This window comes from Zonotrichia leucophrys, chromosome 6, assembly GCF_028769735.1.
Source record: "Zonotrichia leucophrys gambelii isolate GWCS_2022_RI chromosome 6, RI_Zleu_2.0, whole genome shotgun sequence".
NCBI classification, from domain to species: domain Eukaryota; kingdom Metazoa; phylum Chordata; class Aves; order Passeriformes; family Passerellidae; genus Zonotrichia; species Zonotrichia leucophrys.
The window spans coordinates 18,669,688-18,739,749 of NC_088176.1; the positions used below are offsets into that span (position 1 = coordinate 18,669,688).

General features: G+C 45.7%; 3 protein-coding genes across 7 annotated transcripts; 1 reads left to right on the forward strand and 2 right to left on the reverse strand.

Annotated features, from left to right (window-relative positions):
- Positions 1–709: 709 nt before the first annotated feature.
- SEC31B (SEC31 homolog B, COPII coat complex component) lies at positions 710–35,818 on the reverse strand. Of its 5 annotated transcripts, none has more exons than XM_064716369.1 (27): positions 35,801–35,818; positions 31,208–31,296; positions 29,093–29,216; positions 28,116–28,311; positions 27,259–27,354; positions 26,035–26,175; positions 25,404–25,546; positions 25,068–25,167; positions 22,992–23,153; positions 21,030–21,182; positions 20,059–20,289; positions 18,559–18,633; positions 17,938–18,018; positions 16,900–17,008; positions 16,337–16,515; positions 15,560–15,686; positions 14,338–14,483; positions 12,770–12,943; positions 11,965–12,147; positions 11,036–11,252; positions 10,343–10,666; positions 9,267–9,305; positions 6,468–6,526; positions 5,087–5,233; positions 4,552–4,668; positions 3,087–3,158; positions 710–2,562 (listed from the first exon to the last, which is right to left on the reverse strand). In XM_064716369.1, exons 2-27 carry the CDS (start codon positions 31,284–31,286, stop codon positions 2,383–2,385), a joined length of 3,654 nt encoding a protein of 1,217 aa, XP_064572439.1. In that variant the 5' UTR covers positions 31,287–31,296; positions 35,801–35,818; the 3' UTR covers positions 710–2,382. The 5 variants fall into 5 exon arrangements, with proteins under 5 accessions (XP_064572439.1, XP_064572440.1, XP_064572438.1 ...); XM_064716370.1 differs by lacking the exon at positions 35,801–35,818 and adding an exon at positions 35,602–35,682 and having other exon boundaries at positions 6,468–6,523; XM_064716368.1 differs by lacking the exon at positions 35,801–35,818 and adding an exon at positions 35,602–35,682.
- Positions 35,819–37,649: 1,831 nt separating this feature from the next.
- Positions 37,650–40,289, reverse strand: NDUFB8 (NADH:ubiquinone oxidoreductase subunit B8). Its single transcript, XM_064717189.1, has 5 exons — positions 40,154–40,289; positions 39,858–39,984; positions 39,162–39,261; positions 38,568–38,723; positions 37,650–37,875 (listed from the first exon to the last, which is right to left on the reverse strand). Exons 1-5 carry the CDS (start codon positions 40,251–40,253, stop codon positions 37,783–37,785), a joined length of 576 nt encoding a protein of 191 aa, XP_064573259.1. The 5' UTR covers positions 40,254–40,289; the 3' UTR covers positions 37,650–37,782.
- Positions 40,290–42,321: 2,032 nt separating this feature from the next.
- On the forward strand, positions 42,322–51,899 carry HIF1AN (hypoxia inducible factor 1 subunit alpha inhibitor). The gene is made up of 8 exons (XM_064716744.1): positions 42,322–42,597; positions 43,543–43,793; positions 45,018–45,166; positions 46,840–46,985; positions 47,470–47,576; positions 47,969–48,032; positions 48,260–48,370; positions 49,484–51,899. Exons 1-8 carry the CDS (start codon positions 42,367–42,369, stop codon positions 49,526–49,528), a joined length of 1,104 nt encoding a protein of 367 aa, XP_064572814.1. The 5' UTR covers positions 42,322–42,366; the 3' UTR covers positions 49,529–51,899.
- Positions 51,900–70,062: the final 18,163 nt, after the last annotated feature.

The window sequence follows — 70,062 nt, forward strand, 5'->3', positions numbered from 1 at the left end:
GGGTCATGTAATACAGTCCTTCATATTTCAGAGTTTCGTGACTGGCAGGGTTGTACATACATACTAGCTAACTGAGAGAAAAAAAAAATCAGAATTTCTTTCTTTTGTAAGAAAGAAGTTTGATCCCCCCACCTTTATCACAATACTATATTTCAATTCAGAATTGAATTCCTTCTTACCTCCTTAAAAGATTAAATGAAATCAGCCAACAGATTCCTAAGTTATTAACTAATGATAAGAACTGACAATTCAAGGGTATAAATTTCCACACAGGTCCAATCCTTAACCTAGTTCAGGCTGCATGGCTTCAGTGGTGTAACATTTATTTCCAATGGGAGACAATGCCATCAAGGGCTCTCTGTTTACTTACTCACATACTTCCAACTCTTGATATCAAGTGCAAAATCTCAAACATTGCTGAGATTCCCCAAGAGAACCTGAGTTTGGGGCCTTCTTGTGTCTGATGCAGATGAACAGTCACAACTGATGCAGGTCATTTGGAGAAGATCAGTGCTCTGACCCTGCAGCCTTATAGAGTGCATAAGACCTGAGGTCTCACCACACCAGGATGAATGCCACCCATAGCAGCAGAGCCCAAAATCTGGTTTGCCCCACACAGTTCTCAACTGCCCCCTCTGTGGGTGGCCATGTAGACTGAGGAAGTCTCATGCAGCCAGAGTAACAAGCCTATGAAAAAAAGCATCACAAACCACAGCTTTTATTTCAGTGTTCTGTAATTTCTCAGTGCATCAAACCGCAGCAATAGAAACAACACAGCAGCAACAAGGAGGCACTTTGACCTGGAAAGGAGTGAATGAGAAATGTCCTCTTCCTCCCTTCTCTGATTCTCCTCCCTCCTAAGTCTCATGGTAGACTAAGTTGATTCATGTATGTCACTGAACCACAGGTCCACTATAGCATTATCACTCAAGCAGCAAGCAGAGCAAATAGGGGCTGGCTGCATCCAAATCTTGGGAATAAGCCTTGCTCTCAGCTGTGGATCAATGATTATGCTGCCTGGTTAGTAACAAGGATGTTGAGAGAGCAGGCAAGGAGGGAGGAAGAGAGGGAAATAAACACACACAAAGATGTGCCCTAAAATCCCATCTACCTTCCCAGATTTCTTCCTCAGAACAGATATGCTTCATTCATCTACTTCCAGAGGAATTGCCACAGTGATGACAAGTCTCAGCACAATCCGTATCTTCAAGTCCTGACAAGATCACCTCCTGCAGCATATTCCTACCACCACAGTGCCAATGGGCCTTTGAGAACCACCTTTGCATCTATCTGTAGGTAGTATGAATGCACCATATCTGTACCAAGGAGCTGTCTCTCCCTGCTCAAGTCTGGGCTGGTCAGGGTAGCTCAAGGGAGATCTTTATGGGACTTAAACAATCCCTTCTGCTCTTAAAGCCCCTAGGCCATCTGAAAAACCTGAAGTAGGAGGCCTTTAGATAATAGTAGGTGAAAAGTCCAGCTGTGCTAAAGTAAAAGAAGTGAAAAAAGCCAGGAGCCAGAAAGGGCAGGTTTTAGCCCCAAGACAGGATGTGACTGGCTCCGGGGAGAAGCACACAGAGCACAACCTGCCCACTGAATATGAGAGTCACAGGAACTGGAAAGGGAAATTATCCCTGGATCTGAAACACTGTGGGTCTGAGCCTGCAGATGATGGGGGAAAAAGATACAAAGGAAGGTGGAGAGAGGGTAAACAGGAGACTTGACTTTTAAAAACAAGAGAGCTGGGTGAAGAAGAGAACCAAAGCTGGCCCAGAGTAGACTAGTAGTTAGTCTCAGCTGTAGCAGGATATGGGTGCAGAGGGGTGAAAGGGTGAGCCAAGGATGAGAATGAAGAGAAAGAAGGAGCCAGGAGAGATTCTTGCCGCAGCCCAACAGAGTGAGGACACACCAGCCTAGGTTCCCAAGGCAGCCCAGCTACCACTCAGGAAGTTTACTCTGCAGCAGGGAATAGAGCTTGAGGCTCTTCTGTGGTGGTGCTGCAGGTACCAGCCCTGTTTGTTTCCTGAAAAATAGAAAGCAATGCCAGCCTAGAAGGAAAAGATTTTCCCCTTTGTGCTGGGGATAGAAGGGAAGAAGAAGGACCTCTGTGCAACCTGGACAGCCTGAAACTGAGATCCCTGGGCTGAGAAGTGGCCTCAGACTAGTAAGAAAGAAGAGAGAAAAAACAGTCTCCAGGAGCTGCAGGCACCAGTGGGCTGTCTGGAAAGTGGATGGGGCCAGGCGTGCAGGCTTAGCACAGTTCCAGGCACTGGCACAGATCTATTTCTCCAGAGTCAAAAGGAGAGTCCACAACCTGCAGCACATCAACAGGTGAGGCAGTCCACCAGCTCCTGGTGTGCACTGTTCCAGCTGCTCCACACTTTACACATTCAGCTTGCCTGCTATGGTCATGAGGACTTTCAGGATGGGCATGAAACCAGACACCTCACTGAAACTGCTGCTGCTCACAACTTGGGTGTGAACCAGGAGACCCTGTGGGTAGTTCTTAGCCTCAATGCATCGGGCAATTTCATGGAGACCCATGAGGATGTTTGGAGAGAGCTGTGGAGAGGGAGAAGAAATGAGTCAGCATGTTCTGCAATATAACACAGGTCTCTCTCCCTCCACACCCTTCATTACTGTTCTCCACTTCGTTTTCACCAAACAGCACCTATACAGTCAAGCACTGGCAGGAAGAATAGCTGCTTCTCCCCTTGCTTTCCCAGACTACAACTGCCAGCTGGCATCAGCAACTGGCATCAGCAACTTCAGAGTTTTTTACGCTAGTTACACTATGTTCACACTTAACCACTCCCAATTGCCCCTTCCCATCCGGGATCTATGTGCCAGTATACTTCTCAAAGGGTAAAAGCACCTTTCAGATACTTCCTCAACTTCTCCTTAGACTATGTCTGGGCCAAGTTAAGAAAGAAGATATTAATGGTCATTACAAGGTTTGGCACTCCCCTTGTCTTCCCAGAGAATATGTGCCAGTTACACTGGTACAGACACCAAGACCCACAGCCCAGAGCCAAGGTGTGCTCAGGGCCCCAGCAGGACCGCAAGGAAAGGTGGCATCTACTCACGGCCTGCTCGCGCAGCTTCTCGTACAAACACTCCAGCCGCTGCAGCGCGTCCTCCAGCTTCCTTCGCGTTTTCTGAAGCAAAACAGGTATTGCTCGTCTGCCAGAGCTCCAAAGGCACCTCTCCAGAGCCAAAGTGCTCTCACTCAGTCCCTCCCTTCCTCTGCCTTTCCACAACACCTTACCATTCAGCTGCATCTCAGCCTCTGACAGCCAGGGTCTGTGACACAAGCCAGCCATGCCCTCACTCTGCACATATACATACATGTACATATATACATATTCTCTCCCCAATACAGAAAGATGGACTGCCCCTTCTCCCATCTCCCAGCCTAGGCATTCCTCCCTTCTGCCAGTACTTGCAGACCACAAGATAGACTGATGACTTCCCTAGTGTGAGAAACATCCACTAGTTGACCCATGGGGTGTTCAGACAGCCTCACCCTGACTGGCCCAAGAAAGAGTTTCTTCCTGGTCTCCTTAGGGAAAAGAGGGAATATCCTTCCCACTCTGGGTAACCACCAAGGAAAGTGTGTGAAGTGAGTACTGAAGCTCTGATGAGACTGACCTCATTAAGCCCATCTTGAATAATCCACTCACAGGTAACTTATTCCACCAACACAAATGCCTGGCTCTGGGCACTGCTGGAACAGGCCTGGAAGCCACAGGAGTTCACTGCTATACTGAGCCAGCTATTCAACCACCACCTGAGCTAAGTGCTTAAGCCCAAACCAACAGGCCTTTCTGTCCATAGAGGGAACCTTTAGATTATGCTGCAGAAATTGCTATGCTGCACTCACAGAAAGCACAGAGCAAACACACTGAAGATGCTGCTGTAATTGCCTGATTCTGGCATAGCAGTCTGGGCTGAGTGTTCATCATAATACCTATCAAGCAGAGGTATTCTGGAAGGCTTCTTAGTGGCCCCAAGCCCTGGGAAGACTTATCAACCTAACACAATGTGCAAACACTGCTTTTCTGCTTCCAGACAGTCTGGCCTGACACATTGACCCAATGTGACATGTGCCAATAGCCTTTCAGGAACCAGGGTGGAGAAATTACATTTACTTAGACACAAAGATTGTTTGGCTTTCTCTTCCACTTGGGATATGTCAGCCTTTCCCTCTAAGGTCTATAGATAGCTGGTAATACCAGCTCTGCAGGAACTGTCTGCAGATCAAACCACTGAATTAGCTGGGTAAATTCTTCTACTTTCCTTAAAAGAAAGAGCCAGGAGGACAGAATCATTGCTCCAAGAAGGCAATGAGAAGCAGGGGATAAAAGTTAGAGAATGCATCTCAGTTCTCAAAGATTAACAAGTCTGCAGCCTAAAGGAAGGAGGCAAATGGAAATTAACTTGGTTATAGGGACAAGACTTTTCCTTTCTTTGGCCAAACAAAAGGAGGAAGCACCAGTCAAACATCTCTAAGGGAAAAAAAAGTCCAATATCAGAGAAGGGAGGACTTACTGGATCAGTGGCAACAGCCGAGCAGCGTTGTACCAGCCCTTCAAACGTAGCCTTCAAAGCCTGGTGCTCAGGGGGCAGCTCCTTCCTCTCAATGCTTTCCCTAGGTAGCTGGTGATACTGACAGAAAAAAAATGCAGCTGAATGAATGCAACAGGAGCATGAAAGGCTGGAGCAGGTAGATTCCCCTCTTCAAACTAGAGAACAGAAAGAATTTCACCCCTTCACAAACCTAGAGAATATCTGGAAGCACAGAGTTAGGTTATCTTCAGACCGTGATAGTTCCAGGCCTCTCTGGATTCTCAACTCCCAGCAGGCTGACAGCCCTGCCTGGTCTCCCTCGCTCTCTCCCACCCATACCCAGGTGTCATTTTCCCAACCTGGCAATTCCTCTAATGCTCAGCAGAGATGCTTTGTAGGGGCTAGGGAGCAGCATAAGCCCTCTGCAGCTGCCAAGTAGTAAGAACCTCAAAAGCTGAGTTGTTTTTCTACTTGACAAGATGCTGGTAGCTGGGGAATGCCCCACTTTCCCTGGTACCTGTAGGCTGCCTTCCTTGGGTGCTCCTGGGGGTGACTGGCCAGATTCTTGCAACCTGGATAGCTGAGGATGGATCCCTTGGGGTTCAGCAGGCACGCCCATTACTGGAGCTGTGATGGGGGCCAGAGGAGTAAATTTCTCAGGCAACTGTTAGCAAAGAAAGGAAAGAAAAAAAAAAAAAAAAAAGAAAATCAAGTCCAAGGAAGAAGGGTTGGCTGCTTCTCCACAAAAAAATTCAACATCCTTTCTAATTTGAAGAGTCTCCGGTTCTCAAGATGATGAAAGAACATATCCTTGTTCTTTCAGCCCCCTGACTCAGAGAATAGGGCCCTTCCTCTTCCATCCTAGATGAACAGTCAAAGCAGCAGCAAGAAAACCCCTCTGGAATTGCTCAATCAAACAGATCCGTTACCCCTGAGAGCGCTGCTCCTCAGAAAGCCGCTTGGTCTCTGCAACGGCACGAGCCCTGAATGTAGAGATTAGCAGCAGTAAAGTGTCCAACTGAGCAAGTATTGGGGAAAATCCCACGACATGGGGGGAGATTCCTCTTGCAAACACTTCATCATGCCCCTGCTAAGCCAGAGAGTCATGACAGATTCTCTCCAACAGGGCTAGATCAAAAGGAGATGGCTTTAACAAGAGGCTAATCCTGTTGTAGTGAGCACAGCCTGAAGCAGGTTCCCAGCTATGCTGCCAGAAGAAAGGGCGAAAAGTCTGTTCCAAGCTAAAGAAGAGGGGTGGGGGGTGGGAAGGATGCCAAAGAAGCTTCTCATCACACCTGCCAGCAGGCACCAGTGATAGAAACAGGGTACTGAGAGCATTTGTTGCAGAACAGCTCAGCTCACAGGCCCTCCAGTGCAATCACGACAAGGCAGAGAGCTGCAGGACCAGCACAGCAGGCAGCTCACAGCTACACCTGTCCCAGCTTCTCTCGGCACAAGTGCCTTATCATTTGGTACGAGCATCTGAGGAGAATCACTGTTGTGAGGGAAAATGCTGCCCCTAGCTGTCAGGTGTGAAGAGAATGTGATCTCCTCAGCCGCTATCAAAAAAATTGTGTAGGCAAGGGCATAAGATTAAATCTGTATTTTTAACAACAAATCATTGTAGGCAGCCTGGGAAGTACTGACAGAGGATGCAACATTAGAGCTGATAACCATATTACAAAACAGCCACCCTGCAGAACAGCATGTGACTTTGGATGGCAAAGAGTCAAGATTGCTTGGTCTCCATTCCTAGCCATGAAGGCAGTGTAGACGTAGACAGAGCAACAGGGATAGAGACCTGCGGAGTTTGACAGCGAGCATTTACAGGAATGTTTCTGTCACATGGAACTCCCTGGCTAAAAGACAACTAACACATATTGTAGCTGAAAACTTACCTTTTTCTTTTGAAGGCTTCCTCTTCCAGTAGAGGGATCACTCCAAGATTCCTGAGCTGCTAGGACAGAGGACAAGACACAAACCTCAGACTGTGAGAAGCTGGCTGCAGCAACAATGCACAATCTAATGCACAATTTAGAACTTCCTTCAGGAGAAGGCCCTTTGGCTCCAATTCCCTTGTCATTGCACCTTTAGACTGTTTCAGCTGAGGAATTTCAAACCCAGCTCACAGGCCCATGAGATGCTCTTGCTTTCCCTTCTCTTTCTTAGTTTCATTCTTAGTGTCCTAGTGTGTGCACAGCCTTAATGAGGTGATGTCTGATCAGACTGAACTGGCACATACCCACTCCCACACAGGAAACTTTTTTTCTAACTACCTGAAGCTTTCTGGATTCTGTATAAGCTGCAGAAGTCAGCCTCAGAGTCAGGCCTGAACCTTGGTGAGGACCTGCTAAGTGTGCACCTCACATTTCAGAAACTTCTTGGGGTTCCCCAGAGAATATGGCACTGTGATAGCACAGCAAGAGCCATGCTACAGGTGAGAGGGCTTCTGACCAGTACTCACAGGAATGCTCATGGTGGCAGTTCAAAGCAATACAGGCTGTTCTGATAAAGGAAGAAAGATTTAGGGGTGGGTTCCCTTCCAAAATCATGTTCAGAACCAAAGCTTAGCAAAATTTGCTGACTGCCAAATAGAAGGGAATAGACTTAACCAGTAAATGCTTTGGGAGCAGAAGGGTATCTCAGCAGATGCTTCTGTGGTACCCTGACCTCACTCCAGGTAATTTAAAATCCATCAGACAACATGACATCAAAAGACTTGCATCCACTCTTCATTCTGCAAAGGTCAAATTGCAACTACCTTGTCTGCTGCTGTCCTGTAAAGGTACCTGCATCTTTAGACAAAACCCCAGTATTAATAACCTCAAGCCCATGAGAAGGAATAATCTGTGAGAAAACAGAGGAATTCTAAGGGGTCAATATCAGAATTGCTGGAGCTCAGAGCCACACTTAATGAGCTACTGATCCTGAACTGAGCTTTAAAAATCGCAGGGGAAAGATGCAAAGGTGCTTCATTACTTTAATTACCTTTATTATTAAAATCCTGGCAGCCTCTTTTTGCCCTCCCTTTTCCCATGATTTCAAGACTTGCTCTCTGATGAGTTTGGATCAGAAGTTTAATTAAGTTGGCACCTATTTCTAGCTTGGGGATTCTGTGCCCTAGAACTCTGCTGGCCCCCACAGAGTCTGTGGCCCAGCAGTCCTTGGCACTATTCCAACCCAGTGGCACTCTGTATCCTCACTGGAAACAGCTATTTAAATTATACTCTTTAAGCCAGGCATTTAATCATCAGACATGAGAGACAACAGACCCTGGTGCATTTTTCTGGGGTGAAATACTATCTTCCCTATGCTACTTGTGAAATAGGATTTCTCACCATCCCTGAAAGGAGTGCCCCATGGCAGCAGTCTCCAGCAATGCCTGTCCTAGAAAACACAAGACCATCAGAGGCTGGAATCAGGGATTATCCTGGCCAGAAAGGAGATGAGCCAACATGTTGTTGTCCTTCTCCCTGTCCCTGACACTCACAGGAACTTGGGATTTCTGCAAGTGGAGGTGTCTGTTCATTGTGTTAGTAATAATGTTCATGAGCTGTAGATACTATGTTCAGGAATGTCCAGAGCAAACAGTTTTGGCCAGTCAGATTGAGTGATTTTACAGTCCCTTTTCTGATTAAGAGAAATACAAATCAAAACCAGAACAATAATAGCAAGCAAGAAAGCACTCTCAAGGAAGCCAGTTTGCACTGCTGAACCAAGCATGCCATACGCTGCCATTAAAACCAGGGGCAAATGCTGCCAAGGAGAAGGGCATTTCTCAGTAGTGAATTCCTGAAGGGCATCTTCAGCCTAAAGAAGTGGTTGAAATCCTTGCTGTGGAATCAGCTTCCCTTAATACGGAGAAACTGAGTTGAATTTCCTAAATGAAGCTGTGATGTTTGTGCCTGGTAGATAGATGGTCCTGCCAAAGGGCAGCAATCAGAACAGACAGCCCACAAAGACATTACTCCACTGACAATGTAGATTAGAATATGACTACCTTCCAACACCAATGAATATCAAGGAGAGAAATCAGTACAAAGTATCAGTCAGAAAACCCCTTGGGTCCAAATTTTCCCCCACAGTCAAACTAAGATTCAAAGCTAAACCTCACTCTTTAACTAAAGCCAAAAGGGATTTCCAGTTCCCCTTGGAAGAGAGCCCCCAAATTCTGCTTGGGAAGCTCTGCTCCACCACTGCTTCTATTGGGAGTCCACCTCTTCCAAACCACCGGAGGAAAGCACAAGCAAAACCATGCAGAAGGCTGGGAGAGTAACAAGGAGGGATGAATTACAACCACTGGCCTGTTCCTCACCTAGACAACCAAGACAGGAAAACTGTCTGCTTCCCTGTCCTGCTGGCCCAGCAACTGCCTGAAAAGATAGAGACTAAAAATGGTCTAATACCTCCAGAACTGGAGGGAAATAGAGAAGGAAGAAGCAGGAGACATTATTTTCTGTATCCAAACTCATGAGTAATAGCATAGTACTTTTATTTCACTTCCAATATCCCCAGCTGTCACTTACTAGTTTTCAGGACAGGTATGTTCCCTACCCCACTTGGACAGCTCCCTAGGCATGCAAGGGAACAACAAACAGCAGTGAGCATGCACACATGCACACACATCAAAACATGCATTTCACTGGAAGCAGCAACACTGTCTGCCCCACAGGTCTGGAGGTTTCTCTGGGTACTACCTGCATGATCCGTGTGGGGATCTAGCCAAGGGAAGAAACCTGAAAATCAAGGCAGGGTGGAAAAGGCATAATCACCAACAGCTTTAATTCAGTGAGTAATTTCACTGGACTACTATGCCAAAAAGCTTTTCAGGAAGGAATCTGTCCAGCTGTGGCTTAGAGCCTTTGGTGTGTAGTCCCCACAGACTTCACACAGTGGGATTTGCTATCCTTGGATAAACACGGGTCAGCAAAGAATTTCAGGTGGAGGTAAACATCATAGCCTCAGTCCTTCACTCTCAGCATACATGTGGCTTGTAGAAGCATCTGCTCAAAAATCTATGGATTGTCAGCCTTGTTGTTAGGGATCTCCACAGCCTGGTTAAGCCTGTCCCTTGAGACAGCAAACAGAGAATTAATAAACACCAGATATTCTGGGAAATAGAAGGAATGCCCACAAATGGGGAACTAGGTCCAATAACACTCTTTCTATTCATCATGCTAGCAAGGGCTTCACATGATAGACTGGATTCAAACTATAGACCCAGAGGGGTCTAAAACACCGCAGAGAGGAATCCAGAAGTGATTCCCAGACAAGTCCTTTATGACAACAGAAAGAAAATGGTAGCCCTAGAGCACAGCAGACAGAGGAATTTAGTCCTGAAGCTAACTAAGGAGTATCTCATGGACAGGGAAGCTCTCCCACCATTTCAAATACGCTTCTCATGTAAGTTGCATGAGCAAGGGTGAGATGAGCAAACCTTCCATCAGGCATTCCATGGGAACCACCACCCTTTCCATCACAGCAGATGCCTTTGGAGTAGATGACTATTCAGGGTGCACTGAGAACCTGAAGAGACATCATCTTGCAACCACAACCTGCGAGACAGAACAACTGAGCAGGCTGAAAGAAACTGTCAGCATTGTTGTGTTCCACCACCACAGCAAGACTCAGCACTCTCTGCCTGTAATGTCTGCCTCAACACCACATTCACTCTTTACAGAGACAGACCAGACCTCAGAAGATCCATGTCCATTACACACTGCAAACCCCTCCTGGGCTTGTCCTGGACACACGTCACACAAGCAGTACTTACCTGTGGGAGGAGGAGGAATGGCTGCTGGCAGTGGTTTAGTAGATGGAGCTCCAGGACCTCCCTGAGGATAACCCATGTTCATGGGGCAGTTGAAAGGTGCTGAAGAGAAGTCTAGAGGAGACTGGCTTGCTGGAGGGAGAGGACAGGCTGCAGGAAGCTGAGATGATGGGGCTGAGGCTGGAGTGAAGAGGGCAGGTCTGGGTGGTGGAACACCAGGAGATGTCATGGGCATCAACTGTCCTGGCAGAGAGGGCTGACTGGGGAAATGAGCAGGACCAACAGGTCTGACTCCCATCGGTCCAAATGGCTGAGACTGTGACACAGCTACAGACAACAAAGGGAGTGTATCAGCATCACTTGTTTCATGTGCCAACTACTCATGACACTATCCTTCTTGGTAATAAGCCTTCCCTTCTTCAAGCCATATCCTGTAATATTCCTGCCCCGCTAGCCCAGGCTACATCAGTGAAACTGCCACCAAGCCAGCTGTGGCTTTTCCACCCCTATCAGCACACATGCAGCAACAGTTACTACAACTAGATCTGTCAGAAGCACTGAGAAGCCTCTTAGACAGCTGACTTGTTCTTTGTCAGTACAATAGGCCTGTGAGTAAAAAACTAGAGCGGCCACCCGCGTGGAAGGCTTTAGTCTTAGAAAACCTAGAAATAGACACAAGTATCAGACAATGCTTACCTGGCCCTGAGACAGTTGCTGGATTCAAGCCCAAGTTGTACTGTGGGTATGGGTATGTGTCTCTGGAATAGACACTTGTTTGTGGACCTGTGCTGGCCTGGGGAGGGGCAACATGGTGAGGTGTCACAGGCATTGCTGGCACTGGCTGAGGTGTGAAGAGGGAAGGCACTGAAGGCTGAGATGCTGCTGAAGGGGCAAATGACGACGGATAGTTGGGCTGCAATCAAAAAACAAAGAATTTGCAAATGGCCAACAGAGTCATATGCATACACAATACTAGCAGATGCAATTTCTATCTCTGTCACTTCTCAGGCAACAGAAGCTGCTGCTGTTGGTGGTGCCCTGGATGCACTCAATCAAAGGCCTTTCCCACCACGTAACTTGCTCAACATGATGAGCATCACACTCTTTCAGAGTATTCTCCATCTCTCAAAAGGATTAGTCCTCAGGAGCAAGTTCCCATATAATGACTTCCTGGAAGCACAACCAGGAGGAAATAATGAAGGAACAACAATGGAATAAAGAGATTATTATTTACAAAGCAAAACTTTGTAAACAGTCTTCTTGTGCAAGAACTGAGATGAAGCTGTGAAGCCATACTACACTAATTTTACTAAGATATCGGGGTAAAATGAGAATAGCAAAATGACCCCAGCCCCTTTCACCTTAAGATTTGAGATCTCAGTGGATCACTACACTTGTAACATTCTCCTCCTGGGACTGCATGTAGGACAGGGCTTTGTGAAAAGACGCCAGGCTGCTGACTTTTGGATTGCCACAGAGCTCGTTTTTGCTCCAGTGAAGGACATCAATGAGGAGTTCCTCAGTGTCTGCAGTTGATGCCATCTGATATTACTTCTTGTGCCTTCCACAACCCAGTAGCCTTCTTCCCTTTTCCCAAGCCATGAACACCTGAGTTTAGGGCCTACCTTCTCTGGATGTCTGGGACCTGCTTTGTGGGCTGCTCCTTCAAGGATGGAAGCACCCTTGGCTGCTGCGGGTTTGATGACCCCTACGTTGACACGAGCATAGGGAAAAGGGGGTGGCTGCTGATCACCCACACTCTCTCCCTGAGCATGAAAGAGCCGGTCTCGGAGCTGTTCAATCAGGAGCTGAAACAAACTCTGCTTTAGAAGAAGCACTTTGAGAGCCCCAGATGGAAAATGCTGGGGAGGCATTTAAGCAGACCCTGACCTAAAGCACTATGAATCAAACTGCAAAACTAACCATGTCCCCAACAGCCACCAGGAAAAAAAATCTCAACAAATGGTAAATGACAATCTGGGACATCACCTGCCATACTATCAGGCAGATGAAGTCTCCCTAATCCTTCCCCCAGTCTTTATAGTATTCCCTCCCCAACCCCTATCCACATTTAGGCACCAGATGGATTTACTTCAAACTGCCAGGTGACCTCCTCATTCCCTTCCTCTACAAGCTAGTTTCAAGAAGAGAGGCAGCTTCCCTGGCAAGCTGCTTCCCAATGTTGTTCTGCATCAACCATTTTACAGTTCTATAACTCTTTCCTTTTCCTTGAATCAAAAGCACTACAAAGAAAATGCAAATGAAGACAAAACCCATATCCTGGAATACCTTCCCCTTTCACCCTCTATTCTCAAGTTAGCATAACTAAGGTGAAACTTTAAGTCCTGATGCATGACAAAACCCCAGCTCTCTCTCATACAGTCTTCCCCCCATAGTACTCTTTCCCACAACAGCTTGCTGCTCACTCACCTCTCTAGAGCTGCTGGGTAGGTAATTCATTGCAGCTGCCAAGCATCCTTGTGAAGCCAGGAGATTGGCATACTGGGTGATTCGTTCTGCCAAGACAGGGCCTGGTGCTGGTGCTGCAGTGCCTCGGAGCATCTCAATGGACCTGCTCAGCACCATCACCTTCTCTACAAGATCCTGAATAATACAGGGAGAAGGAAGAAATCAGACTACTTAGAATCTGACTGGTTTTACTGGTCCTTCTCATGCTGAGACAATACCAGATAGCTCTCCCAACTTTCAGTTGACATCAGGGCCAATGTGGACAGAAGTTACTCCCCTCTGCACCAAATACTGTCACTGATAACCATTTCCTCAGATGCACTTGGAGAAAAAGAGGAACCAGGAAGCAAATCCTGACATTGCTACTTTATTAGTAAGGGGAAAAAAGAAAACCAGAAGCCACAAGATTGCTCCAATCAACTGTGATAATTTTACTAGTAGGCTTCTGTTGTTACAGGCGATCAACTTGGAAGAGGAAGGCTTAAAACCATATCAAGAGAAATTCACTAGAAAAAAACTACTACTGCTGGCAAAAGGACCAGAAGTGTTTTAGTTACTCAAAACTCCTTCAACTCCTAGGAATGAAAGCAGTCTTTACAGCTGGAGAATGATACATGCTGATATCTGGCAACCAGGAGGGGACCAGTTTCAGAAATAACCAGGAGTGCTGAAGATGCCTTTTTTTGCCTCTACTCAGTAGTGGGATTACAAAACCAGGGAACTCTGTAGCAGAGGGCATTATCTGCAGATATCCAAGTGGAAGACTTGTCTAGTTCATTCTAGCAAGTGACAGACACAACAGGGCTTAGTCACTTAGCCAGGACTGGTTTAAGGGTAACAGATTACTGAGATTAACTCAGTTGGTCAGAGCATGGTGCTGGTAATACCAAGGTTGTGGGTTCAATCCCCATATGAGCCATTCACTTAAGAGTTGGACTCCATCATTGTGGGTCCCTTCCAACTGGGATTATTCTGTGAAATAATCAACAGGAATGAAGAGAGGTAGGTAATAACATTGACTTAGAAGTCCTGATTTATCTGCAAGGTGTGACTTCCCATATGTGATCATTCAACTTGCAGTGGGAATATCATGATCCAGACTCCATTTTATTTGCTAAGGCCGTTCTGATGGTACAGCCAGATAACTGCAGCATTAAGTTGTACATGACAAGCACAGCAGCAAATGTATTCCAGGCTACTACCAGTAAAAAAAAGGGTATAGCTCAAACTTCCCTGACCAAAAGGAAGCTCAGAAATTACATCAGTACGTAAGAGAGGCAAGTAGGCTGTAACTCCTGTCTATGGCTGGATTTACATGCAGTGTAAACACACAAACCCTGACTGATTCAGAGTGCAAGCCTCCTTTTGAAGTAGGCTCATAACCCAGGCTAGGAAGGAGATACCTGGGTGAGTACAAACAGGTCTCCACTCTCTGCTGGAAGCCAGATACCCTGATGGGAAAATGCAGGCAGTTCAGGGCTACCAGACCAGCCTAAAGAGGAGTCAAACCAACATCATAGCACCTGTACCTGTAGGGCAAGTGGTGATGAAGTCTCATGGTTTTTTACCCAACATTCCACCAGCCTCTCCACATTGCCTGATGAGATATAGCAGAGGCAGGCATCATTGGACAGGGCTGCATCTCCCTCTGACTCCAGGCGGGCACCCAACATGTCTAGAGAGAAGAGATGCAGCCAACATTTAACATACGACCCTTTGGAAGAGCTCATTAACCCCAGTGCTTTGAATCTGCACCTAATTAGAATCATAGAATAATTTAGATCAGGAAAGAACATTAAGATTGAGTCTAACTATAAACCTAGCACTGCTAAGTCCCACTAAATCAAGATTTTAAGTGCCACATATACTTATTTTATAAATAACTCCAGGTATGGTGACTCCATCAGTTCCCTGGGCAGTCTGTCCCAATGCTTGACAACCCATTGAGTGTAGGTGGCTTTCCTAATGTCCAATTTAAACTTCCCCTGGTGCAACTTGAGGCTGTTTCTTCTTCTCCTGTCACTTGCTATTTTGGAGAAGTACAACCTCCTTTTGGGTGATTGTAGAGAACAGTAAGGCCACTCCAATCCTCCTTTTCTCCATGCTAAACAACTCCAGTTCTCTCAGCTGCTCCTCATAAGACTTGAGATCTAGACCCTTCACCAGCTCCATTGCATAACTGTTGGATAACAGAGAAATGGGAAGGAAACCCAAAGACAACCTGGTTGAAAAAAACCTACTTTTATACATCTGCCAATTTTTATGTCTGCCCAAACACATAAAAGAAAGAAATGACAGATGAATTCAGTGAAAAAAATCCAACACTTTTTTTTTTTTTTAATTTCCAAAAGAGGTGTGGGAATTTCCAGGCAATAGTAGGGTGCTGAAACCTGTTTTAGGTGGAATGAAGCCCCACTGGACCTTTTATTGTAAATGAAATACCCTTCTCTATGGAATAAAAATCACCCTCTTCATGTCTCAGCCAAGGGATAGCAGCTATCTTGGTTTTTTTTCCATGCTGCTCCTAGAGGTCACAGGAAATACCCACATACACAATTTTACTCCATGATTCTCAGCTACAGTGTGCACCTATCATTCTCCTAACTCAACACCCCACACTTATTTAAGTTCCAGGTAGCTGTAATGAGTAAGAAGTGCTTCCTTTTCTTAACTCTACCCACTTCTTTCTGTTATCAGTCCAGAGGTACCCTCTGCAAGGGAAATTGTATCAAAACATAGTACACTGCATACCACAGAGCTGAGTGTAGTCTTCCTGCTTTGAGTATGTTAACAAGATGGCCAGTGCCTCCTTCCAGCTCTGTAGATCACAAGTGCAAACAATATCTTGCCACTTCTGCTGCACAATGGAGGAAAGCAGCTGTAAGGGAAGCAGAAGACCTGTCACTCACTGAAGAAAAAGATAAGCTGACAGTCTAAGTAACAGCTCACGTTCAAACACGCTTTCCACCAAGTCGAGGCTACTACACTCACTGTATATTAAGGTGCAACAATCTCAGTATCCCTACCTTAACAGTAATTGGAACCTGATGCCTCTAAGAAAAGTAAAAAAGCCCAACAAAACACTTTAAAGAATATGGAAACAGCCACACAAGACAAGATTAAAGATCTAACACGTATCTTGTTTCAGAGCAGCTGGTATCAATGACAGGGAGCACAGTGTTAAGATATCCCAACCTCTGTTACACTTCCCCATTTGTAAATTAATAAGCCAGGAACTTCCTAGTTGAGCTGTTAAGGGGCAGAATGCACCACAGATTACAAGCATGAGAAGCTGAAACAGAAACCATTATTAAAAAAAAAAAAGGAATGGAGAACACAGACATACTATGTAAAATTGCCATAAAACTACCAAGATATTAGAGTAAATGCAATAGGAGATGAACAGATTCTGCTGACATTCTCCTTCCTTCATTGAAGAGAAAGCATTTCCACATATATTCAGAGAAACATTTGGCAAGCCAGTGCACACCTTCCCCTGCTCAGTGTGTACACAAAGCCATCACTCACCACGGATAGATTTGTTTTCCGCTTGGCAAAGTAGCGCTTCTGGGTTTCCCTCAGGAGGTTATCCCCACCAGCTATGGCTAAGATGATGGCATCAGCAAAGCGCTCTGCTCGCATGCACAGCTCCACTGCACCCTCAAAATTCCCCAACAAAAGGGCTTGGCTGATGAGTCCATCTGTGTCTACAGAGGTGAGAAGCAGAGTCAACCCAAAGAGTCATCACTCAGATGCACTGATGGTGCTTGTCTTAAAGAGCAGGCAGTAAAAAGCAGTAACAGCTAAAAGCCCACCTAAAAGAAAATTTGCAAACTCAAAAAAACCCACTGAATTGACTCTAGGTCTTCCATCATCTAGAACAATCTTCTAAATTTTTAATGGTTCTCTCATCTGGAAGAAGTATTTCTATACTCAATGTGATATGCTGCGTAACACTTGAAGGGGTCATATGTTTTAAAAGTATCCATTTGCTGCTGTGAACTAGATTCTTCCTGGTCTCTCTGAATTTTCTGGTTTTCCCTTCTCTCCCCTTTTCCTAAGAGGGCAGAAACACTCTTTATGTAACATACCTTCTGTGACAGGAATCTCCAATGTGCTCATATTCTGTGGGATGAGGTTATCAAAAAAGGCTGAAGAGGAAGAAACAGCAGCTACATCATCGCTGGAATTCATCAAAAGCTGTGCAGAAAGTGCAAGAGCTTATTTAATTCACTGCACACACATATTCTACCCAAAACAGTTTAGTGGATTACAGGGTGGGATGGGCTGCTCTCCATTTGGCTGTGTGTCCTCATATAAATCTAATTTCAATTTGGAAACTCCTGTCACTGTGCAATCAATCTGCACAGTTTCACAAGGGAAGCAGCGAGAGCAGTGCTGCAATTGGCAAAGCTTAGGAGATTGATGGTGCAAGACATGCAATGCCAACAGTACTGCTGGGCAGCATTCATCAACTCAAGTGTCAACCCTTGAGCAAGCTGAACTATTTTGGATGGAACAGAGACAAGAACAACAAGTAAAATCTGTAAATAACAGGTTGGATCACAGCCATGCGTGGTGCTTTACTGAAATGCAGGACACAATTGCTACTCCTAGAATATCTCAGCCAGTGTTTGAGGCTTGTGAAAGTGATTACTAATCAGAGGATATAAGTTTTAGATACCTCAGAGGAGAAAAGATTACAGTGAACCAGGCCTTGGAAGGCATCTGAAGATGGACATCCCAAAATTATGTGCAAAATACATTTCAGAGGATAGAGGTGAAAAAGAAAGAAATAACACAGCAGAAGCTCCACAGAGGAAATCCAGAACAGTAGCCTCAAGTTAAGCTGGGGTGAGGCTAATTCTACCACTGAAGAAATCAACACAGGTGAAGCAAACCTTCTTGCAAGAATAATAGCCAGGAGTCCTTCATTGTTCACTGGTTAGTTTTAAAGCCAGAAGGGAAAGTTATTATCATTTAGTCTGACCCTGTGAGGGTTTGATAGGCCTGTGAACTGCCCTCTGCAATGCCAGCACTGAGCCCAACAAGCTGTGGTTGGAATTAGGCCTTCCAGTTCATTCTGCCCTCCTCTGCTCTCCCAAGCTGGCAAGATGTACAGGACATACCTGATCTGGAGCAGAATTTGTATCACCTGCCTCAGGAAGGGGCTGTTTATCTGGGATCCCATTACTCAAACATGAGGCAATCTAGAAAAGTAACAGACACACACAGAGTAAAGCAAAGTAAGCACCTGGACAGCAAAACTACCAAGAGACTGGCAAGCCCCAGACACAATTCCCCCACCTCTTTCACCTGTTTGAAAACTTCCATTTCACCCTATTCCTGGCTGGCTGCCTATCAGTGACTATTTATCCTTTTCAGAGCATTATCCATCAGTACTATGCCAGACTGTCTCCACCTGTCACCTTCTTCCTGGTTGAAGAATCCCCTGAGACGCAGACAGCTGAATGCTAAAAGAAGCTCTCACAACTGCACAGTTGTTGAACACTCCCCAGTGCACCAACAACTGAAACCAAGATAACTGAGCTCAAGATCCCTTTGGCTGCACAAGTGCTGCATTTGCTTTTTAGTGGGGTATACTTCATGTGACTTCCAGCAGAAACTTCACACACTTTGGTCATTTGTGTGTTGTGAGATCACTTGCTCAGTTCCAGCAGGACCCCACAACCCTCCTGCAGCAGCTTTAGTCCTGTAAAGGTTTCTATCTATTGGAAATTACCCCTTACCTTTTTTTGCAGATCCTCTTTACTGTAGCCCAGCAGCTTGAGAAGTTTAGTCCTGGACTCTTGCTCCAAATTCACCTGAGTCCCAATGGATATTAAAAAGACAAAAAAAATGTAATATCATAGACATCTACACACTGATAATAGTTAGCTGCTTCTGGCAGCAGCAAAGTTCAGAGCTCAGTTAATAGATAAAGAATTGAACTATGAAAAGTCCACCTAATAACTATTGTGTAAAGATGTATGGAATTTAAGTTATAATCATGATAAATGGGCAAAACTCAAGTTTGCCACAGTTACAACTGAGGTACAACTGTGTATCAAGATCACAACTGTATACATACCTAGTATACTTGGTCATTAATTTTCTGGATAATCTAGGAATTGCCAAGCTAATCTCTTCACAAAGAAAACTGACTGATTTGAATCTGGATGAAACTGAAACAAGGTGGTTGCCTGAACTGCTAGCTGGCTGAGTTGCTAGCTAAGTCACAAGAATTAGTTAACTGTTACAGAAGCTCCCTGGCTGAGGATTTCAGACACTCCCAAAAATTCCCACAGGCTGCACACAGCCTAATTGACAGGCACTATTTATATGCTTTAATGCATGGTTTACATTCTGCAATGAGAATCTGTCTGTCTCAGTTAACTCCCATGCTGCTTCTTCTACACAAATGATCAGACTGTACATGTGTATGATGCTTGTAAACAGTCCATTTCAGAAACTGTTCCTGCAGAAGCAGGAATGGTGCTGCAGGACACTTTTTTACAGAAGCCTAGTTTGTAGTTTAAGACAATCAATTGTAATATATCCCTTATGTGCTGGAGTGGTCTCTCAGGACCACACACCAGATGGATTATAAAAAGGGACCCAAAATGACAGTTTGATGCATCTCATTTAATGCAACCAAAGACATTGTTGCAATGGAGAACACTTTCACCACCTAGATTAAGAGCTGGCCATCCTGTTCAAGATTCCCCACTCAAATATAATACTGGGGCAAATATCTCAATATTTTGCCCTCCACACAGTCTGCTACAAGTGTCTGTAAACAAATGCCAAGACTAAGCCCTGCCTCTTCAGAAGGATGACCTTTTCTTATTACCAAACTCTCATCCTACCAAATTGTCTACAAAGGCTAGTGAGTCCTCATGCCACCACAGCTCTCTCCTTTCTTCTGGGTATCTAATTGTCCATTTGGACTTCACCTTGAAAATTAACAATGTACAGCTCCACAGGTTGCAGGCAGATATAGCTTGGCAGTGTGTTGAGTTGAAAAGATCCTGTTTCAGGAAGCCCAAACAAGTCCACTGAAAAGACCATTCCTAATGAAAACCAAGACAACCTCCAAGACCTCAACTTTCTTTAGAAAAATAAGAAGTATATTCATTCAATTCCATTTTATATTTTAAAGAACAGGAATATAAAGGGCTAGAGAGGACCATATTCCACCCCAGGACCACAGAAGAACTGATCTCTGTATTTCACCACAGCCATCCTACCTTCAAGAAGTTCCAAAGGTTCTCATCAAATGGCAGCTTGGCTGTCTGGATCTTGCCCTGGCAGTAATCAAGGAGGTTCCCTGACTGCAAGGCCATCTGCAGTTCTTTGGATCGGAGTAGGAATTCAGTTTCAGTAGTGACTTGACTGATGAATACCTGGTGTGGGTAAGTCTGCTGCATTTGCTGTCCAGGAGCTTTGGTTAGACCAAAGGTAATCAGTTTTCCTCCAAACTGAGAATGACAGAGGGAGATACAGTAAGTATTCTTATAAACAAAGGTAAAAGCTTCTCAGTTCTTCATTTACCAAGACAGACCCAAGCTCCAGCAGTGATCACAGGGAACCCAAGAGTTTAGTGTGCATGGATGGTGTGAGCACTGAGGGAGCTCCCATTACTAGCCCTTTAGCTGAACTGAACACTGATAAACTTGACACTTGTGCATATCTGATCAGGCCTAGCCAACTGCAAGTGCCAGAGAGGCACAGAGGAAAAAGTACCCTTGAACAGAACTCTTAGTTCTTTTGTTACATGGAGAGGCAGACTGCCATGATAAAACCTATCAGGTGAAGAGCAGGCACTAGACAGGCAAAGAACAAATCAAACAATAGGCTAAAAGAACAATTCAGCCATCCAATTTAGGAGCAAAGATGCAAGGAAAATTAAATGCCTGGACAGGAAAGAGACAGAGGAGAATGGGAATGCATGCCAGCCTGCAAGGACAGCTTATACAAATTTTTCTTAGATTATATTGACTTTTACTTATAATCTCCTATTCTCTGCTACAGGACTCTTTCTTGTTGAAAATATACCTGAATATTGAGAGTAAACAAACTTCACTTCATGGGACACTACAATGCACCTTAAACAGGCATTAAAACAACTAGCAACAGGTTTCTCCAGTCAAAGCAAAGGACTGTGTCACAAGACAAGACATCTATTGCATTTTCAGCTAAGGATGCTCCATTCACTTACTGCAAATGAAACCCCCACAGGTCTGCGAATCCACTTGGGTGGTTTTTTTAATGGTGGAATCAAGGTGGTCTGAGTTACTTGCTCTGGCACCTGCAGAGGAGGAAGGCTCTGTCCTGTGCCAAAGGGATCCAGGTTGTTGAAGGAGGAAGATATCTAGAATCAGATGGAAATGGCAAGAAAATATAATTCAATTCCTCTCTGTATGGAGTAAGCAGGAAAAATGAGGCAAGTACAGCACCTCTTTCTGGAATACCACCGAGTCCCTATGCAAGAGAAATGGCATTCCAAAACAGCTCCAGCAATCGTTTCTCAAGGAAGTTTTACCCTGAGATTTTCAAGTAGTTTTTCCTTAGCAAGATGCAAATTTCCTGAAAAAGCACTGCTAGGCCTAGCACCCAGCTCAAACAGAGGAGTTGCAAAATTACTTGTTTTATGCAAGACAATGACAACATCTGGTCAAAAGTTGTCCAACTTATTTCTTGTTTTTCCCACAGAGGAATTCTGACTCCCTTTTTGTTGCTGGAGTCTTTCAATTGGGTTAGTTTCAAGGACTGTCTCAAGCTTTTTTGGCTTTGATGAGACTGATGAAATAAAACTTTTTTGTCTAGACAAGAGAGTGACAAAAGTGGCCCCTGAGCCAGATTTCTTATATTTAGGGAGTCAGTGAACATACATACAATGCTGTTCACAAGCACTTTTCATTTTTAACATTTTGTTGTTTGCTAAAGATAATCCTGTTCAAATTTGACTGGACCATAGGGAATAGCTTTATAATTCAGCTAACCAGCATGCCCAAAAGGAAGCAACCTCAGGCTGATCAAGCTAAGGTTGCCAAATCTTAGAATCACAAGCAACATTTTGTCTTTCTTCAGAGGAAACCAATTCCAAAGAAAGAACAGTTCTTGAGGAGCAGCTTATATCCAACAGATTAAACACCCTAAATCTTAAAGAAATAAATATACATAACCAGGTCTGCAATAGACTTTTTGTCCTGAGACTACTAAATTCATAAGAGAAAGACCTCTTGGTCACAAACTCCCTGTCACCATAACTGTCATTATCTCCTGCTTGTGCTCTTACTTGTCATTCAATTTACTCAGGAATTATTCACCACTACTGTTCCCCAATTTTGAACAGTGGAAGTGTGATGCATACACATGAAGAATGCAGAGAAAGAAAATTCTCCATGGGTTAAATAAATCCTTAATCTCCTGCAGCTGTTGCTTGATAAAGTATTTTCTGTCTCTTGCAAATCCTATGAAACTGAACTCAGTCAGCTGTAAATGACTATATAAATAACACTTAAGCCAGTTCATATGTATTCTCTTAAAACCTGTATTGTAAGGTATTTGTTGGCTGGGACAGAGGGAGGGAATTAAAAGACTAGACACCAGATTAAAACTAAAATTTTAGACAGTAGTGACATTTAATCTGTTCAGAATTTGCTCATCTATTCAATGGCTAAGTAATGGGTTTCAGTATCAAAAATATTAACATGCTCAAAGTTGTAGTCAAAAGACTTGAGGAAAATTGATAATAGTGGTTTATAAGCCACTTTATAAAATTACCTTCTAAACTAATGAAGAATAACATATCCTATTAATTAGTATCAATGTATTTAATGTTAACCTAATAACAAGAAAAGCTTGTGTACTGCTTTATTTTTAGGCTAATAGTAATAAAAATAAAATGTGTCTTAACATCACAACTGTGCTTGCTCTTGGTTTTCTTTACACACCTTGTCAGAGGCAATGTGGTCTCTCTTTGGGATCTGGTGGGATCATTAAACCCTCACACAGGCAGCTTCTGGTTCCCACACCATACAGCCATAGGTCCAGGTATGTGGGAAGGAGTGTATTGCTTAAAAGTGACCCTGTTACACACGTGTGCTTCCAGCACTCTGAGCAGTCACGAAAGAAACTGCCAGTCTTGTCAAGGTCTGACACGGTCACAGGACTTTACCTTGTCAGCCTGTGTCTTCTGCTGAGCTTCTAAGTTCCCACCCATAACAGAATAAATGTTGATCCACCCATCAAAAGTGGCAGCAGAGAAGACTGAAGGATTCCTAGGACACCACTGGACATCAAAGCACCACTGACTCCGAATGGGCAACTCATACACCACCTATGACAGAAAGAGAGAAGATGGAAGCACAACACAAATAGCCTCCTGCTTTCCCCAAATTACTTGCCCACAGCAAACCTGTCACTTTTATATACATGTCATCATTGCATACAAATCTCTTATTTTTGCTTCTCAAAGGATGCATTTGCAACCAAATTATAGCACCTCGAGTCCAAACAGCTGAAGGTCACAGAAAACTCACGTTAAACTGGATTCTGACTGTAGACCAAAATTCAAAAGTGAGAAGTCACTTTTGCTCTGCTTCCTGAGTACTACTGTATCAGCGTATTATAGCATTGTCACATTTGCTGTTAACCGAGGGAGAGACACCAGAAAACAACACAATAAAACCAGAAGTCAAGAGGCAAGAATGTGTCATGAGCAAGAACACAAACAGAAAGAATAGTGTGAAGTAACAAATGTGACAAGGAAAATAAAGAGCCTAAAGAAAAAATAGAACAAGAAGAGAGGAATGCGATAGCTGCACATGAACTATGAAGGGCATTGCAGCCAACAAGTTTATGGTTCAGCATTCAAAAAGTCAAAGTTCAATTCACAGACTTCCTGCCTGATGTTGGGCAACTCACTAACACAGCCTTGACTTTAAACCTCCCATTTGTAAAATGAACATATTTCCTTTATGGTTTACAGAAACAAAGCACAGACAATCACAGCTTCATCTTCTGTGGGAACATGATTTGTGTTTTCTGTTCGATATAGAAGCAAATTAATAATTTGCTTATATTAAAATCTAGATTGCCAAACAGAAAAACTAAGAAACAAATCCCAAGAAACCAAACATCCCCCAAATCCAAAGAAACCAATTCTTCCCTCAAACTTACAAGATCAGCATTCTGTATAACTGTATTAATTCTTAATACTGCAAAACTTCCCAACTTTTTCACTTGAAAATTTGCTGTTCATTGGTACCAAGTCAAAAAGAGCCCCCTAACAGTAGTTTATACACAGAAGTCTAATTTGAACTTGGACTCTGCACATCTACAGCAGCATGCATGCCAGCCACAGTAATTTTGTTTTAAGTTTTCCACTAAAAGGCAATTAAAATATTTTTGTAAAAATTAGACACCAGGAACATTTCAGAGTCTGAATCTCTTCTAACCACTAGAGATCTAGACGAAGTGAGCATCAAATCCCATGAAACTACAAAAACAGCATTGCATGCATTTTAGGAAAACACATTCATTTTTTTCCTTGTCTCCAAGGCAAAAGTGGCCAGTGAGTGATACTGTGCCATGAAATTAATCTAGCCTGAGGCTCCCATCTGGACTTTGCTCAGTGTTGTTAGAGCACTTTCCCCATGCTATCATCAAGATCAATGTCCAAAGTTCAGTTATATCCAGGATCTCCTCATTGAATGAATGGGTGTGCATAAAAAAATTTAAACAGCCCCACTTTAATTTAGGTGATACTTAAATATACCAAGTATGGTAATTCTGAGATACATGACTAGATAAGCACATACATGTGAAACTATTTTGCTATAAATAAAGTTTACTTGCATTGTTTAACTACACTGTTCCCTTCTCAGTGACCCTCTCTAACATATCCTCCTTGGTCTCCTTCAAATTTCCTCCCAAATAAATTTACTACTCTAGGAGAAGGAAAAAGAAACACATGGAAAGAGAGAGTACTAAAGTGTTAGCATAGCAAGAGTAATCATAAATAGTTGAAACTAAATTTTAAGTTAAAGTTTTCTTCCCTTTCTGATCTCTGGACAAAGATGTATCTATTTCAATCTGGATATGGACCACACTCATTCACTTCAGAAAGAGTGCATAAGACATGCTTGAGGGAATTACATTGGCACTCCACAAGGATAAAGGGAAGGACACACACAGAGCAAAGCACACAGTATAAAGCAGACCCTGTGTACTGATAGCTGTGGTTACATACCTCCCCCATACTTGGGTTCCAGCACAAGATTCGGTTGTCTTTGGCACTACTCAAAAGCAGTTCAGGGTCAGCCTGGCACCAAGAAACAGAGAGAACTCCCCTAAAATAGATCAGAAAGAAATCAGTCATATTTCCTGTACAGTTTGTTCTGCCATCCAGTCACTAAGAAAGCACCATGCACCAGCACCTTGGCTCAGAAATGCAAGTTCTCATCTCTACCTTCAACCAGATTCATCTGGGAAAGAAAACAGGCCCAGGAGAAAATCATAGTTCCCCTAAGTCCAGTCTCCCAGTTGTCTGCCTTGAAAAGATGCAACACAACATGCAAGTCCTCACCTGGTGTGCCCTTCCAGCTGGCTAAGAGGAGAGGTAGCAAAGCGTAAGTCCCATATTTGGATCACTGGCAAACGGTCATCCTCAGAGGAAAGGACTAGCTGGGTTGCAACTTCTGGATGCCAGGCCATTCCTGAGCAATGCATCTAGGGACAAAAATAGCACAGGCTGAAAATTCAGCAATGCAAGCTGGCAACAGCACAAATGGGCCAAAGCCACACCATTCTGTACTGAACTCGCCTAGAATGCTTGACATAAACCAAGTCTAGTAATGTCTTGCTCCAGGCAGCAAGCATTTCTACCATCTCTTCACAACAAAAACAACCCCACTAATCACATAGAAGTCAAAGCCCAAAGCTGACCTAGGAAGAAAGCTGTGAGGCTTCTCATAAATGAGGTGTGAACACAGAAACTGAATGCAAGAGTGCATGAATTTTAAGAACAGTAAGAGGCCTTGTTTCCCCATTTCATTCAAGAAAAAAGAAAAAGAGGTGCTTAGATGCTACATTTCCAAGAGAACTAGTTCCAACAGCTCCTAGAATAAAACCACTGGTCCCAAGAGTCTGTGCCACTGCTTTGTAGTCCCATGTGGCACGTTTAAGTTAGTTAGAAATGCAGCCTTTTCTCCACTCACTCTGTTGCTGTGGTCACTGACTTTGATGATGGGCTCATTCTTCCTGAGGTCCCAGACCACAGCCTTGCCGCTGGGGTGAGCAGAGGACAGGATATGCTGCACCTGCCGATTCCAGGACACCACACTGATGTCTTCATGCGGCTGCCAAGAGAGGAAAGGCCACACATCCATTATTCCCAAGCTGAGGGAACACTCACAGGAGTCTGTCAATTGTTTAACTGAAGGATTAGGGACTTGATCATACATAGATTCCTCTCTTCAACTGCTGATCAATTAACTGGAAATACCTGCAGCACTAGCCAGAAAGACTAGGGAAAGTCCTTTACTCAGAGTACAGTGGACACTAAAATTCTATAGGGGAATGTCATCTGGAAAAGTACCTCTGTATTTGATGAACAGGCACTGGATTCTACATTGGCCAAATATGTTATAAATCACTCCAGAGAGAACTGCAGCAAAGCACACATATATGTTTCTACCCCAACTTCTCCGATGGACTTAAATGGAAAGATGACCTTGTGCAACATTTCAGGAGTGCAGTGAGATGGAAAACAATGAAGTATTCATGACTAATTGCTGTTATTGTAGCTACTGCAATGCAGGAGATAGGCAAGGAAACAAACAGGAGACTTACTGGAGGAAAAACCTGGACTGCTTTTACTGAAGTTGACTATGATTTTTCTACTTTCAGGAGTTGATTGCCCTGAATAATATAATAAGCATCAGAAGATCAGAAACTTCTTCCTCTTCAAACTCAGGAAATATTATCTGGGAGCAATAGCCAAGATGCATTTAATGGCTCACTGGCTCTGCTAGGGATATGACTTTCATGAGATATGAAAAGCCTCAGCTGAAGCCTGAAATAAATTCATTCCTCAGAGAAGGTCCAATAAACCTTCTTAATCCATCACACATGCCCCAGCTGGATCACAAGATAAACTGGTCAGTTACTTGATTCAAATCCACAAAGAGCTTACCCATCCATGCAAAGTGCATCCTCCCAGAGCTTGCCAGTCTACCTCCCCTCCCTTTACAACACTTCTTCCACCCCCAAGAATGAAATCAATCAGTCTCTTCTGATTCATCTCTCTCCTGACAGACTTCAAAGTCATTCCCCTTTCACAGACTGACTGACTAGGCTAGGATGTCTCCACACACATCTTTTTGTCTTGCCTACTGAGATACAAAACTGCACAAGTATTGCCAAGAGGAAAACTCATTTACCTGTGATTTAGTCCCCGGAGTCATAGGCACACTGAAATTATTCAAGTCCCAGATGAAAATTTCAGAATCATTGGCTCCAGAAGCCAAGAGATTATTCTGTAGAAAAAAAAAAAAAAATAAATGCTCAGTTGAGATTCCTGCTCACAGATTTCTTAAAAATAAATGGAAGCAAAAACCCCAAAATCTTCCATAGTGAGATGAGAGCTGTATTTCACAGCCACTGGCATGCATAAAGATACTAACTGGATTATAAACCAAGCACATCTCGGGCCTCCATGCTATCCACTGCGGCATAGTACAGACACATTTAAAATTTGTCTGTTTTGTGCAGATGGCTGCTGTTAATCACAATGCAATTCTGCCACAGGCCTTGAAGCCACCATCTCTGGCCAGCTGAGCCTTTGCTCATCAAGGACATTTCTTCTGAGAATATGCAAGTTTCTCACAACCGACTGCAGACAACTTTCCATTTGCCTTTGTGCTACACAACAAACATGTTCTGTTTACTCCTCATTTGTTGCAGTCCTTTCAAATGTGATCAGAGCCCCACTGAATTAAACACCAACTGAACAAATAACAAAATAGAAGTTTTAATTTTGAAAGGATAATGGTTTGACGTGTAACAATATTACAAGACATGTTTTGATAGAGAGGTGTGTGATTTGAACAAGGTCACAGGAGAATTCATAGGCAAAGCTGTGAAAAGAACCCAAATCTGAGTATCAAACCAGTCTTGTATGACAACTACTGTGCCTCTTAAGTTAAAACTTGTCCCTTCACTTTATGAATCTATACACAAAGGAACACATTTTCTAACATGGAGATTAACTCTCCTTTGTTATCTTTATGTTACACACCTGGAAAGGGTTGAAGTCAAGGGCTCGAACAGGCCCTGAGTGCTTCTCTGCCTGCGCAATGACGGGGTCGCCCTTGGAGGCCAGGACGCGCTGCACGCTGTACATGGTCAGCACTCCGTTATCCCCCCCGCCAATGAGCACTCCGGAGGACTCTGCAGAACCATTGCCAAAGTTCCCCCAGATCAGCTTATGAAACCTAACAAAAGAAGAAAATGAAGCTGGCATAGGCCATGATGTTTGGTGGAAATCAAGACACCCTCTTCATTACCAAAACTCACATCCCTGTTTCAACCTAGCAAATATATCCATCAGTCTGCACTTGAAACAATCATCTCCCTTTTAAGAGGACTGTGGCTCTTGCATGCAACAAAAGAAATAAGCTTCCTTCCAAAGATTTTTCAGGGGAATTTAAAAAGAAAGAGCTTGTCTCTATATTTTCAGCTGTTTTGTTGTTTATTTAAAATTTTTAGGACCTCACATGAGATTTGGTGGGTGCAATCCTCTAGCCTACACTTTACTGAAAATTGGTTAAGAGATCTATGTGCCTTCATTTCCAGAGCTGTTATCTGAAAAATATGCTTACACCCCTTAAAATCTGCTAGTTAGAAATCCAGGCTGTGTTTTACACTTGGGGCAGACACCGCCTACACTGATAAGCCTAAGAAATCATCTTTCTTTAAAGAGCTTCACTCTCTCTATATCGTCTTCAGGGCAAATTGTTAGCCCCAGCAAATTCACACTTTACCTAATGTCTCTATTGACTCACTACCATACAAGTAATTTCAGATTTCTCTAATAGTCCACCTGCTTTACTTTTATACCCAATATGATCTCTATCAAAAAAAATGTTCCATTTTTGAAGACAGGTCAATTGATTCAAAAGATTATATGCTGTAAACATTCTCCTGCTCTCCTTTCTCACACCAGAAAACCCTTTCATTTTCATTGATTGATACACCAGTATGAGCCTCTAGTACCTGTTTGAGGCAGGAAGTGCTCCTTTCTGCTTCATATCCAGGGAGGGATCCCTGAAGTCAGCTTCAAATATTTCCAAGGTGGCATTTGTGCTGAAGGATGCATCCAGTTGTTGGGCAGATGTTCCTAGTACAAGAAATACAAGAGCAATGTAAGTGGACATTTTTATCAAAAGCACAAGATACAAAAAGAGTAAGGCACTGAAAACCTATCCTTCATAGTCAACACAACCTTGCTGTTGTAACAGTTCAAAAGAGGACATGTCTGAACACCTCAGAAAAAAGAATCAACAATTATGACAAACTTTGAAAGAAATTAAAAGTTCTTCAGGAACTTGATCACCAAAGTTACTGTTACACAGATAACTTTCTTTCTTGGAGAGGTGCAACTCACACACTCTCCTCCAAGTAACTATGGCTTTTGATATTAAGTTCTTTAAATTACAAAGGACTGACATAATGAAATCCAGCTACAGTTATGATCCCAAGTACTTCTGCATACTGTTCCTCAATCATGACATGTCTTAATCAGACCTTGTAAAGCTACTCTACAGACTAAGTTCTTCAAATGTAACCTACTAAACATGCCTCAACAACCCACAGACACCAGCAGTCACAAACTGGTGGGTTCCTTCTTTCTCCTTATTCTTATGGAATAAAAGCTGCAGGATGATTTAACATTGCCTAGTGGGACACTTCCAGGCAAACTGTCCCCCAGTTACCACAGGGATGCTTACAGCATGGAAAGTGCCCAAAGGACTATTAAAAAGCAGTGCACTTTATGAAACCACACAGCTTCTGATCTAAAGCAAACTGAAGCCAAGACCTTTGGTTCAATCAAAACCCTGGCCTTGTTGTCTGCAAACTTCCCCAACACAAATCCTTCCCAGAGGCTGCAGCTCTTCACAAACTGATCCACTGTGGGTCCCCTCCATGGGGTGGTCTTTCAGAACAGATTGTTCCAACCTCAGTCCCCCATGGGGTCATGAGTCCTGCCAGCAAACCTGTTCCAGTATGGACTTCTCTCTCCATGGGGCCACAGGCCCTACCAAGACCCTGCTCCAGCATGGGCTTTCCACAGGGCCACAGCATAATTTGGCATCCACCTGCTCCAGCATGGTGGATTGTAGCTGGGTGTCTGTTCCACCACAGACCTCCATGGGCTGTGCAGGTGAGAGCCTGCCCCACTAAGGTCTTCACCAGGGGCTGCAGGGGAATCTCTGCTCTGGCACCTGACACACCTCCAGCCCATCTTTCTGCACGGACCTCAGTGACTGCAGCTTCTTGTTTCTCTCCCATATTCTCACTCCTCTCTTGTGCTTCAGTTCCACATGGCATTTTTTCTCCCTCTAGTTAACAATGTTACCCCAGAGGCACTCCCACTGCCAGGCTCACCCTGGGACAGCAGTGGGTTCATCTGGAAGGGGGCTGGCACCAGTGCCATCAGGCACTGCAGGAGCTCCTGGTGGCTTCTTACAGGAGCCACCCCAGCTACCAAAGCCTTACCATGCAAACCCAACAAAACCACCAGAGCTGTCAGCTCCACAGACAAACTTGCCTGCTGCCAACTCAGTGAATAGGCTCACTTTCTGTTTCAGGAAATAAAATTACTATAAGAATAGTGATTAATTAATAAAATCAAGAAAATAAAATTTAAGGTTTTGCAAAAGTACCAAAAATGGAATGTTAACCAAAACAGGCAACTTTACAGATAAGAGGTTTACAGTATTTGATTGTCAAGCTACATGATTATGACTGAAGGCAGAGAAGTACAAGTGACCTTAAACAAACATTACTTGAATTAACTTTTTTCCCCTCAGGCACAGGACGTGTAATGCAGAACATCAAGCAGTGTTGGAGTCTTAATTAGAAATAAAAAAAAAATCATGTATTCAACCTTTGAAAAATCACTCACATTTAAAATGTCAAAGTTGGTCACAGAAGTAATTCTTTACCAGTAACTCTACACATAAAAGCTGTAATGTTTTTGGTATATTGGTTGTAAGTTTTCCAGGGACTATGAAGGTGGAAACTGTTGAAAGCTAAAACCCATACAACTCTACATAATTTTTTTCTGTTATTCATACTCTAATATTCACAAATTGTGAAGAACTTTACCTGTTGCTAGGTAAATAGGGTGGTTGTTTGCCGGACTCCATGCCTGCACAGCTGTTCGCTCAATTTCTTTTAGCTTCATTTTCCAAACTCTGAAAGAAATTTCACACAGAGTTTAGATCAGAGAGACACAGTTGATGTGAAAATATTCACATCAGAAACATGATGAGAACACCCTGCTCTCAAAAGAGTGAAGTTAATTGCTACTTCCTGAGGCAGTGAATACTGGAATAAACCAGGATACCTGAGAATTCATTAAACCTGCCCCAACCCCCCTCAAAATCCCACTGTCTGACCCCAGATTTTCTTTCATATATAAGTCTCTTTTTAATATGTCCCAATTACAGGAGAGTTTCAGAAAAAAAGAAGGGGGTCTAAATTAACATACTCAAGTCCCCACTGCAGGCTGGTTTAAATCAGCTGCAGAAATTAATTTAAACAAATGTATTTTGATCTAGCACTAGTTGCTCTCTCCAAACAAGCTAATGTCAGTATATACATAAGCAAAAAGGGAGCAGAAGGAATCTCAGGGCAGGCTAAATTCCAAGCAGAAAAGTGACGTGGCAACAGAAAACAAAGTGCAATGCTATCGTGTGCCAATTCAGTTAATGTACTTTGTTCTTGCTCCTCCAAAAAGCAAAAGGAAAAAAAATCATTTGACTTTCTCTTTGAGCTAGCAAATGGCAGAAGGTGAGAAGAAGTAATCCACAAGTAACTACTGGGTTTCAATCTCAGCACTGACAGCAACTCTCTATTTACTCAGGATAGATTGAGCGACACCTGTAAAACGGGAACCAAATCTCCCCATGTCTCTGGAGAGAGATTAGTTGGGCAACAATGTAGCAGGGTAATTGAAAATCAAACATCAACAGCAGGCAGGTAGGAGGCTGCAAAACTGAATATAAAGACAACTGAATACAATACAAATAATTATTGTTCCGAGTAGGATCCCATTCTTACTAAGGAGAAAGCACCCTGCACTCCATTCCTGACCACAAACAGGCCTTCTAAGCATCACAAATGATGTGTGCACATTCACAGGCTAGTGGGGTCACTCTCATGAGCACTGCCCAAACTTTTCAAGCTCGGCTGCACTGCAGTCTTTTAACTTCAGCTAAACAGAAGTGTATGCTTAGACGATATCATGCTGAATAAAGTAAAACTGTCAGCGGGCAGCACAGCAAAACCCTCTGCATCTTGTCAGTTTGCTGTGATTAACCTCTCCTGGTTACTTGACACTGTTTGTGTAAACCACAACCTGCATCACATGGCCCTCTGTTCACATGCAGGGCTTATGAGAAACTGTGGTCTCCCGGGGCCCACACAAGGGGGAAGTTTGGTCAGCATTACTTCTTGGGCTTGGACCTCCCAGCTAATAATTCTACACCTCTATTTAGAGTTTCTTCTGCCCCAGGAGTCAGAAGTTAAGGACATCCTCTCCCTCTCTCTCCCTCTCTCCCACATCTCAGGATATGCTGATTGACTAGAATCTATTTAATGCTTTTTAGCATTAGTCTGCAGCAGTATCTCCCAAAGCTCACACTGCCAACTGCTATTTGCACATTAAGCTTATCCCAACTTAGTTGAGGCCCAAGAGAATCTGAACAGAACTCTTGTACAATTTTAAAAAGTGCAACTATTTCTTCATGCTGCCTATGAATAGAGGTGGAAAGGTCATCTCCTCATTACCATAACAAATCTCTAAAGCTTACTTTCCAATCTTCCAGTACACACTTTGTGGGGTACTTGTACCACACTCTCTCTGTGGTGCATCTCTCAAGATGTTCCAGTACCTACTCATGACTCCCACAATACTGCAGAAACCCTGCCCAGGTCTTCTCCCTTCACTGGCACAGGCCAGTGAAAATACCCGCAGTACTTAGGTGAATCTTCTAGAAACAGTCAATTGCACAGTGCTCTAGCTGACACCACCACTATGGGGGACAGGACAGCTGGTGTGCTCCTTACAAGTCCCTTTCTTGCCTCTTCCTCCTCCAGTTACAATCTATCAGTTGTAGCAGCTGACTGTACACTCAGGCCTCACTGCTTCTCGGCTTTTGAGAAGGCAACTTCCCTGTGAACATTAATAGACAATGTTGGAGAGACCTCCTCCCTGTAGGAAATTAACTGGTAAGGAATCAGTGAAGAATATAACTATCACAAACTTAGCTGGGTAAATGGTACAAGCTCCACCTCCTTACCTCTGTGCTGGACCAACTGCACGGCTGAAATAATTTACATTTAATGTGCAAATAAAGATAAGCTGCAAAAATTGTGCAGAACACTATTGATCAATTGTTTGGCTTTTCTTGTCAATAGAGCGTTTTACATAATAAAGTCAATTACTGCATCATTAGTGTTCTCTTTTCACAAACTTAAGTCAGGACAGAATGTGAAGATAAAGTGTCTTGGTCATGGTAACCCACCCAAATGGAGGAAAGCAAACAACACTCCATTTAGAGTGGCTCAATGTCAACAAAACAACTGCATAAGTGCTGGATCATAGGTACTGAAGAGGTTCACTGTATCCCTGCCCCTAAAGGCAAACCAGCAGAGGTTCCAACAGACTTGAGAAGGCCCCCAGAGGATGCATAAGAAGCTAAAAGATCACAGTATCACACTGTCTCTTAGGAACGTCTGAGCAGTTCAGCTCCACTGCAGCTGAGGATCTGCAGAGATACAGCAGCACCCCCTCCTTAAGTCAGTGAGCTCTGAGTTTCAAAGGGGAAAAAAAAGCCTGATTAAGTGATCCTTCTATACACTATGCATATCTGTACCCAGGAGAGGACTCATGATTCTTAAAGAAGGAAAAACTTTAGCAAACTCTTCTGGCTGCCTGAGAAAAATTTGCAATTGCACTCTTCCACAGTAGAACTTTTAGGGAGAGGTTGCCACCTGCTGTCATCTCTCAAAATAACATCTAAGACTTCCAAGAAAGCTCATGCTTTTCTCAGGACTTCTAATTAATTAATCATGACAATTCCTCACCCTTCCTCTACAGACATCCATCCGATTCCAGATCTAATATATTAATGAATCTCAGCCCCAAAGGGACAGAAGCAGCAATTCCTCACAGCTTTCCTCAGACATGGCTTCTTGCACAGACCTTAAAGGGTAACAAAGCAAAACCTGACAGGTCAGAGCACACCTCACCACTGAGAAATAGAGAGCATGCAGCTAAACAGTGAAAATTCCCAAATTACTTTAGACCATGGAAACAGCGCTGTCAGAGGCAAAAATTTCTCACCTTTGCTAACCTGAAATACTTATGGCTTTACAGTACACTATAATAAGACCAAGGTTGTTATTGTATGTACTAATTGACCCTCAAAGCTGTCATAATAATTATCCCTGATAGCACCCTAGTGAGGCGTTCTCTCTCCTGCAGCACCCAAATACTGTCAATCAGAAATCCCCTCCCACTGACTTTCCCAGTCCTCCTCCTGCCACGGGACACCCAACCATTCCCCTCTGTTCCTACTGATATTGGACTTCCAGCACTGCACACAAAGGACCCGATAGGCTGATCTCCCCACACTTAGCTAAAAAGTGAAACTTGGGCAGAACAAGATTTGTCCCAGGTCACCCGGGTGACAAGTAGACACCCTAAGATCTGAAAAACATCCCCCCAGCCATGACACAATGGTTAAGACACAAACTGTCCCTAGAGTTTCCACATCCCAGCATTGATTTAAAATCTCTGTACTGCCCCTTCCCTTAGCACTGTCCTGACATGACACGCTCCTTCGGCAGCTCCCCACAGCCAGGCTGTTCTCGTACGTGCTTATTATAAACCCCGATTACAGAAGGCAGAGACACACTCAGCTAATCTCAGCTAATCACTGGTGTGTGCAAGGTGGGGTTGTTGCAGGGCAGGGCTCAGCACATTCCTCCATGACAGCTCCAATGGTATATAAAGAAAGTTCTTGTGCTCTGCGCAGTTTCAGAAGCTGTTGCCCATTGCACGGCGCTGCACACACGTCCCAGGTGTGCTTGTCTGCACAACAGCATTACCCCGTGGGATGGTGAAAAAGAGCAGGGCTCTAGGAGGAAAGCATTGACCTCGGACACCGGGTGTCACACACAGGCTCCGGGCTACGCCAGAGGCCTCTCCGCGGCCCAGGTCACACAGCTGAGATCCCCGGCCGCTCCCCGCCCGCCGCCAGCCGGCCGGCGGAGGAGAAACGGGAGAGAGGAGCCGAGGCTCCCGAGACAAGGACGGGGCCCCGGGACCGGAGTTTCGACAGAGACGGGAGGACAGTACAGCCAGCCCTGGGCTCCGGGGACAGGGGCCCGACGGGGCAGGGCCAGCCCCGGCTCGGTGTCCGAGGGGCGCGGCCTGGCCGGGCCGGGCCGGGTCGGGGGGCGGGCGGCCCTTACCGGCTGGCTGCCCTTACCGGCTGGCTGCCGTGCCTCCCGCGCCGCTCGCTCCCGTAGCCCGGCGCTCCGACGGTGGCCGCGGGGAGCCCAGAGCGCCGCCCGCCCCGCCCCGCCGCGCCTGCGCGGGGCCGGCCCCGGAACACGGCCCGGCCCGGCGCCCCGCAGCAGCAGCGGCCGGGCCCGACAGCCCCGGCTCCTTCCCCCTCGGTAGGGTACCTGAGTCGGCTCCGTCCGTCGGTACCGGATGGTGCAGCCGGAGGCCAAGGAAACACTGCTGGAGCTGGGCTGCCATACCCCCTCAGCCTTAGCTATACATGTAACGCAGCTTGAGGGTGTGCAGAAAGGAATGTGTTTTTCTAAAAGTATTTTAATTGCCAGGAAACTATGCAGAAGGACCCAGGCCTTCTTCTCGTACATCTGTCCTGCTTTAAGAAAAAATTACCTACATTACAAACTCCATTTTTTAGGATTTCTGAGCCATATCTGCCCAACCCATTATGCCGTCCCCATGGATGAAAACCATAATGAAGCTACTGTTTAGAACAAATGGGACTGGAAGTCCCCAAAGCGGGCAGCAGCAAACAGTGCTGGAACGCTGCACAATGAGCTGGATGGGCCTAGCCCTGCCTCAATGCAAGTGCTACACTATCACATACACCAAAGCTCCTATTACTGCTCTGATCACCTTCATTTCACTTGAAACTCTTACAGATCTCATAACATTTTATACAGTGCTGCATGGAAGTGCTGTGGAATGGTAATTCTCGACTCAAGTATCCCTAAGGAGTGTTTTGCCCTGCAAAACAGAATTCAGTTTTAAGGTCCCATAGCTCATAAAAAACACTTGAAATCCCTTCTGAGATAAAACATAACTGATTATAATTTAAAAGCAAGCATTTCTGTAATGAGAAAGTGACAGCTGACAAAAGCTATGAGGAATGTTGATTGTTCAGCACCTCCAAAGGAGTCATAAATATTCAGGTGCAATAGCATTCAATCCTATAATTTCCTTTAACATATATCCTTATACAAACCCCCACACAAAAACCAAGCTAACAGTCTCTTTAGAATTTGGAGTTTAAAATCTGTACAGATGGAAAAACTGTGCATCACTGTCCTTATATACCTGCTTATCTTAAAGCACAAAACTACAAGTTGTGACAGGGTGCTGAGAGCAGAGCACAGTTTATAGGAAGCACCTAGAGGGGCCCAAGCCTTCAGCCTTCTGTGATCACCCACTCCTGCAACTAAACAGTGGGGTTAAGGCATAGCACAGCACAGTTGAGAGAAGATTCACTGTAGATTAGTACTAAAGGTACTGTCTCCTCCAGCAACAAGGGGAAAAAAACCCCTTACATTAGAGTGTAGCTGAAGAAATTTAGGAGCTTAATATAACTGTATGTATAACTTTCCCAAGCAAACTGTTGCTGAAGCTATAGGAGGTCCAAGACCAGTGGTTTGCAGTAAAACAGGCAGATGTCATGGGTCAGATGTAACTCCAAGCCAGGCGGATGAACTCAAGCCATAAAGGAACATTTATGGGCACCTGTGCACTTGTATCAAAGCAGATCTGGCCAGAGCTGAACTTGCTCATTAGCCTTTCCATACTGCTGCTGTCCACACAGCTCTGCTGTCAGCTTTAGCTACACACTGCAAGGCTCTGTGCCTCACAGGTGCTTCCTACTGGTTATGCAAACTTCACTTGAGAGGGCATCTAGACCTGGAAGAGATCAAAGTCAACTCCCAGTAAGGGCAGACACAGTACACAACTCCCAAGGACTGGCACTCGCCAGTCTGTTTCTGCCTGTCATTTTACAGTATACAGTGACTCTCCAACTCCCAGCAGCACCTGCATTAAATGCCTTGGTTACAGACAGTACTGCCTACATAAACAGGCACAGGTGAGGAATGTTTGTGCACAGGACACATAAATGACCAGCAGTCCTAGGTCTGCACTCATAATTTTGCCCTATAGATGCTACAGCATTTAGAAAAATGGCAAAGGTCACTCCATTTGATTAGCTATAATTCAGCCTTCTCAAACCAACAGAAGATAACCAGCACAGCAGGTGTCATTGATATATTTCACTGCAGTTAGCAGCTGAGCATTGAAGAACAAGTGTTAACATATGCCAGTGAACACTAGACAAGATTTCTTCCCCAGCAGAACTGATGGCAACGTAGCACTTGAACAACTTTCAAATTTCATAGTGTATCACTTCTGGTGGCTCTTTATTGGGGTCTCCTCCTCTCTCCAGATACAGGTCATTGAAGGGATATTGCTTCGGTCCCTGCAAGGAGAGACAAACAGTAGCAAATTCACCAAGCAGATTAAGGGGTAAGAGCAAAATGTCTCATCCCATCCCACCCCTACCCAAATGAAGGCTTGTAATCTATGACCTAAATTTCTATTTCTTAAGTGCTTCAGCTAGAATATTAGAGTATGAGGAAAGTAAATTCAGAAATATAGGGTTCCTTGCATAAATTATTTTTTTTAACAGAAACATCAAGGCGGTCTTGCTTTTAATCTTAATCAACATTTTATCTCACAGCATGAGGATAACATATTGCAAAAGCTGCTTGTGTATTCAGACACATTTTTCAAGAGTACATTTCCCAAATGATACAGCTCATGAGATATAATTAAAAACACAGGGCAAGAGAAGAGTTAAAGCATCTCACTTGAGTAGTTGCATACAGGGAAGGAGAATACCTAGACCAAAGATGGGATACTGTAAGAATCATAGCTCAAATTAGTTCCCTGTGAACAGGAACTGCACACATGAAGCAGCATCTGTGAGCTGAGCCAGGCCAGCCAAGAGAACAACTCAGGCTAGATGAGGTCACAGGACATCCCTTGGCCCATCCACTGCCAGCAGCAGTTTTGCATTCCCACCCATCACTCATCTTCAGCAAAACCACTCTTATGGGCATTGGCAATAACCAGCTTCTTTTTCTCCCTTTATCCTCAGGTTTCACTCACCACAGGCCTGTAGGATGGGTAGATTTCTCCAAGACCAAACATGATCAGCATTGTGCCCAAAAAGAGAAGGAAGTGTTTGCTCATGGTGTGCCAGGGAACGACAGTGGGGGATGTATCAACCCGATTCCGAATGTACATGTCAAAATCCCAGTGCATCTAAAGGACAAAGGAAAACAATTGCACATTTACCAACAGTGGTCAGTGCACATTACAGCATTCACAAAACCGCAAGAAGCTGCACTAAAAGAACTTTATTCAAATGGTGGCTTCTTTGCTAAACAATTCTGAACCAGACTCTCATACTGAGTCCTATCAGGCAAATAAAATTACTCCCGCAGGGAAAGTTACGTGTTAAGTCTCCCTTCTCATACGTAATATGTTAACTGTCCTAAGTACTTTTACAGTATTTTACAGATGGCCAAAGCCTAACTTTGCCTTGAACTGACTGTCTCTGCTTACACAGGCAACACACACCAGCACTGGTGATGAAATTACACGAAGGATTCACCAGAAAGCACTAACAAGAGGTGCATGCTAGAATTTAGTAACAGGAGCATTGGTGAGTAACTTGAGAAGTGGAACTGATGTTCCTACCGGCTCTCCCCAGTTGTATCTCATGTCTGGCTGGTCCCACTGGTACCAGGGGTCCCTCTCATATTGAGACTTATTAGGGAGCATGGGATAGTCACCATACCTATGAGAAACAAACAAAAGATCAAACATAACATAAAGAAATCTGTACTAATTTAGATATAATTTGTAAGAGATAGTATAAGACAGGCCTAAGGAAATTGAATTAAATACTACTTTGTTTTTATAGATTTTTGAAATTCATTAAAACAACTAGCACAACAATAATTACCTTGACACCAGTCACCACAACAAATGGCATTCCCCAAACTAGCCTTATTGGGCTCTACTAGATGAAAGAAAATGCAAGCTTAACCAAAAATGGAAAACCTAGTTATTTTGGCACATGTCAAAGTATTCCTCAACATTTAAACATCTCCTGAAACCTTTATTCTAGACATGGCTTTCAGTTCCTCCCCCTTAGCCTTGCAGTACAACAGCATGTGAAGTCTCCCAAGTTTCTCTCATGAAGTCTTTCGTGTTTTATTCACATAGCCTCTAACTCATTCCATTCGTTCCTATTTTAAAACACTGAAGTGTTTTCAAAGCTCTAAGCTCACAGTAGAGCAAAGGCAGACATTCACCAGGAGGTACGAGCACGTCCCCACAAATCCAGGAGCTACTGGCCCCGGCTGCGGAACAACGGCACCACCAGCTCACCCCAGGCCATCGTCGGGGTAGGGCTGATAGTCTTCCACCCGCATGTTGTACTTCTTCGCAGCGGCCGCCCGCTCCTCCGGAGTCCGCGGATACGGCCCAGGCATCATGTCCTTGGACATCTCCGAGGCTGCGGGACAGGAACGCGGCACAGTGGGCGCGGGCCCCGCCGGCAGCCGCAGCCGGCCCGGGGAGGTCAAGCCGCCCTCCCGCCCCGACCCCGCAACCACCGGCCCGTCCCCCCAGACACCGCGACCCCGCCGCCGGCCCCTCGCTCCAGCCTCCGCCTTCCCGCTCACCCGCCCGCGCCCCCGAAGGCGCCGCCAAGGCGGCCCGGGCCGCCCTGAGGCCGGTGGCCGCCCGGGGCCAGAGGACACCGCGGAGAGCGCCCGCCGCCATCACCCCCAGCGCGCAGGCGCGGCCGCGGGAGGCAGGGGGCGGGGCGGGGGCGGGGCTCGGGGCGGGGCTCGGGGCGGGGCTCGGGGCGGGGCTCGGGGCGGGGCTCGGGGCGGGGCCAGCCCTCAGGGTCTCGGGGCCGGTGCCGCTACCGGCCCCCGCCGGGGCAGGAATTGACCGGCCGCAGGTGCAATACTGACACGGGGGCAATGAACGGAAAAGGCAGCGTTGCGATATTTTGCTTTGTCTGTCACCGTCTGAAGCGGGGCAACGGGAATGTATGGCAGGAACTGCCCTCCAGACACGGGGAGCCTCCTGCGGATCGATGCTTCATCGTATCGATGCCGTGCCTGGCGGCGTTATGCAAATCGCCTTCTTTGTATTAGTATCAATATTATTAAATACAATACCCAAATGTAATCGTCTTATCTCCATGGAGCTAGAAGAAGGTGGACAGCAGAAATGGCATGTTAATTTAGCAATGTGATTCTTCAAATATAAGCAATGTATTATTGTAAATAAAATCAATATGAGCATTAAAGGATTTTGCAGTTTACTTCATTATGTAAACTCTGTGGTAGTTGAACTCATTTTCCTTCAGTTATTCACATCAGCCATAATGGGTAATGTCTCTATAACGATTTACATTATAAAGCTTTGTAGCTCAAAAACTATCACAGACAGTTTGTCATTAAAGCCATTCTTTCTAATAACAACATTAATTTTAAACCTAATAATTGAATGACGATAGTGATGAACCATAAAACTATGTCTGAGATACAGCATGCCTGAGATGGGGGCTTTGTTGCAGATAAAGGACAGGATCTTTTCACTTATCCCAAAGAAAGGCCTACTGATGTCATTTTAGGGATGGTATCTTAATTCAGCCAACTCCCTTACAAATGAGTATGCAGTGAAGTTATTCAGTTATCTAATAAAGTTATTAACTCAGAGCCCAACGTTCTGGGGCAGATGCTGCTGCTGTTTTCCATGGAGCAGCGTTTGGAGCCTGTCCCACCTCTGCAGCGCAGCGAGCTGTGAGGACAGCAGGGTGGGGATAGCACTGGCAGTGCTATCCATTGACTTGGGCTCAGGCTTGGGTTGTGGTCAGCCGCTTCTAACATCAGCTCTTCACCACTGGGTATTTATTTTCTGAATTATGTTTGAGTTTTCCACAACTGTGTTTCAAGTTTCTTAAGCACCCATATATATTTGCAAATACACTGTAAAAAATGTTTTAACCTGTACAGCAGAAAAGGATTTAAAACGTAAGAGAACATTCATTTTCCCAGAAACTAAGTATATTAATAAATTTTGGCAGGACAAAGGGAAATTGTATTATTCTCATGAAGACAAAGTTCTGTGCAGGCAGAACAAATCCCAGCTAGCGTAAGATGAAAACCACTGTATGCCAGAGACCAAAATCTTCTCCAGAGCTGATGCCTAATGTGGCGTGCATTCTTGGGAAATAGCGAACATCATTATTGCTGTTTGCAGATTAAAAGCCAAATGTAGACTTTGTCTCACTTAATAAACATACAAGAAAATAATTGAACGGCTCCAGCTTCAGTCACACAGTTCATGAAATCCTGCTAAAATGATGTAGCCGCCACCACAGGCTGAATGTTAGTTGCACCAGGCAGTGCTACATTGTTTTTTGTAGCCAGTGTTAATTAAGGATCTCGTTTTCAGGCGCAGAGCTCCGCAGTGCATTTCCCGCATTTCCCGGGCAGAGTCAGCGGGCGCTGCTGTTTCCGTGGGCAATGGAAATGCCCGAGGGCAGCGCTGGCGCCCGCTCCGCCGCCTTTCAGGGGAAGGGGCGGCCGGGGCCCGGCCAGGAGGCTGCAGAGCCGATCCTGCTGTTTCCTGCAGCGGGTCGGGCCCTGCTGCGCTCCTAGCGCCCGGCGGGGCCCAGGAGCCTCGGGAAGGGACCGAGCCCCGGGGCAGCGGAGCCCCTGCAACCTCCGCCCGCGAGGGGGCGCTGCCGCCGCCGCCCCGCTCTCCTCCCTCTCCATGTCCTCTGCCCTCCGCCTCTGCCCTCCGCTTCCGGCGTTGCCATGGGTGCGCAGCTTCCGCTTCCGCCTTCCTTGGGACGGGCTCTCCGGTGGAGGCGGCGATGGCGGCGGCCTCGTCCTCCTCCTCTTCCTCTTCTTCTTCCTCCTCCTCCTCCTCCTCCACTTCCTCCTGCTCCTCCTCGGCGGCCGCCGCGGGTTGCCGGGAGGGCCCGGCGGTGGCGGCAGGGCCTGGCTGGAGTGACTCCCAGTTCCGCCGCTACTCGTTCGAGACGCGGCCCATCCCGCGGCTCAGCCACAGCGACCCCCGCGCCGAGGAGCTCATCGAGAACGAGGTGAGGGGTCCCGGGCGCAGGCACCGCCTCATCCCGGCCCTGTCCGCCCCGGGCACCGGGCGGGCTCTGCTGTAGCCGCTGTCCCGTTCCTCTCTGCTCTAGTGGACATTTTTCTTCGGTGCTACAGCGTTGAGTTGTGAAATTGGCAGGAAACGTTTCTTTTAGGCCCTTTATTGTCGGGATGGAAGTTGTGGGAACGTTGTAGAAACCCCTGGGCACGTATTGATTGTTTTCTAAGTGCCAGCGACCACAGATGTAAAGGGTCCTTTGCAGTGGTGGCTCTCGTACTGGCTCTGTACCAGCTCAGTCTCCTTTTGGTAGGTTCGGTAGTTGGGTGTTTTAAGGAAAGTCTGCAAGAAGTTGTGTATGCACAGCTTGGGAACACAGTGCTGCCTTGGTTAGGTTGCTTACTACTGTTGTATGATAGGTGATGTACTTTGTCTTCCTTTTGTAGAGCTTATTTTTTTGCTGTAGAAGAGATGGTCGGTTTTTTTGATGGTGGTTGTTTGCAGTCCTCTGAGAAAAGAGATGAGTTCTGTTTCTGGATTCAGAGGGATCTTTTTGCTGGCACTTTCCCCTTCACAGCTGGGGCTGGAAGTGACCAGCCAGAATCTACTGTGTCTCCTGGCTACGTGGCAGGACCAAGCAGGCCCAGAAGTGTTGCCAGCTAGTGTTTGTCTAACCTTGCTGATAGAGACTGGCTAAGTAGATAGTGCAATCTGTCGTCCCATTGCTACCAGGAGCTTACTGTAGCCCCAGGCCACCACTTTCTTAGAATTTCCTATCATGTCTTGCTTGGTTTTCTCCCCAGAACAAATATATGATTACTTCAAATGCCTTTTCCAATTCCCCATTTTGAAGGGGAGTTTTTGGGTGCAATAATGAATGTGTTTGTTCTTAAGTTCAAGAGGTCTTTGAATCAATAAACTTCCTCTTTCTCTCCAGGAGCCAGTGGTGCTGACAGATACAAATCTGGTTTATCCTGCTCTGAAATGGGACCTGGACTACCTCCAGGAAAACATTGGCAATGGGGACTTCTCAGTGTATAGTGCCAGCACACACAAGTTTTTGTACTATGATGAGAAAAAAATGGCCAATTTTAAGAACTTCAAACCCAAGTCAAGTAGGGAAGAAATGAAGTTTGCCGAGTTTGTGGACAGACTCAAAGAAATACAACAAAAAGGGAGTGCTGAGAGGTAAGTGATTAGTGGAGTGTGGAGGTTTCTCTATTTCTTCAGACCTAAGTAGGAGCTAAGTTTCTCTTCAGTGGGTGTTGATGATTAAAGTGTCATGAACTTTTTGGAATTTTTATTTGTTTCTTGTTAATAATCCTGCTTTTCCTGCAGGGCTTCTAGTTGACAGCAGCCTTGTTACCTTATTAGAAAAGTCAAACCAAACAAACTGTTCACACTGGCTGTGGGAATTTATTTATTTTTTCCTCCTCTGTGTGAGCCAGGGTTTGTATAGAGAAAGAATTAAGCTTCACTTTTTTTTTGGCAGGTAGTGGTATTGGTAGAGAAGCATGTGGTCTGATGTAAAGGTATAGGCTGTGGCATTCAGAATCCCAAGGCAGCTGGAGCTAACCCTCTTTGGGAATATAGGCCAGGTTGTGCACGTGCTGTGGACTGGGGGTGATGGCCTGTGCCAGAAACAGAGCTGTGGGTCACTGAGAGGAGCTTCAGCTGGACATGGAATATAACTGTCAGCAGCTTAACCCTCAGTGTTTTCAGTCACAGCCCTCTACAATGAATTACAGATGTTTAATTGTGTCTTAATTGGAAGCAGTCCTGCCCACTTGTCATCTGTGCCTTCCTCTTCTTTCTCAGCTTTGGGTGTGCTTTTTCCAAGAGAGAAGTCAGTCCTTGCTCTTGGAAATGAGTTTTCTTCCAGCATTGCAGACAATAGTCTGCAATACTGTGATTGTTGGTACAGTTGTTAGATTCCTCTCATCCTCTATGTATAAATGTAAACATGGCTTTAAGTAACTTGATACTGACATGTGCAGGCTCTCCTGAGCCCTCTTTTTCCCTCATGTAGTTCTGCTAGAAGAGATAACTGATATTGCAGGTGATTTAGAGGGGTGGCATTCATCTAGGGATTTATTTGATAATGGCCAGTCTGTTTAGAGTTTCCTCCTCCTGCTCTGTGAGAGGGTTGTTCTTCCTTAAAATTATGTTTTTCCCTTGTAATTGTTCAAGTTGAACTAAGATCTGTTCTCTTGTGTACTGGGAAACCTTACAGCAAAGTTTGCAGACTTTTTGAAACTGTTTTCTTCCATGGGTGTTGAAGCTGTGTAGTGATAAAACAGAATCTCTAGGAAGTACTTCTCTGTTTTGAAATCTTTCTGAAGAGACAGAGTATGTCTGTTCTCATGACAAAGTTTAATATTTGATTCCTGCTTTCTCTCTTGGACAATTCAGGCTATATCTACAGCAAACATTGAATGACACAGTTGGAAGGAAGATTGTAGTGGATTTCCTTGGCTTCAACTGGAACTGGATTAACAAGCAGCAAGGGAAACGTGGCTGGGGTCAACTGACTTCTAACTTGCTTCTTATTGGCATGGAAGGTAAATAGCTTCCTCAGACTGAAGGAAATAGGGAGAAGATTGCATCAGCAGTTCTGTATTTCAGTTCCAGGTGGTGTTTTAAATGGATTTTCCCCTATATCTGTGTGTTCCTTCAGAGGAGGTAGTGTAAAGCTTTGTGCTGGGAGGAGACTGTTGTCACACCTTAACTTGAGAAACAAGGAAAGGAATAGTGTGTATTTTGCCAGGGATGTGCTTTGAATGCCTGAATGTCATGTGCTGATGGAAAGGCTCTGTGTGATGCTGGTGGCACTGTGTTTCTAGTAACTGCTAATCATATCCTGGGATCTGTTTACTGTTTGCATGCTTCAGGCACTGTAGATTTTAAAAGCTCGAAGCCTGCAGATTCAAAGTGCGGAAGGGTTTGCAACTTGAACAGTGTTAGACTTCTGGGCTTTTCTGAGTATGTCCAATGTCTGCCCAGGAGGAAATCTGATTATTTTGTGAAGCCTTTTCTTCTTATTTGAGCTAGTACACTGTGAGGAGGAATTCTCTTTTGATTAAGACCTGATTTTTTTTCTTGAAAGCCTATAGGACAGTGGGAAACTTGAAGATGGGTAAATCCTAAAAGTATGCGGATAGAATAGAATTCCAAATTCATGTGGAGCCTGACTAAGAGGCAAGTGCCTTAGAAGACAGAGGAACCACTAGGCTGTTGACAAGGAGAACATTCTTTTAGAAAGTAATCTCAATAACTGGGGAAGAAATGTACACTGTTCTGTGAAGTGAGAGAGCCTATAATCAATGTGGCCAGCATATCCAATTATAATTGTTCAATTACACAACCTGGATGGTTTTTTCCCCTTTACACCAAGTCATACTCAACCTACAGTAGTTTTTCTTTGCCACTTGTTTTACTAGCTGAGAAAATAACATAAAATCAGTGGACCGACACTTCCTTACAGGCTATATAGTCACTAAAATTCTATTAACAGGTTAGCACAAGAACCAAGGAATTGTCTTGAACCAGCATGTGCTAGAAAAAGGAATGTCTTTAGAGCAGCATATATGCTGCTCTATTGATCTATTTAATGAAGTTATGGGGTTAACTGTTATCTTAATTCTTGCAGGCCAAGAAAGTAATATCTGAATTGGCAAACAGCCTGAAAAACAGTTTTTTGTGAGAAGTAGAAAACAGCCCACTGTATTTAAAGATTTTATTAAATTTAAGATCCAGTGACAGCAGTCAAGCACTGTTAATCAGACTTGAGCAGGTGCTATTGGGAGCTCCGTTGACAGAGATTGTTTACTTGTTTTCTTGAAAAACTTCTGGGACTTTTTTTCAAATCTGACCACTGAACTCCTTTTCTCTAGACTAATAATTTTGGACAGTCTGTTCCACAACTTGTCATTTAAACAATGTGTTTTATGAAAAAGCTCCCTATCAACATTCAGCATCTGCTGTTCATTGGAACAAGCTGGAAATCCTAATCCTGTAGAGCATAAGTTGCTGAGTATGGATTTAGAATGGAAATTAAGTGGAGTAGCAGCTCCTCAATAAAGGCTGATGATAGGATGTTTGTAACATTCCTATTGTCATTTTCCTTGTTTAGTTTCTGAGTATGTGGGAGTATATTTTCTGTCTTCAGCAAGGAATATAACTTGCATGTCTTTCATACCTGAGAGTGTCTTGACTTTCTTTTCTCTCTGTGTAGGGAATGTGACACCAGCTCATTATGACGAGCAACAGAACTTCTTTGCTCAGATTAAGGGTTACAAGAGGTGTATCCTGTTTCCTCCTGATCAGTTTGAATGCCTCTACCCTTATCCTGTGCACCACCCATGTGACAGACAGAGCCAGGTGAGAGTAGCAGATCTGTTCTCTGCTCCACGCCAAAATGGGCATTTGTAAAGATGCTAGGTGGGAGGAAGCTGCACTGGAGTTAAAGCTGCAAAATACTTGCTGAGCTTTTGCAAAACCTCTGCTCAGTTTTCAACAGCATTGGGGAATGCATTGGTTGTTTTCTGTTTGTGTCTGGTTCCAACTCACAAGTGCTAGAGCCATAAAAATCTTCTTACTGATACACAATGGGTCTGCAGTTGCTACCTCCTCTATTTTGCTTCATTATCACTGGTCAAACACAGATTTGTTGACAGACAAATTGCAGGATTCCTACCTACATGGTACTTGGAGGGTACTGCAGGACCTCACAATAAAGCTAAGATACAAGTGGAAACGTAAAAGCCATGTAAGGAAGACCAGGATGATTTGACACTGAGAGCCAATAAGGAGGATTGTTATTGCAGGAAATTCTTCTGAGTTTCTTCATGTTTTCTCCTATTAGGTCGACTTTGACAATCCTGACTATGAGAAGTTTCCAAACTTCCGGAATGTGGTTGGCTATGAGACGGTGGTGGGTCCTGGGGATGTGCTATACATACCTATGTACTGGTAAGAAGGATAGCTGGACTGTGATAAAAAACAGAATTTTAAAATGTTTTCTGCTTAGTGTTGGGTTGGCTCTTCAGAGTATTTTTTTTTTACTTCTCCAGCAACTGTGATATTTTCTGTGATATCTTGGGCCAGGATGCTTCTAACTCCTCTATCTGTTGGATGGGAATAGTAATTCTCCCTGACACCACTTTAATTATACATGTACTCATTAACATGTGAGAAAAGGATCTATATTTAAGTAAGGAGAGCTTTCCAGAAGTTTTGAGGTCTTGATGCAGGAGGTATAGGGCCAGGCTTGTCTAGTGCTGTCTGAACTCATCATCCAAGGTATTTCACTATAAGCTACAGCAATAGTTTCTTTTCTTTTTTTTTATGTGATTTCCATGCAGGTGGCACCACATTGAGTCTCTCCTGAATGGGGGGATTACCATCACTGTGAACTTCTGGTACAAGGTGAGTACAAGCACAGCTTGGATAGCTCCATCTCAGATGATTTTTTCAGGTAGAGATGTATTGGCACACATTGTCGATATGAGAACTTCGTGGCACCAAGTCCTTTGCTTCTGGAAGCTACTTTTTCCTCTTCAGAGTTGTGTGTGTGAAGAACTGAGTGACTGGGGTACAGTGGAATAAGCTGCCAATACAGGAAGCATGCAAATGAGCTCTTTTTGATATTTCAGGGTGCCCCAACCCCAAAGAGAATTGAGTATCCCTTAAAGGCTCATCAGAAAGTGGCAATAATGAGGAACATTGAGAAGATGCTGGGAGAAGCCTTAGGAAATCCACAAGAGGTATGGAAAGAACCATGTGGTCACTGCTGTTGAAATCATTAAGGCATAATGCAGAACTTGAGATGACAGCTGCTTGGCTCTGTAGGTGCCAGAGTGATGGTGGGAAAGCAGGATTGCTCTTTGCTGATTCTTCCTGCAGTCTTCAGAAGGTCATTTGCTTACAAAAATGCAAGCTCTTACAGTTATGGAAAGGACCCCTACAAACAATGAAGCAGTTGTTCTTGTGTGTGGGAAAAAAGTGTTCTTTGACTTTGGGCACTTCCAGGAAAGTGTTGTTCCCAAAAACTCCTTAGTCTTCTGTGCAGCATTGATACCCATTATATAAAAAAAAAAATTGAAACTGTTGAATCCAAGTCTCTTAAATAAGAGAAATCTCCTCTATTAAGTCATGTGCTTCATCTTTAACATGTCTCTTGCTTATCTCTGAATTCTTTGCAGTCTTAACTATCTGGTATATAAAAAAAAAACCTCCTGAGGTACTAAGTCTAAAAAGACTGAGGTACTAGGAGTATGCCTTTGAAGATCTGATCATCTGAAAGTGGAAATGCAGGTCAAGAATAGAAATGCTTTCATGGTCTGTAATCCTTACCACTGTGCAGAAACTTGTCTTTAGCCTCTCCTCTGAGATTATTTTAATGCCATAGCATTCTGAACTTCCCTCGATGGTTAGGAAGTCCTGAGATGTGGGAGTGGTCTTGACTGAAAAAAAAACCCTGTAGCCCCCCCTCTTAGTGACCCCAGGGACCAGAGAGGATTCAATGAGTGAGAATGTTCCTTCTCTCCCTGAAAAGAGCAACCCATGATGACTATTGATTCCCTTCAATAGCATCTACTTAGAAATCAAAGAGGTTAGGTGGGAAGTGAAAATGTTTTGGGCATGTTTCCACTCTGATGGAATATTTTGGTGTCACCTGAAGTCAGGTGTTGACAGAGAACTCTGCAGTTTTGGTAGGGTATTTTGAGAATGTGTTCATGTATGCCCCAGTGTTTTTCTAGAAAATACTTTGAAAGTGATTAGGTGTATCTTGGGCTCTGTGATGCAGAGGGAGCAGGCTCTGTGCTGTCATTTCTGTGTAACTGTCCTGGCTAATGACCTGTTTTTACTTTGAACAGGTGGGTCCCTTGTTGAATATGATGATTAAGGGCCGCTATGACTAATGCCTGGTGCCCCTGGCTGATGTTGGAGCTTCTTTGTTCACAAGCAATGGAAGATACTGAGCGCTAGTATTGCACGCAGCACTTAACAGACTGATGGGTTTCCTGGCCTGTCCTGGCCCCACTACAATAAAGGGGCTACTGGAACTGCAAAACCATTAGTACCCTATTCATCCTCCACTCTCATCTAACTGAACCTCCCAAGAAAGAGTCTGCACTTACTGGAAGCTGGATTCATGCTCACTAACTTGTTTATTTTCATCCCTCTGCCCTGTTTGCCACAACAAGGAGCATGGCTTCTGGCACTTGGATGTGTTACTTCAGGATTTTCAGGCATATGAAGAAGAGCTTGGAGGATAACCAGGAGCAATATTGTTTCCTCAGCCTCATGGGGTTTGGACCTCTTGGCTGGGTTTGTGTGTTGGTGGCAGCAGTGGATATAAGGCGGGAAATGTTAGGTTTCACAGTCCTCTGTTGTTAGAGGACCTGTCCCTGCTCAACTCTGGCACCTTTTTGTATTCATGGAAACAAACATGTGAGATGGCCTGTGTGCATTGAGCAACTGGACAAATGATTCAGTTCCTTCAACCTAAGACATCTATGCTTTGGATGTAGTACAGGGTAGAGATCAGAATGAATTTATCTAGTGTGTGAGCACCAAATCCTATGCTGTCCAAATAACATCTGTCTTGTATGAGTCTAGATAAATCTCCTTTCTGACAGCTTTTTCTGGGGAGCGAAGGCTTCTCTCCTGCTCTTTTGAAGCTGCAGTATGGTTAAAAGGGGATGTAGCATTATGAAGGGAGATGCATAAATGCCAGGGCACTCTCCAAGTCATGAATGATTAAGCCACATTTTTAAACTAAATTTCCAAGGGATGCTGAGCTCAACTGTCACAACACAGTGTCAGATAGGTACAGAGCCTCACTTCTCCCCAGCAGGGTGCTGGCTCCTGAGACTAGCACAGGAAAGTGCCCTTTTTACTGAAACTGCAAGAACTCAAGTGTGTGTGGCTGCGCACAGGTGTGTGCGTTTGTGTGATTTTGTGTGGTTCCTGTCCATCAGTTAAATCCATGCCAGTGTGTGGTTCTCTTCCTTGTACAGTCATGTGAAAGAGTTCAGGGCTTTTTGTTTAAATGTGATTAAGTTTATCTTGATCCTTTTTGTGTTCTGGGACTTGACATGGCAGACTGGGAAGTGACAAGACCAGAGCACAGGAACCAGATAAGCCTCTGTTTGAGTCCTCAGTAATCACTCTGAAAAATAACTTTGCTTTCCTCCTTCTCCTCTTCCATGCAGAAGCCATAGGCTCATGTGGAAGCTAGCTTTTTATTCCCTGAGGTATGCTGCACTGCTGTCCCTGGTTTGGAGGGTGGTGCAAAGATCTTGTACTTGTGATGCGGTTGTAATGGGTTCCAAAAGCTAGAGGTGGGAGAAGCTGTTTCATAGCCCATGTATCTCATCCCAGAAAGTGTAGAATTTGTTTTGTTGAGGCTTCCCAGTGTTTCCCCTGTTGTGCTGGGCTTGTTCTGATGTGGGTTCTGATAAAAGTGTAACGTGCTACTTGAGAAGTGCTCCATCTTTGGTCTCAGGTCCCATCTTTTGCTGGGACAGTGCATGCACCACTTGCAGTGGGCTTGTCTTTCACAAAAGTGAAAGGCTTCTCAGGCAGGCGGAAACAGGAGGTCCTGAGGCAAGTTTTCTGGCTCATTTATTGGTCAGAATAAATGAAGTTTAATTGGCAGCTACAGGGTCCTTGTTCAAGAAAAGTGTGTCACTGAGTAGTCTGACTGCCATGTTGCAGGCTCTCCAGAGCTGTGGTTAGATCCAGACGAAGGTCACTCAGCTGGATGCTTATCAATGCTCAACCTTTGGACAACTGGGGAAGAACCTTCTGACTGGCCAAAAGCAAGGCCTTCCCAGGAATCTTGGGCACATGCCCTTTGTTGAAAGATGGTCAAATTAAATCCCATTTCTGTGCTATTTATTCAGCACATGGTAGTCTTCAGTACTGCTTGTTAGACACCATCAACTCTTGAAGCTCAGGGTGGGAGTTCATATCCCATGTGGAGAGAGAATGGTACTTACAGAACTTTTAGGATCCTTTTTTTCTTTTATTTGCCAAAGGTCTAACTTTTAAAGTGTCTGAACAGGTTTTGCTGCACTTGACTTTGTGAAAGCTCATTTACAATGCACTGATGGACTGACTCCCTCCCCCTTCCCTTTTCACCTTGTGCTTTCAATGCCCCTTGCCATGGTATTGGGAAGCTGTGTGTTCTCTGCTAGGGGTGTGTGTGCAGGGGGTGGGGTGTGACAAACACATGGTACCTTCTGAAGTGTAGTTCTTAAATACAACCAATGTTGAACAACAGAATGGTGTGGCTTTTATTTTGTGAGTGGCTGTGTAGAAGAGCTCTATAAGGACGTGTCTAAATCTACCTTTCAGTCTGACAACTCCACTTGTGTTCTTCACTGGTTAAGGCTGTTGGTCTCCAGAACTGCCTTCAAAACAGCAATACCAATTGCATTATTATGTGTCTTCACATCTTTCACCATACTACTTCCAGAAGCCTGAAAGGAAAGCTGGGAATAAGATGGTGTGCTTGTACCCTGTCAACAAGAAGTGTTGGTGGACAGGGAAAAATTCCCTTCCCTGCTGACCTGCATGGTGTCACCATACTCTGGGTGATGGAGCAAACTACACAAGCAGGCCTGGTGAACTCAAATAATTGTCCCTGAGATTTTGGGGGGAAGCTTCCTGTGTGTACCTGTGCTGTATGTTAGCAGCCTTGGGAGATGAAGCCCTCTCTACCTAGTAAACAGAAGTTATTTTAAGTAATATTAACTCCACAGCAATCTTGAAATGTAACCATTGGTGAAACGCTGACTAATTCTGAACAAATGGCTAAGATGTAGTAAAATAGGGAAGAGTTGAATAGTAGGTGAAGGATGTTGGCATTGTGGGAGAGAGAGCTGCCTCAGCCTGGGCCACCGCAAATGGCACTCTCCTCACACCCTTGGGGGACAGGGTGAATGTGAAGGAAGTAGGAAAGCCAAGTGCAGAAAGTCTGGCTCTGGGTGCTCACCCTTCCCTGCTGTGCCTGCTGGGATCATCATCTCTGGACACCCTTGCTTGTGTTCCACTGAACTTTGTGATCTGCTGTGTCTGATCCTTTCAGCTCTGCATTGCCTCTTGGATAACGTACAGGTGGCATCTGAGCTTTAGCTCAGAAATGTTTTGGTTGTACAAAGAGCACAGAAAACTGAGAGATGAGAACCGTGTCATTTGAAAACTAGGTCAGAGGCCAAGATTTTTCACTTGTACTTACAGTCTTTTTCTTATTTTATTTTATTAACTTAGGTTCCTTAATACCTTTCTTCTCCCTTTTTTTTCCTCCTCTTTTCCCTGCTCCTTGAAAAGAGGGATTCTTCTGAGGAGAAGTCTTAATCCTTGTAAATCATAGCTGCAGAATCTTTCCTGTGTAAGGAGAAGCACATGGATTTTTTAGCTGATCCACTTGTTCACCCCCTTATTGATCAGGGTCATGCTCAGCTTAGGGATATTTGGAGTGATAAATCAGGCCTAAGGTGAAGCCAAGAGGTGAGGATCAGGCCTGGGCTGAGGAGGTGTCAGACACAGCTGCAGTGCAGTCTGACTCAGCTGGGGGCAAGGGGTCACCCTTGGCATCAAAGCAGCTCTTGAGAGAGAGAGGGGCAGGCCTGGGCAGAGACTTTTTTTTGTTTGCAATGGCTCTTATGAATGGCCAAGCTGACCTTGAACACAGCCAACTGTCTTTTAAAGCCCTAGAATGGGGGTAGTGCTCTCAGGGTCTCAGCAATCTCCTGACAGGCCTTTGTTAATGCATGGTCTCAGCCCTGGAAGCAGAGCAGCAATTGCAGCAGAGGTATTGCCTTTGCTCATTTCTACACTTAGAGAAATGCATTTCTGCCTCGTGTGTGTGAGAAGCTTCCTTGCACTCTTGCTTCTGGTCTTCATCTTCTGTTCCTGTTTCGGAACAGAAAGCAATCTCCCATCAATGTCCTCGGAAGCTCTGAAGCCACCACCATCTTCCCTGGGCACTTCTCTGCATTGCTGCTGCCTAGACAGAAAGGGAAAGATGCTGTTACTGTGACAAACACATGCAAAGTAAGTTCTAATTACTGCCTTGAAAAGTCAAATATTTGTTGCAAGCAGAGGACTAATTGTGGGGGGAGGGAGCGGAAGTCGAGGCTCTTGGAGTGTAAGTGGAACAGATGCCCGGACGCCTTGGGGAAACGCAGCTTTCCTCTACAAATCAGAGCTTTAAATTACAAGGCTTTTACCAACGAGAACAGTTGTGGGAAGTCGTCTGCTCTCATTTGCGTAATGGCTTCTGTCACTGGTGATTAGACACAGGATGAAGGAAAAGAAATTTGACAATTAGGAATGAGCAATCATTAATCAGAATCTTTGTTAGAAGGAGGGAAGGGGGGGAGAATATCCCACAAACAATGGAGGCAGCCACTAGAGCCACCGTGAAGTCCACAAGATGCATAACTAAGTGCTCCTGTTGCTCCACAGAGCCATCTCTGCCTAGGTACAGCGCAGCAAAGAGGGTTTGTGTGGCTTGGAAAGCTTGGGAAGGAAGGCAGTGAGGCAAAATCCTTCCAGTCCTACTTAGTAAGGGAGAGAGCATATCTGGGAGACCAGTCCTTCCCCCACTGACACCTTGCACTTCCATCTCGATGCCTGGCCACAAACTGACAGCAAAAACCACAGAAACAAGGTCTTAAATTTTCTGTCTCCTTTCTCCACATTTTGCATGCAGTTTGTGGTGTGGAAGAGAGCAGGCAGGGGCCTTGACTGGCATGCAGCAAGCTTAGGATAGGCAACATGAAAGCAGTTTCAGGCTCTTCTCCTGATAATGTCATTTTCTACAAGAGCAATGAAGAACCTGATGGACTGCATGACAGGTAAAGAAAAGGAGGCAGTGGTGACTTCTCTGTGTCTGTCATTTGCTGTCTTGCCTCATCATCCACTCATGCACAATCCACTATATGCTTTTGTTTGGGTTTTGTCGGCTTTGATCGAATTATCGTACCTATGGGATCTATGTTACCTGGTTTTCCTACAGCTGTCATTCATGGTCTTGTCAGGTGTACACTTTGGTGTAGTTTGCATGAAGAGGCATTGCCTCTGATTAAATCAGCAGCTCTAACATGGGAGGGGACAGGACAGACCATTTGTGAGCATACAGTGTTGGTTCATCTGAACACTTAAGCTTACTGGATCCATTGATTTCAGTGGCAGTTGCTGTCTTTGCAAGGCTGGGTCCTTTACTTGAGGTGAAGGTCTCCATCAGGGTGATTATTCTTTCTGTAACTGGAAATCAAAGCAGATACAAAGGTAAAACAGCAGGAGCTCACACTGTAGCCCAGCGGGCCCAGGACGCTGCATTCCAGCAGGGAGGGACTGATAACAGACTGAGTGAGCCGAGCTGCAACCCACAAAGAGGACCTTCTGAATTTGTCATCTCTTCAGAGCAGCAAGAAGTTTTGTTGTTTAGTATTGTTCATTTTTGTGCTGGTGAATGCTTTGCTGGCTAAATAAACAGTTTTTTTCTACTTTTCTCCAAGGAACTATTTTCCCAGACTAGTTGGGGGAGGGGCTTGCTCAAATCTGTTTTCTAGAGGAACCCCTTTAGAGGTTTTCTCCCAAATTTGCCCTAAACCAGAACAAAAGGGGAGAGCTGAAGCCATGTTGTCTCATTCCCTGCTGGCTCTGAGCTCAGACAAATGAGAGCAGCTTAGATTTTCAGCCTCTTCCCATGGCTATTGTTCACCACAGGAACTCAAATGAAAGAGAAAACAGTAGATCTCAAGACAGGATCTAACAGGGTTTTCCATCCAGAGCTCATCACGACAGCAGTCAGGAGAATCACTGGTCACATTGCTTAGGATGGGAAGATATGTCAGGTAGTGACTTTTATTCCCTCTTGAACACAAGAGGAAGGCTGCTCCTCATTTACAGCAACACTTTAAATGTGTGCTTACATTTGGAGTGCACCTTGTGCTCTTTGTAGAGGGGGAAGGTAGGTTGTGCTGTAGTAGGTAGCAGGGTCAGAATTCACTTAACAAACTTGCAGCAAACCCTGAGCAATCCCAGACTTTGACATGGCAGGGCATTGCCCTTTCTGTAAGAAATGTCACTCTACTAGATGGCAGGAGCACAAGTGTGACTTTTGTCCCAGTGTCAGCTGTGGTTTTTTTTTTTTCCTGAATAGTCAGGATTTGCCATTGAATGCCTTGATGGGGAGGACCTTTGGGTGTGAGTTAACCACTTGGGAAGCCAGGAAGGGAGGCTCTCCTGTGTGCAGGTAATCTGTGTTACCAAATCTGCTGCATGCTCTGTGCCCCTTGAGCTGCTTAAGCAGTACTGGCCTCATGCAGTGAGCTGTGTGAGGGCTCAAGCTGAGCTGAAAGCAGCTAAAGGGGTGAGGTCAAATCGTTTGCTTCTATAAAAGGACATTCTCCATGTCCACAGAGAGGGCACATGGGGTGATAATATCATCCAAGGGGATAGTTTCTGTAGAAGAGATTAGTAGCACAGGCAATGGGCTGATTCTGCTGCAAGTTCCCTTGCCAGGCCCTCTGATATTCTGAAGCTGCTCCCAACCATCTGTGTTTCATTGGGTTAAAATCCTTCTGGCAGCAAAGAATTACTGATGCTGGTGGGTACTCGGGTCAAATGTCAGTCAATACAGGCTGTGGAGCTGGAGGCAAGGCCTTGCCTGGTATTTCAGGTAATAAGCTTCTGGTCTGTCAGCTCACGGGAACTGCAGAGTTTTGTAGAACTGAGGTGTCACAGGACCATGTTACTTGGGCTGTCAGGTCTGACACTGCTCTGGTGGAGCAGGCCTTAGTGCTCTTTGGGCCTGTGTTTAGGAGTGGTGCACACCTGAGGAAGAAATCTCCAAGTGGAATTGGGGGCTGTGAAGGACCCATTCATCTGCCACCAGTTCACTCCAAGCACAGCCTGGGGCCTCTTGCTTCCAATTCCTCCCCAGCACAGAACAATCCTGTGTCTCCTGCTTTTGCTATTTGTTTATAGCTCTCCCCATCCCATCTGTCTTTCTCTTCTCCTTCCTCCCGTTCCTTTTCCCTCCTTCCTCCCCCTCATTCTCTGTAAGCGATTAATCATTTTGACAGGCTCAGCGATGGCCTTTATTTCCTTGAGGCAGCCAAGAAATGTCTGTGAGCACCTTCTCTGCCACCCCTCGTGTTCCCTGGCCAATCAGATCAGCCACTTCGCTTGGAGTGACACCGTCAGGAACATGGAGAGGGGAGCAGGGGGGAAACTCCAGCAGGGTCAGCTGGGAAATGGGCAGTGGGGCAGCATCCAGTTGGGGTGCCATGTGGGCCCCATTAGCTGTAATGAATATGTCATTTCACTATAGCTTGAATGTGTCATACTTTGCTCCCTCTCCCTCTCCTGAGGCTCCCCTTCAAATGTTGGTTTCAGTGCAAAGGCAGTTGAGAAGAAATTGGGCTTCTCAGGAACATATCAGCCTCCAACAGAGTGGCTGAAAAGCTGTCAGAAGAGAAAGAAGAGCAGGCTGAGATCATCAAGAGAAAAAGAATCAGGATGATTTTGCTGATGGATGTGGAAATCTTTCTGGGAAACTCCCTTTTGTCATGTGCAGAAAGGAAGTTGCTTCTGAGTCTCTGTCATGGTTCACCTGGACTTGTCATGTTGTCATGAGGACGCTTTCCATTCACCTGCAGCCTGAGAATCTCCTGGGCCACAGCAGCTGCTCTTGCAAATGCCCTGTCACCTAACTAGGATGAAAATGGGCTACATCAGATGTGTGATAGTCCCAAAGGGATTTTATCATCTGCTGTTATCAAGCTTTACAGTAGCCACTGTCCCATCAGCATGGAACCAAGGAATGCTACACATACAGAATTCTCTTCCCTCTCATGGAAAGGTGATATCCTCCACAGTGGGAATGAGAGGTAATAATAACCATTCTCCTTAGGGGTTCTGGAGATCTCTAGGGACGCTCTGTGCAGGGCACTGGATTGTAACTAACATTTACAGAAGAGGTTGTGAAGGAGAGAAAGAAAATGTAGGTGTTGTGCTAGAGGTCAGATGGAATGTGATGTAAAGATCTGGGACAAGGTGGTCAAGTATTATAAGGTGGGAGACTGAATACAGAGACTCAAGGGATCCTCTCTGGCCTCATGCATTAAACCAGTAAATAAGCCCTGAGTTGAGCCTAGAAGAGAGTTAATAGTCTTATCCCAGATAAATGGCTCTAGCATGAGACTGTTCCAACTCTATTACACCAAGGAGCATGGTGGATAGAATAAGCTGTGCTTTGAAGTCACCACATCTTGCAGTGGCAGGGAGGCAACAACACAGGGCCAAACCCCAAAGCTCAATGCAGCTTCTCCTCTGTGAGATGCAGCCAGGCAGGTGACAGCTCCCAACTGAGTCTAGGAAGCTCAGACCCTCTTACTTTGCCATGTGAGCTAGAGTTCCAGCAGCAGGCTGAAGGGGCTCAGTGAAGCAGCCAAGGAAAAAAACACAACCTCGCTCCTACACCTCTTGTTGTTTGTTTCCTCCTCAAAAAAGTTGCCTTTTAGGTACAGACATAAAAACTGATACAACCTGAGTCCCAAGGGAGGGCAATGAACTCATCTGGAATAAACACCTGTGCCCCTTGAGGGCTGACTGTATCAGAAGTCTGGAAGGTAGAAAGTCTCAAACAAAAGGAGAGTTAACAGGCACTTTCCAGCAGGCAGTGTGTCCTCCCTCTGACAGACATGCTGCCCCATGTCTTGGGAGTGGCCTCTGCCAGGGTCACTGCTGGGTTTCTCTCAACCAGCATTTCTCTTAAGTAAATATTGATTTTGTGCTGGTGGTGCTAATCAGTGTTGTTGAAAGAGAGGCTATAAATGCCTGGCAGAGCAGTGGTGGCCCTTGGCAGCCAGACTCGCTCATTTGCCTTGTTTTCTGCACACTTGTGCTCATGGGTCCAGGGTGAGGAACACTGGCTTTGGATTGCCTGACTAGTGACCACTAACAGCTTTAGTGCCTCTTCTCCTGTGTAGGGTGGTTATGTTTGCTCCCAAGAGTTCAGTCAAGGATGTTCATTAGCAGCAGACATGCAAACTGGCCTGTCCCTGGACAGTTTGCATCCAGTAAGAGGTAGTAACATTTCTTTCTTGGGCATAACACAAAAAACAGTCTGAAGGCAAGGCAAAGGTTATCCCAGATAACCCAGGATGTAAGGGACGTATCAGGCGATTCTATTTCTCTATGTAAAATCTTCTGTGGATGTTGTAGGCTATGTTCTTTGGTCTCCAGAGTCATGAAGAGCTTCCTCACCAAACTAGCCTTTTGTCTGTCAGCAGAGCCAGTCAGCAGTGCCAGCTCAGGCGGATGGTGATGGAATGAGAGCTGTTGATCATGACATGGCAAATGTTTGCCACTTGCCCACAGTGAGTGTTCACACCAGGCACTGGAGAGGGTGGGACAATGCAGAGCAAGGACTGTAGAAGCAAAAGCACTATTGCCACACCAGCACAGTATTCAGGTTTGGCTCACTGCTGCAGCTGAGCCAGCATTCTCTGCTCTGTGCTGTGCTGAACTGGTGAGAAGAACAAGCTCACACGGGGATGCCAATGTTGCTGCGTAGATCATGTTGCCTCTCCTCTCCTGGAAGACTGACCTGGCTGACAATGTGACTTGCCTAGTTGCAAATGGGAAGGTTTAGCCATCAAGAGTTGAAATCTCCTACAATAAGACAAGCTGGACTATGTCCAGTTAGTTGAAGGCTAAATGAGAACTTGCCTTCACTTTTTGGGGTTGAGGATCTAATTTTAGAACTTGTCTGTGCTGCATGCTGTGCTGTTGCTGTCCCAATGGATTTTTTTCAGGTTCAGGTGCTAATCAACCTTGTAGCAGCCTGGGTCATCCTCTGTCTCCTGGAAAATCGGAGATATCCTTGGGTATTGGCAAGCATGTCCATGTTGTGTAGCTGTTCCAGACTTAAAAGCAGCACCTGGTGCTTAATGGGAAAGCTGGAGCATGACGTTAACTTTGCACATTCTGTTAGGTGACTGAGGTATTTGTGCCCTTGGAGACTTCACAATTGGAGACTGGGTCAGTTGGTTTTAAGAATTTCACATTTTGCAGTGTCCATCCAGTGGAGACATTTGTGTCTGAGCTCTGTCTGTCTGGGCTGCTCTGAACATTATGGATGTGTTGCTGCTGTCTTTGCGGAGTGGATGAAAGTGTTTGTGGTAAAATGTAATCAAGTGGAAAATTGCAGTGCATATAAACACATATGGCACTCAATGACTGGGCATTAGGCACAGTGACTGCAGGCAAAAAAAAATTATCTGTAAACGTTTCGCAGCAAGTTTCAAAATCTTAAAGAACAATAAGATATTAGCAATTTAATGGGGTGATTCAGCGAGGCAGCGATCCTTGGGTTGGGAGAACAAGGATGCATGCAGCTGCAGTGACGGGAGTGGCTGGGATTACTCAGCCAAGCTCAACAAGCCCTGTCTCCCAGCACAAAACAGCTGCCAAAGGTTTCCTCCACATGGCAAGGTGGCTGTGCTTGGAGAGGAGAGAGCCAGGAGGTGGCTCATGAACCTTACCATTGCCACCTTCCAGCCCCCTCCAAGAGCCTGCTGTTTACAGCAGCATTTGGAAGAGGTTGTGTGTGGTCAATGAGGCAGAACTGATGGGCAAGGTGGATCAGGCCTGGCTCAGGTTGGGAGCTGTGAAGGCACTGCAGGTCGGTGGCTGCCTCAGCCTCCCAGAAAGGGAGAGCTGGGTCTTGTTCATCTCCTGTGCCTTCAGGCTCCATCTGCTTATGCTGCCCAGCTTAGCACCTTTCCAGCTACTGCAGAAAACACAGCAGCCCAAATCCTTCCTCAGGGCAACTATTTTGCACCTTGCCCAGGAGCTCTGTCATCTACTGGAACTGCACTTGGATCTTGCACATCTAAAACCATGGGAATCACTGCCTGAGCAAGGTGTCTGTCTCCGTTGCTTCGATACCACCACTTACAGGGAACATGCCAGCCTGTGAAAATGATTTTTTCCTGAGTGACAGGAGTACCAGAAAGGTGTTTTTCTTTTCTTGCCATATGCTGACTCCCCTTTTTCTACACAGGAAAAGAGTTACCTGTGAGTAGGGGAGGGGGAAAGAACCTTGCCAGTGTCACCTGGCTGTACCTTCCCCAAAGGACATAGGAAAGGAGCTTAAATACTAGGAGGAATATAGTTTTGATGGCTCTACTGACTGCCTTGAGATCCTGGATCTGGGAGACAAAATTGCACAGCAGTTAATGGGTGAACAGCTTCTAAAAGAGTAAAGAGGGCACCAACTAGGAAAACCAAGGATATTGGCAGTTTGGCCCAGCAAAGCCTGGCTGATTCCAATGCTCTCTGGGGAGAAATCTTCTCAAACTAACCTGTGAGTAAGATCTGCCCAAGTGAAATAAAAATAAACAAAATCAGTGTTTCTTGGCCATAACTGGCTGCTTTCCAGGAATTCAAGGAACTCAGTGGGGCCCAAAGCTGTTGCAAGTAGAGCAGTAGGTTCTCTTCAGATCTCTGCATGGGTTCTTACATTTTGAGACTGCTTCATATACCACCCTGAGAACATTCCTTTTCTTGTATTCAATCCTGGAAATGGAGACCCAAGTACCTAGATCATTAACACAGTGTAACTTTGGTGAGATTACAGGCAGGTATGTGATGGTGTCCTTGGCTTCATCTAGCTGACTGCCTAGGGCTGGATTTTGGTAAGACAACATGTCTGCCTCACTTGCATATTCAACTCTGTATAAAATTGGTGAAAATAACAGTGGGAGAAGCTTTTAATGAATTGTTATTAAATAAAGTTTATTTTCAGTATATGTTTTTATCCATTTAAGAAATTCTTGCTTTTAATCTTATCTCTTTAAATGTGGTATACTAGAAAGAAAGCTTGTATTCCTTGCCTTGTGTCACCTGCTGGTTTAGGCAGTTGTGGTGTTTACATCTATAAGCATTCTTATTCTTTCTGATATGTAAGTACCATAGGGAAGCCATACAACTAGGAAATCAAGCTGATGAGGCATGTCTAACACTACTGAGTACAGATACATTTACCTACAGAATTCCCCTGTCTTTATAACAATCAGATGAAGCCAGCCCTGCAAAGATTGTCCAGGAAACTCACAAAGCTCTCTGCTGTGGTCAGTTTTGAATGTGAAGTTCTTCTCAAGACTTATCTCTTTTCAAAGGCTCTGCATCTGCTTGAACTACCTCCCTGTCTGTTCTACTCTCTGCTTCATTACCTATGGGCTGTAGCTTGTTTCCACCTTCCTATTTTCTCTGGGTATTTCCATGCTCCTGCAGCACTAAACCCAGTGGTTTGAGTCTCCCTCCCTCAGATGAAAGAAGGGGTTACTAATCCCTGTCCTTTGCCATCTTGATGTCATCAGTCTGCACATGGATCTAGAGGCAGAGGTCTCCTAGACCATGTACCTGTGGTGTCCAGAACAACCAAGTCTTCACCTACCTACCCACGTCAGCTTTCTGAGAGAACAGCAGTTCTTGCCTCCTGCAGCTGAGAGAGGATCACATCTGCTGGCTTTTGGGTGGAAATGTAACACCCAATTTCCACGGGGAAGGGCAGGACTAAAGAACAGTAAAGCTTTCCCTTTCTGAGTACACTGGTATCATTAGATCCTGCTACTCTCTGCCCTCTTCTCTGTCCACCCATTAATCGTCTTGTGACCCTTGCATGCATAGTGCTAGATAAAAACATCCTCAGGACCTATGGACTGCTCAAAGCTCCCCACTCTGGTTAGTGTCTGTTTCAGATGGATTTCAGATGCATCAAAGGTAATTTCACTCATCCTGCCCTGGGGTCAGATCAGGCATGAAGCCTCTGGATGAAGGAAATAGAGCTGTGATCCAGGGTTGAGCAGATTCCAGTGCAGATGGAAGTAAATGTGTGATGGCTGGATTTTCTTGGAAGTATTTATTATGGTGTGTTTGCCTGAGGCATGCCTTGGCCTAGATAGAGGTCTCTGGCATCAGAGGAGGCTTCTAGGTGAGCTCTCAGTCATGGAACTGCCCTTCAGCATGAGCAAATGAACTACAGGCTGAGGCAGGACCCTGCACTTGTGAGCTGAAGTGCAGCAGTTTCCCCAGGGAATTGCTGGGAAAATGTGGCTTAGTTGGGAGAGCCTTTGCTGAGCCGCTTACAAGGGGAGGTGCTCCTGAGGAATACTAAGAGAGGGAGGGCTTTATGGTTTCCCATGGAAAGCTGGTATCTGCCCTGGCCCTGGAGGTCCTACCTGCACTGGCAGCTGCTTCTGTGCCCAAGGATTACAGTGCTGTTGCTGTCACCCTGGTGAAGGTCCTTTGAAGGATGACACAGGGATCTGCCTTTGGTTTTATGACCCCAGGAGGGGAGAAAGTCCATGAGCAGTTGTGTAAGAGACTTTGTAATTAGCTGCTGAACCAGAAGACTGCTCTGAGTAGGTACAGCCACCTCCACTGCTCCTGTGACTCAAACACCTCTCTGAGACAGGCAACTGATGGTGGTGCCCTTAACGCAGGTCAAGAACAGAAAAATACTCCTCAGCAAACTTTACTTGCTTGCTGTAGAAGGTGGTTTGATGTTCAACAGGCAAACTAGAGATGGTAGGGTGGATAGAGTGCATGTGCTGGCTATTGCTATGACAGATTATGAAACCACTTGAGTCACCTGTCCCATTGTCCCCACCCACATGGAGGCTATGGTACTTGAGGCAGGTCTGCCTGTCACACCTGAAAGAGCTGTGCAACTCAAGCACAGCCAGGGAGAGATTTTTAAGTCAAAAAGCAGCTGTTCAGTCACTTGGTGTAAGCTGGTGGATAACTGAGGGAATTCTCCTTGTTTCTTTTGTCTAAACCCCTCCTTCCCAAAGGGGCTCCTGTCAGGGTTTGAAGGCACTGGGACAGAAAATGTACTGTTGCTCTGAAGAATTGCTGCAGAGGTGAAAGGCTCCCATCACTTCATATAAAACCCATCACTGAAAATGGGAATTTTTGACTGAAATTTGTCTGCATTTACTGTAGGTTCTTTTTTTTCTCTGTCAGCATCTGAAACTTGTATGGAAAGGTTCACACTCCCCTGGCCCCCAATACTCAAGCTGCCTTTGACCTCTGAGTGCTGCTCCAGCTGCAGTGATGATTTTTGGTTTATTTGGGCTGCAGATGCCCTTGCTGATCAGTAGCTAGACCTTGCTGGTTGGCCTGGCTTGTCCTGCAGGAGAATTTGCCATCAGGCCAGCTGCTGCCTTTTCCATACCTGCAGTCTCTGATGCTGTGATGACAACCTGCCTTTCCCACAGTGACTCTCCAGGTCTGCAAGGGAGGATTCTGCTCCTCAGGAGCAGCTGTGACGAGCTCTCTCTTGGTGCAGAGGCCAAGGCATTGCTGTCACCTCTGGCAGCTGCTGTACAGCTGTCAGACTCCCTCGCTCCTTCCCCAGTAGGACAGAGCTGGTGCTGATGCCTGCTGATACTGGGATTGCCTCCTGCATCCAAGAGACTGGATGGTGGTTGCTGGTTTATTAGATGTTGCCCTGGAAAGGTTCTGTCAATTACTGGTCTTGCACCCAAGGCACAGCCAGGCAAACACTGCCCAGCCATTTCCAGGCACTGGACAAAGTGTATCTACCTGATGCTGGATGTGTCTGCAAGTGCCCATTCATACTGGGACTACAAAAAGCAGCGGTGGTTGAGCAAATTCCCATGTTATGGCCCTGCATGAGGGTTACAGTGAAAGGGGGTGGCTGTGGTGGAAAATGAAAGCCCTGAGATCTGACAGTGGCAGTGTTTTTCAAGTCCTTTAAGGCAGACAAATAATCGGTTAGTGAATAAATTAGAGAGCCATCCTGTGTATCAGGAAGAGGAGAGCTCAGACGCAAAGGGGCCAGGATTTGAAGTGTCTGGACTGTGCTCTAATTCGGGGACAATGGCGTTGATGAAGGTGTCTGAGGTAAGTGCGGGGGGAGAGCAATGAAAAGGCCCGGCTGAAAGCAAGGCAGACAGACAAAACCAGGCCTTTCCCTTGCAGGGATGGGAATGGCAGTTCTAGGGGCGCGTGGCAGTGACCCGCGGTGGGACAGTGGCCCGCAGTGGGACACTGACGGCGGGCACAGCCGGAGCTGCCGGCCGGGCAGGGAGCCGCCGTGCGCTGCCCCGGCTCAGCCACGGCGTGGAGCCCGCGCTCCGTGCGGCGCTGCCGGGGCTGCCGCGGGCACCGCGCCAGCGGGCAGCGGGGATGCTCCGGCCTGCGGAGGGGCTGCAGGGGTCAGGCTGAGCCGTCAGCAGGGTCAAAAACGTGATTCTGAGCTGAGAGACCTTAGGAGCATTTTTACCATGGAAATCTCCCCTGGCACAGAGCCCTCGTGTCAGATACACCAGGCACGAATCTGAAACCAGTTTCAGCCTCAGTTTGGAACCTATCTGCTAGACCTGGGTTGGACTTGCCTCTTCTCGACCATACCTAGAGTTTCTGGGGATGTACGTGAGTCCAGGCGCCTACACTGAACACTGGCATTAGGAAGGATGCTGTCTGCTGTGCTAGTAGATGCTGTACAAGTACAAGCATATGGTGTAAGTCATATTTTCATTGTGCCACATATGTTGTCATATACCAACACAAACCAAACCTGCTGAGGTCTGTGTGTACTCTAGTCACACTGCCAGGAGATCTTGTATATGTGAATTCTAATTTTTGTATATGTGAACTCAAATTTTGGTTATTCCCATTTTCCTTATTCCACCCCCCGCCCCACAATCATAAAACAAAAGACAAATTTCCCCCTGTTTAATCCGATTCTCTATCAGATAAATCAAATCCAGACCTGTTTTCCATGGCTTGCATTGCTTTTTTTCTTTGCCCCACTGGGTACTTTTCTATCTTTCTCTGCACTGGAAATAACACTGGGGTGTACCTCACCTCAGCTTGGAAGAAGCTTCCAGTACCTCTCTGAACTCACAGTTGTGGAATAGCCCAGCAGCCTGTGGGTACCCTGGCCTCAGCTGCGATGTCTGTCTGTCCACAGGAAAGGTGGAGGGACAGATGACGCGTGATGCCCCTTCCGAAGAGGTGTTGCTCTGACTACTGTGATCTCTGTGCAGGGGGTTCTTGCTGTGCACCCTGTTTTGCACCACCGGCAGGATTGGGACAGGCTCCTGGGGCCCCTCTCAGTGCTCCCCGTCCCACCTCCCTCGGTCCAGACCCAAAACGGGGAGCTGACTGCCTTTTTCGCCTTGCTCTCCCTCCTGTCAGGGGAGGGAACAACCTGTGCCTTGTCTCTCTGCAAGGAAGGAGCGGGCAGGGAGCCGCGGGGCCGGCGCGGGTGCGGGGCTGCAATGAGCGCTCCGGACCCACGAGGGCAGCAGAACACTGCGGGAGAAGCGCGCTCGGCCCGAGGGGTCCCCGGGCTGGTGACAAAAGGGACCCGACTCGGGGCTCTTCACAGGCAGGGGAGTCCGGGACTGCTGCCTGGTTCGCTCAGAAGATGCTGCGGAACAGGTCAAGCACACTGCCCGTCTAAGGAAGGAAGGATCCATCTCCTGGGACCAGGGCTCGCCCCAGGGTCTGAGACTTCGGGTCATGGGAATGGGGCTGTGCCCCAGGCAGATGCCGAGGGGATGGATCTAGAAATGCACAGCATTACACGGCTGTGTCCTCGCCCTGGTGTCAGCTGGAGCACTTCTGTGTCTGCCCTATGCTTGGCCATCACCCCCTGTGCAGAGGAGGTCTGTCCCAGGAAACACATTGGAAGGAAATCTGTTTAGGTGGTTTTCTCTGCATCTGCATGCCAGATGCATGTACGTGGCTCTCACAATGCTCACCAAGCAGCACCTGTATTTCTCAGGGCTCAGAGAAGCCTGAATGCCCTTTTCAGTGCAACTAAGGAGAGAGCATCCTGACTCTGGCCAGGTGGTGTGGTCAGGGGCTGAACTCACATCTTCCTCCTCTCTCGGCAGAGGAAAAGCCCTTCAAGTGGAAACGAGGGAGTTCTGCTGAATTCCACAGTGAGCCACACAGCTCTGGGTCCCCAATGCTCCTGAGACCTCGGGATGCCAGTAGCTAAGGTGAGCTCTGACCTAGGCTGCAAATGCAAAGCCCTGAATAAAGCAAAGCAGTGCTGTGAAGAGCTCATACCATTCTTCCTGCTAGTTATGTACCTACCACTGCAGCTAAGCCATACAGTGGCTGCAGTGTGTGACTCAGAGACCCAGAGAGCACAGCCAGACACTGCCACTCCAGACCTCTGCTCACCAGGTCTGTGCTCCTAACCCTCCTCTGCAGCCCCCTCCCATTCCCTTCTTTCCAATCCTCTTGTACTGTATTCTTGGCAAGGGTGCTGGCTCTCAGCCCCTGCACCTCATGTGCCCTATTGATAGCTGGTAATTTATGTAAATCTCCTAATATATGGATTCTGGGATCAGGACGGAGGGTTTGTGTGTGAGATGAGATTAATATGTTTGCAGATTCTCTCTGCAGAGAGAATGAGAGAGGCAGGCAGGGCTGGGACGCTCGCCCTAGGTCTCTATTAGTACCTCTGCATGCACTCACTGTGCCCAGGCTCTGCCTCCATGTGCAGGAGCACTGCAGGGGACTCTCCCTGCTCTGGCCACCCCGGTCACCCACAGCCATCCTTGTGGGCCAGCTGCCCAGGACTGCCCATTTCTGGGAGCCCACAATATGCCTGGTAGTGGTTTCTGTCTCTGTCTGCTCCACCAAAGTTTCAGCATCTCCGGAAGGTGGCCAGGCTGAGCTGTGACAGGGACTGCTGCTGTTGCAGGATTGTGTGGCCCCATGAAAGTGCTGGAAAATTGTGGCTCAGCTTTATTTTCACTATGAGAGTTCAGAGTAAGGGGGGGCTGCTTGTAGCCACTGGCCTCAGTGTGCAGCTGGGGCTCAGCCCCTCCTGGTCCAGGTCAAACTGGGGGATAGGGTGGTACAAGCAGCAGGGCATGGGCTGGGGGGACCAGTGTGACAGAGGGGTGGCAGGGTACAGGGCCCTGGGCAGGGGGAAAATGGTGATGCCAGTTTTGATGGCCACACTGGGCTGACATGCTGTGCCCCAGCAGAAGGATTTGACAGTGGGCTGCCACGTGCCCCGTGCTCTCTCCTGCAGTCTCCCAGGTGAGAAGAGCTACCTGTACGCCCAGCCCTGTGCAGGGTGTGTGCCTTATCCATACACATCTCCCTGCCTGGCAGCTTCCTGGGCTTGGCCTGGATGGGAAGGCAGAGCCCACCAAAGCATGGTGGAGGCCAAGAGAAGCTGGGGAGCTGGGGAGTAGGTGGCAGGGAAGGAATCCACCCTCTGATTCAGATGTTCCTGAGGAGTTCCCATTCTATACCTGACATTTAGAAACCAGGAATCCTGCTGATGGATAGGATTTGATGTGGTGGAGTATATTTCAGACTGTGTCATTTATCCTGGCGCTGCCTCATGTGAAATGTCAGCCGTCCAGGAGGCTTTTCTGATCGCTCTTTGAAGTACTGGTTTCTGATAAACTCAGGAGAAAGGTGCTTTTACCAACCCAGGTCAGCAACCAGGAGAGGGAACAACTTTTCTCCTCTCTGTGCAGCGTCCCTTGGCAGGACCTGCAAGCTCAGTCTGACTTACTGAGGGTCACAGGGGGGTACCTGCTGCCCCTCCTGCCCCTGGTGTATCCCTTGTTCTTTTTGGGCCATACAACCCCCTTTCTTCTGCCCCAAATCTCTCTGACAGCACCCTGTCTCATGCTTCCTCTCCCTGCCTGTGTCTGGATTTGCTCCCAATACTCTTTTTAGCCTTTGGAGGAATATTTTCAAGTCTCCTGGGGTTGCTGCTGTTGACAATGGAAATCTATTGTGTTTTATGTGCCTGGAAAATGAATTTCCATGTCAGAAGAGGAGAGCAATTACCACAAGCAAGAGAGATCAAATTGGGTCTTTAAAAAGAAAATAAAGTTCAGATCTTATCTGATTAATGAGATTTCTTCCAAACCTTAACAAATCTTAATTACAGTGACTCTGCTGGAAGGGATGAGGTAAAGCTAGGATTGGGGGCTATCTAAACAGAACCGCTCTCTTCCGAGCTACAGTACATCCCTGCATGAAAGCAGCAGGGACGGCCATTGAGTGTGGAAAGCTGCTCAGCTGGAAATCAGCAAGGGAGGATTCTCCATGGAGCCTGAGCAGCTCCTTCCCCAAAGGCTCGTGGTGCTGGGGGAGAACCCCACCAGCCCCAGCCAGCAGTGAGCCCTCTGCTTTGCTCTGCCTCGGATCCTGGCATCCTTTTTGCTCTGGATCCCTCTGCTTCTACAAAATTTTCACCTTTTTTCATCCTTTTCTGTAATAAGAAAAATTATTCAATTGATGGGGATTTTTATTCTTCCTTCCCCAATTTTTAAAAAGAAATCTGCTTAAAAATAAGCTGAGGGGTGCTAAGTTGTTTATTCAGTTTAAGCTCACAAAACATTTTTTGATGATTTGACTGGATTGCCTGTGTAACACAGACCAGAGATTGTCCCCCTGCTACCCCTTTATTGCATACAATAACTTCCTGAAAGAATACCAGTCTTGAGCCGAAGATGTTGAGAAAGGGAAACTCCAGTGCTTCCCGTAACAGCTACTCTGATGGTTAATCACCCTGACTTCCTCGGACAAAGTGAAACAAAATTTAAAAAGGTCCAGTACTTTATTTTTAATTGGACTTGTCTGGCTTCAGCATTTATCCATTGGCTCTTGTTACAGATTCCTCTGGCAGATTAAAGAGTTTTTTAGTATCTGGTATTTCTTCCCTAGGAAGAAATTATATACAGGAAGCAAGTCACCTCTTGATCCTTTTAATAAACTCAATAAATGGTTCCCCTTGGTGTAGTGCATTTTCCTCTCAGTTTTGGGTAATGTTTGGGATTCTTCTATCCTTTTACCAGAATACAAGCCGAGACAGAAAGAGGGGCATATAGGAATGAGTCCAAACCACTAGAAAATCAGACAGCCAAACCTCCCCTTCTCTTTGTCTCAATGTGTATGAACACATTGTTTCCCCTCACATTATCTTTGGAACAAATTTGGGAAAATACCACTCATCTAAAACATATTTTCTCAATCTCTATAATTCTAGACTAATTATTAATAGCCATAACCAGAGCTAGAACTGGCCGTCAGCATCTGAGAGAGGGGGTAAAATGACACCAGGTCAGTGCATTGAGGCAGGTGTGGGTGTCAGGCACTGGTGGGGCTTAGGGAGGGCTGGTGGAGTTCCGAGCCTCCCCGTGCGCGGCGCACGGCAGCGCTGGGCAGCGAGCGCCCCGCCGGAGCTTGTGCTCGGCTCGGCCCGGCTCGGCACGGCTCGGCTCGGCTCGGCTCGGCTCGGCTCGGCTCGGGAGGCAGCCCCAGAGCTGGGGCTGTGCAGGACAGCCAGACACTGCAGCATCTCAGCAGGAGGAGGAAAATCAGGCAGCTACCAAGGACGCAC

Excerpts from the sequence above, each read along its gene's own strand:
- SEC31B (XM_064716369.1), bottom strand. The coding sequence starts at position 31,286 with ATGAAGCTAAAAGAAATTGAGCGAACAGCTGTGCAGGCATGGAGTCCG. Across the intron at positions 18,019-18,558 it reads AAGAGGATCTGCAAAAAAAG|ATTGCCTCATGTTTGAGTAA; the intron begins GTAAGGGGTAAT and ends TTACTTTTCTAG. Across the intron at positions 11,253-11,964 it reads GTCCCAGACATCCAGAGAAG|CCCAACTATCCGTCGTCATT; the intron begins GTAGGCCCTAAA and ends TTTTGATTGCAG.
- NDUFB8 (XM_064717189.1), bottom strand. The coding sequence starts at position 40,253 with ATGGCGGCGGGCGCTCTCCGCGGTGTCCTCTGGCCCCGGGCGGCCACC. Across the intron at positions 39,985-40,153 it reads GCCTTCGGGGGCGCGGGCGG|CCTCGGAGATGTCCAAGGAC; the intron begins GTGAGCGGGAAG and ends CCTGTCCCGCAG. Across the intron at positions 38,724-39,161 it reads GATACAACTGGGGAGAGCCG|ATGCACTGGGATTTTGACAT; the intron begins GTAGGAACATCA and ends TTTGTCCTTTAG.
- HIF1AN (XM_064716744.1), top strand. The coding sequence starts at position 42,367 with ATGGCGGCGGCCTCGTCCTCCTCCTCTTCCTCTTCTTCTTCCTCCTCC. Across the intron at positions 45,167-46,839 it reads GCTTCTTATTGGCATGGAAG|GGAATGTGACACCAGCTCAT; the intron begins GTAAATAGCTTC and ends CTCTCTGTGTAG. Across the intron at positions 47,577-47,968 it reads CTATACATACCTATGTACTG|GTGGCACCACATTGAGTCTC; the intron begins GTAAGAAGGATA and ends ATTTCCATGCAG.